Here is a 56,458-nt window from a genome sequence, read left to right as displayed (position 1 = left end):
GTATACAAAATTCCAGAAACATTAAATTGGAATAGGTCTCTTACTAACCTAACCAATTGGAATTGGATGAAATTTCTTCTCATTCATACTAAACGTTGTGTACACTCCAAATTTTTTCTGCATCTCATAATGATATGTTGTTGACAGGTATCATCCAAGTCCAACATGATTGAGAGTTGTAATTGAGACTAAGGCCCAGAAGCTTTACTATTCAATACTTTGCGAGAAAAATTAAACACTCATTTGATGTAACAGGAGACTATGAAATTTGACATTGTATACACTGGGATTTGTTCTCGATGTTGTGAAATTGCTATAGATAATAAAAACTCTAGTTTGATTAGTTGGCAATTCATGTTCTTTAATCGTGAAAAGTCTACAATGGAAAACATTTGTGTTCCTACAACAAATGTTTTGAAGAGAAAATTGTTAGCCCCCTCATCCCATTGGGACCCTTCTATTTATACAAAGGAAAAATGGTCCAATATTCCTAAATGTGACTTAGTTACATGAAATTTTTGTGCAAATGTGCCTAAATTTCTTTTAAAAATTTAGTTATAATTTTAAATTCTAATTTGGTGATTTTTATATGATTTCATGTGTTTTTAAATAATCTAAATGCTATTTCAGTTTGTGCAAATTATAGAACATAGAATCGGTAATTTAGCAACATAGGCATAGGAGAAGGTATGTAGTGGTTTAGGAAGAGTAGGCATTTAGTTATAAGGGAAGAGGAGTAGGCATAAACATAAGAAAACCTTAGGATGGAGGAATAAGGAAAACAAAGAGTTTTTGATGATTAACATCCCTCTATCTTATCCATTAGTCTTGTTTATCACTAATTAAAATTTGTTGAGTTAGTAAATAACTGATGTGGCATCTAATAAGTGTAATAAATTAAAAATGAAGTATTTTATTTCAAAAAAAAATCAATTATCTTTTCAAATAGAGTGCCACTTGACAAAACTTCGTGCTCTTCCACATGAGGTTTCTGTTTATATATATATATATATATATATATATATATATATATATATATATATATATTTACTCATTCCTTGAACTGAATGATTATAATGATTATGTGTGTGCAATTTATAACTGTTGTTTCACTGCATATTTATAGCCTTCTCAAGGTAAGATTAATTTTTCAGCCTAAAAAAAAGGTAAGATTAAGTTTTTTTAAAATCATGAAACAAAAAATAAATGCAAAAGAGTAACAGGACCGTGAAAATCAAATAATTTGTGTTGTGTTCACATATTTAATACTATGAAATAAAAGTATGTCCAACTCTCTCACTGTCTTCCACTCATTGATAGTGAAACATTAAAACATGGTGTGGGCAAGTGTGTATGCACGTGTCTTATAGATAATTTCAAACCATGGTAGAATATGGTTTTACATTGCGTACCAAATATTCTTTCTACTTATATACCCAAAACAAAAACTATCCAACCAAATTACCTAAATCTAAATCATATTTAATCTCCTAATTTAAAAAAAAATAAAAATACCCGTATAGGTTTAAGGTCTTGATGGTGGTGGGGGCCAATATTACGGAGGCAACGTCCCCTCAGATTTTTCTTTCTCTCTCTTTCAAATGTTTTGTCAGTCTCAGGTCTTTTATAGTGAAACAATGTGTTTTGATTTTAAAGTGAAACAATGCGTTTTATTTAACAATCGATAACATTTTTATGTCTCTCTATCTCTCTCCAAGACCTTATCTGGTAAGTTATTACTATTAGTTCTTAACTATTATTTTTTTACTTTTTTTAAAAATATTAAAACGGTGGGGATGCTAAAAGACATGAGAAAGAGAGAAATGCATGATGTAAGTTTAGGCAATTAATGAGGGACTAATGAGATAACAGTAAAATAAGTTAATGTAAACTTTTGGGTAATAGTAAAAAACACTTAATGAAAGAGGTAAAAAAAATGCTAAATGCAAAATTAGAGCGTTACTTGGCAAGATGTCATGCACATTGTTTCTAATCACTAATCAACATGAATCTCAAAAAACTTTGTGATAGGACTTTATCATACGTACAAAATAAGTATAGATTTTTTTTTTATCTTTATTTTTTTAAAAAAAATGGATATTGCTATTGTGTTCATCCTTATAAGAATTTAAGCATAGATTAAATTTTTATTATTTTTGACAATTTTTCTTTGATACCTTTATAATTTATATACTGTGTTAGTTTAAATGAATTTTTTCTCAAGCTTTCAGAGGATGGACTTTAGATAAGATGTTCAACTTTTATATGCTAAGCATTAACTATAAGTCTTGTACATGGAACAAATAGAGATAAGAAATTAAGAATATGGTCCATTTTGGTCGGCCTTAGCTTGATTTGTCTAGACATCAATTTTCTCTCTTGCCAAAAGTCCGACTTATTTTAGGTGGAAGTTTCCTTGATTATTACTTGTATACAAAATTCTAGAAACATTAAATTGGAATAGGTCCTTTACTAACCTAACCAATTGGAATTGTATGAAATTTCTTCCCATTCACACTAAACGTTGTGTACATTCCAAATTTTTTCTGCATCTCATAATGATACGTTGTTGATAGGTATCATCCAAGTCCAATATGATTGAGAGTTGTAATTGAGACTAAGGCTCAGAAGCTTTACTATTCAATACTTTGCGAGAAAAATTAAACACTCATTTGATGTAACAGGAGACTATGAAATTTGACATTGTATACACTGGGATTTGTTCTCGATGTTATGAAATTGCTGTAGGTACTAAAAACTCTAGTTTGATTAGTTGGCAATTCATGTTCTTTAATTGTGAAAAGTCTATAATCGAAAACTTTTGTGTTCCTACAACAAATGTTTTGGAGAGAAAATTGTTAGTCCCCTCATTGGGACCCTTCTATTTATACAAAGGAAAAATGGTCCAATATTCCTAAGTGTGACTTAGTTACATGGAATTTTTGTGCAAATGTGCCTAAATTTCTTTTTAAAATTTAGTTATAATTTTAAACTCTGATTTGGTGATTTTTATATGATTTCATGTGTTTTTAAATAATCTATATGCTATTTTAGTTTGTGCAAATTATAGAACATATAATCGGTAATTTAGCAACATAGGCATAGGAGAAGGCATGTAGTGGTTTAGGAAGAGTAGGCATTTAGTTATAAGGGAAGAGGAGTAGGCATAAACATAAGAAAACCTTAAGATGGAGGAATAAGGAAAATAAAGAGTTTTTGATGATTAACACCCCTCTATCTTATCCATTAGTCTTATTTATTACTAATTAAAATCTGTTGAGTTATTAAATAACTGATGTAGCATCTAATAAGTGTAATAAATTAAAAATGATGTATTTTATTTATAAAAAAAAAATCAATTATCTTTTCAAATAGAGTGCAACTTGGCAAAACTTCGTGCTCTCTTACGTGAGGTTTCTGCTTTTATATATATATATATATATATATATATATATATATATATATATATATATATATTGATTTAGTGGGCAGGGACAAAGGTGGCGTTTGGATCCAACTTATTGTGCGTTTGCGTTTTGCACATCACGTTTCCTTCTTCTTCTTTTTTTTTTTTTCTTTTGCTGCTGCATGCTTCAGGGGGGACAATTTTTATTGTTTATGCTACTGTTCATAAATAGTAGCGGTACATTGTTGACTTTTCAGCCCTTTTCATCACATCAGTGGGTCTCGTGCACTGTTTACGGGACCCACAAACTTCACTTTTCAACAATTTTTTCATTAAAAATGGGTCCCACGATACTATTCACACATTTAAAAATTATTTTGCTATAATGTTTTCAGTTTTCAGCAATAAGTTCTATCCAAACGAATTCTTCTTCTTCGTCTTCTTCTTCAATTTTTAGGGTAAGGTGAACTAGGCAATTAGAAAAATCAGCAGTTGACAAATTTGTCACATGACCCAGTAATAATAGCCAAATCCCCTAACTGCAGCATTGCTGGCCTTAGAACATTTAAGAAATTATCTTGTAACTTGTACATCTGTATTAATTAATCTTAGCACAAAAATTCTTTAATGATCACATTCAAGATAACAGTAAAAAAAAAAAAGTATCTTTATGCCACGCACCTAGGAGTATTTTAACCGTCACTGTGATGAAACCCAAATGGCATATTTGAATGTGTTAACCTTCATTTTTTTGGTCCACTTACTTAGGTATAAAGTTATGATTTGAACAAAATCACATTTATATGAATTCTCATCATGAATACTATTTTTATTATAACTAATCACAATAGGTCATGTCATTATCAATCCATATAAAAAAAGAGTTATGAAAAGTTTTGTATGCTAGACTTATAGTTATGTAGTGTACCATGCAAGATTGAGTCGGTCATTTTTGGCTTTCATAAACAAAAGTTATGTCAATAAACTCTGGTTCAAATGACATTGAATTTTTATAAATCTTTTTTTTTAAATGACACATTTTTGGTTCGTAATAATAATGGAATGGAAGGAGAGAGAATGAATTCAAGACTCACTCAATACTTGTGTTATTATCCATAAAAAAAATGTTTGGAAATTTTAAACTAACTTCTTTTTATGATGTTTTCAACATTCTAAGAGCAGTAAAATATTAGGTGGAGACCGCATTATGAAAATTGTTAGTTTAACTTTTTTATTGGCTAGGACAAAGATCTTTCTAGCAATGCAATCATATCCCCTTTAAGATAAAATATTAGTACATCTTTTTTAAGAGGTCCAACAAAATTAATTGCAAGGATTTAGTAACAAAGTAAAAAGTTGACTAAGTTGAGAGATGTTCAATTCCATTAACCATATATTCAAATCCTAACAGCTTTTGTACGACTGTTACTTCTCAAAAAGTTCATAACATGTGTTAGTTTGATCTATTTTTTGAATTATTTTATTTTATTTTTCATTTTTCTTGGTCCATATCTCCTGTTTTGGGTGTGTGTATTTTTTTTTTCAAAAAAAGAAGCGTTTTTATGTAGTATTTATTTGAGTTTAAGAAACCAAAAACAAAAAAAAAAAAAGATTATCAAAAGATGAAATAACATGGATCAGTAAATAATAAATAAATAAAAAGAAGAAGAAGAAGAAATAACATGATCAATTACGCAACTATTTGAATTAGTTTTTTTTTTTTTCCCATGAACTTATTTGCCTATGTATAGCTCAACAAATTAACCTTTTAAAAAAAGTTAATAAAAATGCACACATAAAGTGTAGCCTTTAGATGAAAAAAATAGTGCAATGTAGTGACATAAATAACCCAATTATTTGAAGGATTTTCGAGACCGGAGAGTTAGCTATGGATTCAAGATCCACCGAATACATGTGTAACTTATAATATGCAAAAAATAAAATAAAATAAAATTTCAAAGCCAAACAATCAGATCAGTTTAATTTAATTGAATTGGATTGAATTACACTTGTTTCGATATATTAGAAAAGAAAGAGCTAAATAATTTATGTCATTGAATAATAAGTGTAGGGACACGATTTTCAGACCAAGCCCAAAATGTATGGGATCTTGACCTAGTGAACCTAGAACAATAAATTTGTAGAGAGTAGGTCAAAGAGCTAGGGTTTAATGCATGGATAACAGTTAATATGGTTGTGGATGATGAGCCAACAAGAATTGAACCCAGTTTGTGCGAGAAAGTTTGTCCTCAGCACAGTCCGAGGAGCTCTGTTCTAGTATATATTGGATGATAATGGTTACAGGAGTTGTTGAGATTGCTATAGTGCTTTCTCTTCTCCCCTTTTCATCCGAGAAAGTTTGTCCTCAGCACAGTCCTTTCATCCAAGAAAGTTTGTCCTCAGCACAGTCCGAGGAGCTCTGTTCTAGTATATATTGGATGATAATGGTTACAGGAGTTGTTGAGATTGCTATAGTGCTTTCTCTTCTCCTTTTTTCATCCCCCTTTCTCTAGAATCTCTGCCCTTATTTTTTTTAGTTTCTGATTGAGATAGTTCCTATGTCATACATTGTGTTTTAACTTTGCTTGCATTTGATTATGGATTAAACTAAAGTTTAGTGACACTTATATTAACATTGACCATTATTCTATTTTTTTATTATTTAAGAAACACACACGCACACACACATATACAAGGGAAGAAGATGAGATAAGGAAATATACTCACACACCAACACCAAATCTGCATGCGGTAATTAGTATCGCGGAACAAGTAATAAACCACTTCTCAATATCAAACCTTACCGATGTGGTACAATTTAACAACACTGAGTATCTTTTTTTTATCATTGTCATGAGCTTACAAGATTTTTAAACCTGGTCTGGCAGAAAGACTAGACACATAAAAATGTATGATGTATGATACCCCTATTATTTAAAAAAAAAAAAAAAAAAAAAAAAAGACAGGATATACTCTTGAGAGTTTTTTTTTTTTTTTTTTAGAGAATAAGTAAACTGTATTAAGGTTAAAGAAAAGAGCAATCACTACAAAAAAAGAGTCTACTAGCGAGGATAAAATGTCCTCGCAAAAATTCAAATATTGTCGCAAAAGGTTATTAGCGAGGGCATATAGCCCTCGAAGGCCGTCGTATTTGCTCTTGTTGCTAAAAGAGATTTTGCGACCATACCTTCGCAAATAGATAATTTACGAGGGCAATCTACTGTCGTTATTAAACAAATTTGCCCTCACAAATATATTACCAAACAATGAAAAAAGTCGACGACTTATTTTTAGCGAAGGGAAGCAGTCGTCATTAACAACTATTTGTGGAGACCTTCATACCCTCGCAATTAATTATTTGCAAATTTTAAATTAATGACATACTTTTTAGAGATAAATATTGTCGTCGTTAAAATTTATTTGTGAAGACTTTTAACCCCTTGCAATTAGTTAGAAATAATTGTAACGACGTTAAACTGTCACTTAAAATGTTTTTGTAAGGAGTTAAGTGGTGTCGTTATTCTATAAACTGCGAGAAACTTTGTCGTCACTATAAAGTTATTTATGACCAAATTTTTATGTCCACTATAACAAAAGTGAGCTATGATGACAAAACTTTTCGTCACAATATGTTCTTATTTCGTCACCGAAGACATATGGTGACAAAACCGATTTTTTTATTTATTTACATTTACTTGCCATTACATTAGCCTATTACATTAACCTGTTCATTTCCAACCACATCCATAAACAAATCATTTATTCAATTCCAACCACACCTATAAAATATTAAAAAAAAAAAAAAGCATCCATACAATTTGAAAAAGGAAATAAAGAACCATTATACTTTTAAACCATTGAACCAAGTTGTTGACAAAGTAATTGCAACCATTTATATATAAATGATATCTTCCATACTTTACAAAAAATTATTTGAGTTCAAGTAGCGCCACAAAAGCTGTCTTTTTGCCACCAATCCTATATCTGCACAAGTATAAAGAAAAATACATCAATACCATATCTACTGGAAGAAACAACTACTTATACAACTAATCACAAGATTGCCCAAAGTTCAACTAAATTTGATACATTGGTATTACTATCATGGATCTAGTTTAAAAATAAAGTTTGATACAAGTAACTGACTTAGTTAATGAAACTTCGCATGAGATAAAATCCTAGAAAATAATAATAAGCTAATAAGCTTATCAAGTCACTTACACAAGTGTCAACGAACTGTGAGAGTATAATTAAGGAAGAGCTACATTATGCATAAAGAACACATGACAAAGATAATAAATTGCATACCACCACAATGCAAGATGTTAGTGAATGTTTTTCCATCTTTTGCACCTACCCAGTGCTGTGTTGGTTTTATTGATATTCTAAAAACACAATGATAGTGTACTACTACCATGGCATAAACCAAAACTAAATCAAGCAGGCCCTCATATACACCTAAATGATCAACTAAACCAGTTTTGTGAGATTACCACAAACTCATCCACGCTATTCAATGTTAGCAGAGATATTTAAGGCCAAATGGCCAAAGAATCCACAAGGTTACCAAGTTTAACATGATATAGAACTTTAAGGAATTACTCCATTTGGTTATTCAACAACTTGACCACTAAACAGAACAAAATATGTTGTAAATCCTCAACAATATATTCAAGTGACAGTTTGCATTAATAAAGAAGGTGGTACCTGACCGAGTCAACAAGTTTTGATCGCGAAATCTTAAATCCTGCACTAGCCAGAGCATCAACCCTTAGTGATGCTTCTACCATTTTAAATGTTTGGCCCTGTCAAGAGAAGAAAACTAAGCTTAATTCTATGCTGGAGGAAAATTATTTGGAAAATGAAAAAAAAAAAAAAAAAAAAAGAGTTATCAAGATAATGACTGGCAACTTAGTGCTTCATTACCAACCTGCAAGAAGAAAAGAAACTACAACCACAAGTAGTATGCAAGCCCAGTGGGTATAGCCCATTCTATATTAAAATCTTTTGAGGAATGTCACAATATAAAGGTAAAACATAACTTCTAATGCTAGAACTTTTTACTACCACAATGAGTAAACTTATGAGATGCACAAATGAACAAGTATCAAAGAAATAAATTGGAGCTGTTTGCAAGGTTGAGACAAATAAGTAAGCTAAATCATAAATTTATTAATGGCAAAGTAGACATATTTAGTATAGGACATGATCCTAGATGCTTTAGACAGTCTCCAACGTGCCACTAACACCTCCTATTGTCCTCATTAGTGCCACATGAGCACTTCCTCTTATGCAAGTTATGGTTTCCCACAAGGAATATAGTTTTTAGTTCGCATCCAATAATAATCAAAACAACACTTTTTTACAACTTCTAGGATCACTGTGACTCTACAATGTTTGTTGCCCCTGAATCATTTCTCACCACCCTTTTTCCTCTGTAAATTTTGTAACAACAAAAAAATGAAGGCCAATTGTCTTTTTTTCTAAATTTGTTCTCTATTTAGAGAGTATAAAATGCTCTAACTAGTAATTAATTGGTAAATTATTAAACTTATGCCTTCTAGCTGTTAGGGAATATGAAACCTAAGCTAGGATCTAAGGAATACGAATTGAAAAATAGTACAAACAAAACACTAGATATATGTGGTTCTCCCAAAAAAAGGACATGCCAACGAAATTTTTGTATTCTATTACTTGGTAGTCTAGAGTCTAGACCTATGTGTAAAATTATGATAATAAGTCTAAAATGTCTTTTGTATTCTTATATATTAGAAATACCCTAATAATTGTACATACCCCACCCTAATCTACATATATGTTATCCTTTAATTTATGATAAAACGGAGAAAGAATGCCTTCATTACACAAGTGGAAAAAACTGCATATGAATTATGCTACTTTGCAAGAAAAACAACATAATAAAGAACAATATTGTTGCTCATGTGAAATTTTTTCAAATGTATCTGGTTACATAAGTTCTCCATTATTTTGATTCCCTACATACATTGGTACCGTTACTACAAAAATAACAGAATCAATATATTTCCAATGTGTTTTATAAATTCCAGAACCAATATATCTAAAGTCAGGTGATAAGCATATCAATTCTCATTAATATGAGTCCTAAAGAGACAAAAATTAAAAAATAATAATAATAATATTCTTTTTCAAATTTCAAAGCACAGCAAACATTTCCATCACGAGTCAATGGACATGTAACCATGGCCATGGCTCCTTTAATGCGTCCAAGCTATTTCACCCTCATAACTTGAGACTGATTATAAAATTAGTTTTTAAAAACCATAAAACCCACTATCACCCTCATCCAAATGAAAAATGATCTCAGCAAGGAATTATAACTAGACTTCTCCATACCCATGAATAAACGCAGCAACAATTATCTTAAAAAAAAAAGATAAAACCCATCATTTTTCTAGGCTCTATAGAAGAAGAATCGTACCTGAGAGAGACGTGACTGAGAGAGAGAGAGAGAGAGAGAGAGAGAGAGGCGTGACTGACAGAGAGAGAGAGGCTTGAGATTGGGGATTTAGGGTTAAAGGGAAAAAAAATTCTAGCGCCCAATTTTTTTTTTTTTTTTGAAAGCTAGCGCCCAAAATATTGAGGGCCCGCCTTTATTTTATTTTTCCCAAATGAAAATTATTCTAATTTATATATATATATATATATATATATATAACCGAAAGCTCTAAAACTCTAACCATTTTTCATGTAAGTATAATATTTAAATAAAATTATCTTTTGATTTAAATAAAATTATTTTTTTTAGTCCAAACTTAAAAATGAGTGAAATTAGATCTCTATAATAAATCCAACTTAAATTCAAACTCATAATTATTATTTTTTTTAAACAAAATTATTTTTGCTTAATCCAAACTTAACTAGGAGTGAAACTCTATTTCTATAACAAGTCCAACTTAAACTCAAACTCAAACATTGATAATTTATCTCAAAATTTGCAAAGTTAATCATGAATACTATAAAAGCAAAGCAAACCCCAATATTTTTTTTTAAAGTTAAGTAGAGGTATGAACTCTTCTTATGTTATTTTCTTCTCCTCTACTTTGTTAGTAAAAAAAAAAAAATATTTTATGGTTTTTTATGTATTTTTTAAAAAGTAGTTTTCATACATGAACCACCAAACTCTCTTTAGCCGTTTTTTACAAGATAAAAAAAACATGCAATAATTGAAATTATTCTTTCAAATGTAACCTATTTTTCTCTTATATTTCTCTATTGTTTAGTCATATATATATATATATATATATATATATTGTTTTGTTTCAATAATTTCTAAGCAGTAAATCATTTGATTCTTTAATATTTTTTGCTCTTTCAGAAGTTTTAATTTTTGAGTTATTTTTCTGCAGTATATGAAACTGTCTGACAAATTTTTTGTAAGCCATTGCACATTCAAGCAATAGCTTTTTCATCAAATTGTAACATAAATTGAAGTCATACAAGAGCAAATCATGCAATGGTATAGTTTTTTAAATTTTTCATAAAATTATTTTAGTCTACCATACAAATAGGTAGGTTCCTATGCATAGCACGGGTTAGCGACTACTGAAATCTAAATCTTATATATTAGGTAGGAGTGACAAAATAAACCCATTTGTCAACTCAAGCCCACCCAATTTTCATGCCAATCGGATGTAATTTACCATTTTATCTTTAAACTCATCTTTTTATGTGTTATTTTAAACTACAAAAACTTGAATTTAAACAATTGATTGATAATATGTCTATTAATCTTTGATCACCTTGCAATTTTGTAAGCATGAATAATATATGAAGATAATATAATCTAAAGGTAGATTTATCAAAATTCGCATCAAATTAATAAATATAAGGTTGAGTTCAAATTACACCTAACTTAACTTTAAAAAATATTACACCACCCAATAACTTATTATTGAATTCATATTTTGAAAATCCAACCGTTGGATTACATGTTCTATATGGTCTTAACATGCATGCCAATTTTCATGCCAATTGGATGTAATTTACCATTTGATTTATGAACTCATCTTTTATGCATTATTTTAAACTACAAAAACTTAAATCTAAACAATTGATTAATGACATAATTATTAATTTTTGATCACCTTGAAATTTTAAAATCATGAAAAATATATGAAAATAATGTAATCTAACGGTAGATTTGTCAAAATTCACATCGAATTAAGAAATATAGGGTTGGGTTTGAGTTAGACTTGATGTAACTCTAAAAAATGTTACACCACTAAGTAACTTATTATTGAATTCATATTTTGGAAATCCAACAGTTGGATTACATGTTCTATATGTTCTTAAAATGCATGCCAATTTTCATGCCAATCGGATGTAATTTACCATTTGATCTTTAAACTCATCTTTTATGCGTTATTTTAAACTACAAAAACTTGAATCTAAACAATTGATTAATGACATAATTATTAATTTTTGATCACCTTGAAATTTTAAAATCATGAAAAATATATGAAAATAATGTAATCTAACGGTAGATTTGTCAAAATTCACATCGAATTAAGAAATATAGGGTTGGGTTTGAGTTAGACTTGATGTAACTCTAAAAAATGTTACACCACTAAGTAACTTATTATTGAATTCATATTTTGGAAATCCAACAGTTGGATTACATGTTCTATATGTTCTTAAAATGCATGCCAATTTTCATGCCAATTGGATGTAATTTACCATTTGATCTTTAAACTCATCTTTTATGCGTTATTTTAAACTACAAAAACTTGAATCTAAACAATTGATTGATGACATAATTATTAATCTTTGATCACCTTGAAATTTAGTAAGCATGAAAATATATGAAGATAATTTAATCTAACAGTAGATTTATCAAAATTCATATTGAATTAAGAAATATAGGGTTGGGTTCAAGTTACACCTGATTTAACTCTAAAAAATATTACACCACCCAGTAACTTATTATTGAACTTATATTTTGAAAATCTAACCATTAGATTACATGTTCTATATGTTCTTAACATGCATGCCAATTTTCATGCCAATCGGATGTAATTTACAATTTAAGCTTTAAACTCATCTTTTATGTGTTATTTTAAACTACAAAAACTTGAATTTAGACAATTAATTGATGACATGCCTATTAATCTTTGATCACCTTGAAATTTTGTAAGCATGAAAAATATATGAAGATAATGTAATCTAACGGTAAATTTTCCAAAATTCACATCGAATTAAGAAATATAGGATTGGGCTTGAGTTACACCTGATGTAACTCTAAAAAATGTTATACCACCCAATAACTTATTATTGAATTCATATTTTGGAAATCCAACCGTTGGATTACATGTTCTATATGTTCTTAAAATGCATGTCAATTTTCATGCCAATTGAATGTAATTTACCATTTGAGCTTTAAACTCATCTTTTATGCGTTATTTTAAACTACAAAAACTTGAATTTAGACAATTAATTGATGACATACCTATTAATCTTTGATCACCTTGAAATTTTGTAAGCATGAAAAACATATGAAGATAATGTAATCTAACGGTAGATTTGTTAAAATTCACATCGAATTAAGAAATATAGGGTTGGGTTCAAGTTACACCTAACATAACTCTAAAAATTGTTACACCACCCAATAACTAATTATTGAATTCATATTTTGAAAATCCAATCATTGGATTACATGTTCTATATGGTCTTAACATTTATGTCAATTTTCATGCCAATCGGATGTAATTTACCATTGATCTATAAACTCATATTTTATGCATTATTTTAAACTACTAAAACTTGAATTTAGACAATTGATTAATAACATGACTATTAATCTTTGATCACCTTGAAATTTTGTAAGCGCGAAAAATATATGAAGATAACGTAATCTAACGGTAGATTTGTCAAAATTCACATCGAATTAAGAAATATTGGGTTGGATTCGAGTTACACCTGACATAACTCTAAAAAATGTTATACCACCCAATAACTTATTATTGAATTCATATTTTGAAAATCCAACCCTTGGATTACATGTTCTATATGTTCTTAACATGCATCCCAATTTTCATGCCAATCGGATGTAATTTACCATTTGATCAATAAACTCATCTTTTATACATTATTTTAAATTACAAAAACTTGAATTTTGATAATTAATTGATGACATAACTATTAATCTTTGATTACCTTGAAAATTTGTATGCATGAAAAATATATGAAGATAGCGTTATCTCATGGAAGATTTGTCAAAATTCACATCAAATTAAGAAATATAGGGTTGGGTTCAAGTTACACCTGACGTAATTCTAAAAAATGTTACACCACCCAATAACTTTTTATTGAATTCATATTTTCAAAATTCAACCGTTTGATTACATTCTCTATATGTTCTTAACTTGCATGCCAATTTTTATGCTAATCGGATGTAATTTACCATTTGATCTATAAACTCATCTTTTGTGCATTATTTTAAACTACAAAAACTTGAATTTAAACAATTGATTGATGACATGGCAATTAATATTTGATCGTCTTGAAATTTTATAAGCATGAAAAATATATGAAGATAATATAATCTAACGGTAGATTTGTCAAATTCACATCGAATTAAGAAATACAGAGTTGGGTTCAAATTACACGTGATGTAACTCTAAAAAATGTTACATCACCTAATAACTTATTATTGAATTCATATTTTGAAAATCCAACTGTTGGATTACATATTCTATATGTTCTTAACATGCATCCCAATCTTCATGCTAATCAGATTGAATTTACCATTTAATTTATAAACTCATCTTTTATGCATTATTTTAATGGGAAGAAATTTTTATTCACTTTTGAGAGAGAGGGAGAGAGAGAGTACAAAAAGCTGAAATTCTTGAATTTTAGGCTACCATTTTGAAGTTGAAAGTACAATAATTTTTTTATGGGTACAATTGTTTAGAAAATAATGATAGACCTTTCTTATATAGGATATATATAAAAGGGTTTTTTTTTTTTTAGACTGTAAACAAAAGGTTCATCTAAAGAATATAAAGTTCTAGATGTTTATATGTTTTTTTTTTCTTTGAATTTTAGAATAACTTTTATCTAAAAAAAAAAAAAAAAATTTTAATGATTTTTTGTGAAGATCAATCGTAGCCCTCGCAAATAATTTACTATTAGTAAGGGCATATTTTTAACCCACACAAAAAATAAACTTTTTGCAAGGGATTTTTATTGTCCCTCGAAAATAATTTAGTGGAAACATTTCCCTCCAAAAATTTTGACATTTTAATGATTATTTGTGAAGGTCAATCCTAGCCCTCATAAATAATTTAGTATTAGTGACGGCTTTTTTTTAACCGTCACAAATAATACACTTTTTGGGAGAGTTTTTTAATTGTCCCTAGCAAATAATATGGAGGGAAAATTTCCCTCCAAAATATTAGTATTTGTGACAGCTATAAGACATAATTGCGACAGCTTTTTTTGTTGGTCACAAATATTTCATATTTTACCAAGTATTTGCGAGGGTTTTATTTTGCCATCACAAATAATATTTCTTGAGAGGGCTTTTTGGGTCCGTCGAAAATTCTTGGTCGCTAATAGACATTTTTTTTGTAGTGAATAGAGAAGATTGTTGGATAGATTAGGCAGAACATGGTTAGACCGTGCGCGCGCGCGCACACACACATAATATATATATATATATATATATATATATATATATATATATATATATATATATTTATTGATAGTTTTTCTTTTTTAAAGGAGAAGGGATAATTTGATAGTTGGGAATACACTCTTGAGAGTTTAGATGGGATTTTCTAAAAAGGAAAAGGAAGAAATGCTAAAATGATGATATACACCAAGGGTTTTGTTATAGTGGTCTCTGATGGATGCTGAGTAATTATTATGCACTCTCATAATAAAGTTGACATAATATCCCACACCAATAAAAATAAACCACCTAATACAAAAATTTGACACAAACTAAAAGAGTCATGTGAAAATGTCAAATTTTATATTAGGTGGCTTGCTTTTATTTGTGCATAGTGCCATATCAACTACACTCTAGGGATATTTTTTTTTTTTTTTTTTGTCTATTGCATATATCAATGGTTCTCGAATGCATAACATAATTAGCAAACAAAACATGATACTCATTAAATTCCTAAAAAGGTAAGAATCTTGTTTAGATTCTTTAAACCAAACACACCCAAGTGATTTTAGTTGAAAGATCATATATTTGAAACTCATCCAACATACAACTTTTGTGGAGTTCAGGTCTTCTATCATTTAACAGCCCATATGTTTATAATTCAAGCAACCAATGCTGAGGAGAACTTATTGCATATATCATATATATGCATCTTTCTTCTCACTGCATGACAATTGTAGAATTCACACACTGTAAGAGGAAGAATGTATATAGCCAATACATGAGATAATTATTGAGTGCTAAACTTTATCTCGTACAAGAGACTATGCTATTCCTTGGTGCCAATTAACTCTAAACCTGATACATCTATAAGGCCCAATTATCATGCAACTTCAATGGATTGGAAAATTGTGCAAGTAGTCCGCTTTTCAGACTTAAAGTACAGAAGGAAGTTTGAGATACCCAACAATGGGTTCATATGAAACATTTGGAAACAACCGGTGGGTTGTTTTGTTGGATCCATGACCCTCCTACTAGGGCCTCCAGGTAGAAACATAAATACAATCTAAAATTTAATAATTAAGATCTATTGGCCAGAACATATATTACTCCTAAGCACAAATAAAAAGAATTGGAACTAAAGCTATATACTGAGCAGGACACTAATTTGTAAAATGTTGAGATCAATTGCAAGTTGTGCTCAAGAACTTCATAAAGGATGAAGCCATGTGAGATGAAATTCTTTTGCACTTAATGAGAGAAAAAAGTGAGAAATCCTCTTTATTAAGTGCCCAGATTAAAATTTAAGCTTTAGATTAGTCTTTCTCAATGAAAAAACAAGTTGCACCAGTAATGTCAAAAAGAAAATTATGCTCTCATCTCTTAGGAATTACACGAAGTTAGCAGCACCATATTAGAGAAAGAAATCCCTGCAACCTAAAACTCTTTGAAACTGCATCCTGAAACTTTCTATCTACAAACAAGTAGCCCTATAAATTAAGATTTATTTTCATATGTATGTATTTTATATGCCTTCATATTCAGAATTTCCATTAGGCTTATTCCAAAATGCCAAAAAAAGATTACTTGTATCGTAATTGAATTCTAAGATTTCACAATTGGACCATTTGATGTAATTTCTAACGCATATTTGCTTGACTTTTTTATGCTACAATAAATACATCTTTCTTCATTCACCTGCAGTACAATAGCCCTTATATGATTAGACATTTCGCTGCTACTGAACTTATCCATTAATTAATCTTACAGGCAGTGGCAAGAGTACTCTCCTAGAAATTCTGGCAGGTAGAGCCAGTGGAAATAAGAACTCAATAGTGGAAGGTGCAGTCATGTACAACAACAAATATGCCTCTGACATTCGTCTCAGTAGACTCATTGCATATATTAGCAACCAGCTTAATATGTAAGCACACAATGACCAAATTTTGGAACATGTATACATTTATCATACCATATGGGCATCCAAACACCAGTATTAATCAAAATTTAATTAGAATTGACAAATTAAATATCTTATTAGAGCAACCATGAATGAACACACAAAGTAGTCATTTGACTTCATAGTTTTCGAATAAGCATCATCCGACATCTAAATGTGTTAACATAGATCCATAATTATGTGCACACAAATTTACTAACTTCACAATAATTAAATTAAAGATTACTAGTTGGCATATTCACTTTCTCTTACTTGTAAAATTGCAGACACGGCCCATTTTTAACAGTTCGAGAGACGCTTGAGTTTGCTAGGGACTGCACTCAAGGGCTTCAGCCAGAGAACTTCACTCCTCAGATGAGAAAGCTCTTTGCACATGCACTAGTAGAGGGACAGGATCCATTTTTGGAATATGTGTTAGAAATCTTAAGTTTGAAACATATAGAAAACAACCTCACTGGAGAGGCAATATCCGATGCTGATCGCCAAAAGCTCACTACGGCTGAGTTAGCACTTGGAACATATTTTGTTATGATTTATGACCAACCATTTTCTGGGTGTGATCTAGCAGCTACGTATGACCTAGTTGACACCATAAGAACTATTAGCAGGATTCAGCAATCTTCAGCAATCATGTCACTGACACAACTCTCTCAGGAAGTGTTCGATCTTTTCGATAGAATTATATTGCTCACTGATGGACACGTTTTGTTCCAGGGCCCCCGTCAAGATACCATTCCTTACTTTGCCAAACTCGGGTTAGTATACAGTAGCATGGAAGTAGTCACAGCCAAGCTAATATGTGCACACACTTCTTTATAAGTAACTGTGTTCAACATAACATTAGAAAGCAGTAACACTTGTTAATTGTTCAGATACATAAAACCATCATATGTGGAGTCCAGTGAGTTTCTTGAAGATATTGCAGCTGGAGACGGTTCTCAATATATTGTACCTGGAGCAACACCCTTAACACTAGAAGAGCTAGTAGAGTGCTACAGAGCATCAGATCACTACAAAGATATAATGAGAATTGTTAATGGAGATGATGCGAAGCACACCTACTGGGTGGAAAGTGAGCCTAGGATTGGGTTGTCCCTTAAAACGCCATCCAAATACCATAGCACAGTCAACGCATAGACAAGAAGAGAGACAGGTAAAGAAATTGTTCCATGAGAATATCAATAACCTGTCAGAGTAAACTCTATATATGCAGCTGGAACTGATTCAAGAATTTAACCGAAGTAGCTTATTCCAACAATTACTGATTGCTAACATGATTTCAGAACTAGTGGTGTCCAAACTCTCTACCAAAGTAGGGCACTCAGGGGGGATTGAAAGCACTGGAAGAGTTCTAGTCGGGGATGTGATCACAGCAATATCTATAAACAATGAAGAAATGCAATACCTATCAGTGGGATCTCAAATACTTAAGCACAATCGTGCCTCACATGCATATGCTATTTTGAAGCAGGCAAGAGGTCACACTTGCCTCCAAGTTGAGCGCTGTAAAGAACAGGTATATAAAAAGCTTTTCCTACCAACAAGAAAGGACTAATGAGATGATCAGCTTATTGGTTTTCAAATGTAATGAAAAATACTGACATTAAAACCAATGGGAGAACCAAAAGATATACTACATGATTTGTACTTACAGAGGTTATCTGTTATTTAGGAGGAGTATCAAGCTCAGTGGAAGCAGTTCCAAAGGCCCTTTGTACAAACATGGTTGCAATCAACCAAGACTTTGACTTACAGGCAAATCAAGATCACCAAAAGGCTTCATGCTATAATCAAATTAAGGCTATTCCAGGTTAATACTACCATATCTTCACAGCTTTCCCCGCTCATGGAGATCACAAAAATCATCTGACATGTCAAAATTTCAAGAATTGAATATCTAGAAAAGCCACGTCTACAGAACCAATGTGGAAGGAAAACCCTGATCTTTATTTCATTAAGTATCTCATACTTAGTTAAAAATATATAAATAAATAAAAAGAATCCCACCAATCTTCCTTGAACCATGGTGTTTGGTGGCATGAGTTGTTGGAATTGCTGCCACCAAGGTCAAATGTTACAAGGTTGGAATTGCTGCCACCAAGGTCAAATGTTACAAGTCTGTTACCCAACTGTTTCCTTTTTTAAAAATTTCCTTCTTTAGCTTTTTGTCATTTTCTAAACTTTTCATTCGATTTGCTTATATATATTGATGATGCAAAAAATCGTCAGTTGAGTTCTCGTCTATGTAGATGGACAAAGTGGACGGATACGTCTAAGGCAAAACCCTCCAACGATGAAGTTAGAATGGAATTTAATTGGAATATCACAATGAAATTCAACTTTGGGAGTATTTTTGGGATTAGAATTGTGTATCTTTTGGTTCTCTTCCCCTTTGGCTTTATAGCCATCTTGTCTTTAATGAGCAACGAATCTCTACATTCATTATTATTTGTAACGGTTAATACATTACAAACTTATGCTTCGATTTGTGTAACATCTTCTTTTCCGTTGCTAGGTTTGTTACTCTTTGGCATAAATGCTCGCCATAGATGCGTAATGTATCTTGGGCTCATCCATTATGACTAACAAAGCCATTAGAGTTTGGAATGGTTACATACATACATGCATATACATATATATATATATATATATATATATATATATATATATATTATTTTTTGGTTGTGTTTCATCTGTTTCATTTTTGTTTTTTTAGTTCATCTAGCTTTTCTTTCCTAATTTGTAACTCTCTTTTTTAGCAGAGGCATGAAAGTAAATTAAAATAAAATTACATTTTTCCCCCCTCAACTTTTCCACTCCTAAACAAAACACCATGAGAGAGCTAAAAACTTTTCTATCATCTCTACATATTCTATTCTCTTACTTTTCCACCCCTCCAAGCAAATGGAACCTTAGTGATGGCCAAATTGGCTTAGCCTAAGACCTGGCCCTATCCAAGCAAACTGCAGATTTAATTTAATAATTGTTTCAATAAAACAAACATTCAAACTAAAATTTGGGGTCTTTCTCTTGTAAGGCACCTCAGGCAATGGCCTAATTGACTAAGCCAAAGCCAAAGGTTGCTTTTTCTTGTGTTTTTGTTTGAATATAGGACAAGAAAAATAAGAAGGCAGAGTACAAGCCTCAAGGTCTGGGACCTTAATCACATAACACTCTACATAACTCCCGTTACCATCCAGCTTGTGTTGTCCAAGCAAGCAGATCTCAGTTTCCCTTAGGTCAGACAAAGCCCTACCATTCTCCTCCTCCTCCATATGAGAGAGCTTTGGAACGAGAGAGTGTGTGAAGGTTTTGGTTGGTTGGTTAGAGAGAGTTTGTGAGAAGAAAGCTAGGTTAGGGGAAGAGAGCTTGTATTGAATGAAGGGGCAGCTACATGTTGGTCATATCATCTACACTAATATATAAAAGTAGCGAAGGGCGGAATAGTATTTTTGGCTATACATACCGTTTAGTATCTACCACATGAAGGCAGTACAAGTCATGATTTTTTTTATTTGCTTTCCATTGTTATCATAACATTAGGTATGTGCATCTATAAAAGAGAAAATTGTTAGGTACACTCGGAGCACAAAGAAATTGTGCTCCCTCCTCTCACAATCATGGTGGATTCCATCATGAATTTAATGAGTAGACCTCACCATGAATGTGAGAGGAGAAAGAACTATTATCCGTGCTTCAAGAGTACCTAAGAATTAAAAAAGTAACAGAATTTAAGAAGTACATATAATAAAGGAATTTGATTGAAAAGAAATTTCTCTAGCGTGGTTTTGGAGTTAAATAAAATCAATATATAATTTTACTAGTAGAGTCTATAGACTATATAATGCTTATGTATGGAAATTAGCCTAGATTGTTATCGGCTAGACTGTTGTTGTTTTATGTAAAAATGTTGTGTGAGTGAGGGGGTGCGGTGAGAGCATTTATTAGGCGGATAAATTGTAATTTACCCTATTTTAAAATTGAATTTATTAAAAAATATATAAATCTCAATCTTGTAACAAATTATATTAAATTTTAGCAATTTAATCTTAAATTTGTTTCACATATATTAATGAATCCAAACTCATTTGAAACTCAACTTTTTATTTATTTTATTTTTCTTAAAAAGAGATCACTTATCGAATGGTTAAGTTCTAAAATACTACTAGTTCACATTCAAATCTTAGAGTGACTATATTTAAGAGTAATATGTATTAATCTATACATATTTGTTGAAGATTCTATAATTATGTAGGCAAAATACTAATTACTAGCTTAAGTATTTATAATCCACTTAATAATACAAAATTTACAAATGAAAAAAAAAAAGTTAAAAAAAATTACCTAGTACTTGATTTCTAGAAAGTAAAGTACCATACAAAAAGAAAAGGAAAAAAAAAAAGGATAAAGATAACCTCAAGTGAGTAAAGTATCAAATTTCAAACCACAGGTAGGCATCTTAAATTTTGACTAAATCACAAGTGGGTAAATTATATTGTAATTTACCCTAATTTAGATTTGAATATATTAAAAAATATATAAATCTCAATCTTGTTCCAAATTATATTAACTAGCATGTAACCCATGCTACCGCACGGGAATGAATATAATTTAATAAAACAATAGAAATAAATATATTGCATTTTATTATCTAAGTGATACTATTGGTTTTATTTTATTTTATTTTATTTATTAATCATGAGTTTAGTCATGTTTAAAAGACTTCGTTTATTCATGTTTAATAAAACTTAGCATTATGTAATTTTTTAACAAATATTTTTATCATACAAAATTCTAATGAAAGAATGCTACATAGACATATATATTCAAGGTTGATTCATACACAGTACATATAGCTATGATTAAGTTGCTTTATCACAAACCATTTTTAGCAAAATATTTTAATCAATTAAATGTGAGCGTGCATCTCATAACAATATATAACAATAGAATAATGTGAATCTCATAAAAAAATTTAATCAATTAAAAATCATTAAAATTATGAGCATAAAACATAAAGAAAAGCAAATAGGATAAGTACTAATTCCTTATAAGAAAACTTATAGTAAGCTGAGAAAACTACACAAATAATCTTTGATATTTGAAGAATAATGAGATTACAACTTCCTTTCAAAATTGGGTAGAGACTCATGCTGATAACATGTTATGAAAAAGAAAAGAAATATGCAACATCAATGATAGGAAAACAAAACAATTTTATAATCAAACAATAAAAATTATTGACAAAAAGGAAAGAAAGTATAGGCAAATGAAAGAAAATAAACATGCAACATCAATCATAGGAAAACCACAAAATTATATAATTAAACAATTAAAAATTTACACAAAAAGGAGCGACAATATAGGTAGATGAAAGAAAGCAGTAATCAAACCTTAGGAATGGTTGGAATTCGTTTTGCAGAGCATAAACCAGGACCATGAAAATTGTAAAGACAAGTACAATCGGAATATCTGGAGAATCTCTTCTTATATAAGATACAAAAATACCCAAATACATGCATTATTGATACCGAGAGATTCTTTTGAAATTCCATAGCATTGATTGAAGAAAAAGAGAGTTGTATATTAAGGAGCTTGAATCGGTGTGGAAAAGGGAGGTAAACCTGAAAATACGTGGGTGTGGAAAAGAAAGGTGAACCTGATATGTGAGTGTGGAAAAGGGAGGTGAACCTGAAAATACACGGGTGAGGAAAAAAAAACACATCGGAATTACAACAGATGAAGGAAAATCAGACTCCAATTTCATATTTACATTGACACGTGGCACATTGTAGATTAGAATTCCAATTTAGAATTGCAATTGTAGTTTATCTTTGCTTCACTTATTATATATATATATATATATATATATATATATATATATATATATATATATATATATGTATGTATGTATGTATAGAATTTAGCAATTTAATCTCAAATTTGTTTCACATATATTTTTATTAATGAATCCAAACTCATTTCAAACTCAACTTTTTTTTTCTTAAAAAGAGATAACTTATCGAACTGTTAAGTTCTAAAATACTACTAGTTCACATTCAAATCTTAGAGTAACTATATTTAAGAGTAATATGTATTAATCTATAAATATTTGTTGAAGATTCTATAATAATGTAGGCAAAACACTAATTATTATCTTAAATATTTGTAATCCACTTAATAATACAAAATTTACAACAAAAATAAAAAACTAAAAAAAAAAAAAATTTACCCTATGCTTGATTACTTGAAAGTAAAGTACCATATAAAAAAAAGATAAGGATAACATCAGGTAGGTAAAGTGTCAAATTTCAAATAACAGATAGATAACTTAAATTTCGATCAAACCACAGGTAGGTAAATTGTAATTTATCTTACTTTCAATTTGAATTTTTTTTTTTAAATTATAAATCTCAATCTCGTTCCAAATTATATTAAATTTTAGAAATTTAATCTCCAATTTGTTTCACATATATTTATTAATGAATCCAAACTCATTTCAAACTCAACTATTTATTTATTTTATTTTTCTAAAAAAGAGATAACGTATTGAATTGTTAAGTTCTAAAATACTATTAGATCACATTTAAATCTTAGAGTGACTATTTTAAGAGTAATATGTATTAATCTATAAATATTTGTCGAAGATTCTATAATTATGTATGCAAAATACTAATTATTATCTTAAATATTTATAATCTACATAATAATACAAAATTTACAAAAGAAAACAAAGTGAAAAAAAAATTTACCTATTACTTAATTTCTTGAAAGTAACGTACCATACAAAAAAAAAAAAAGATAAAGATGACCTTAAGTGAGTAAAGGGTCAAATTTCAAACCACATGTAGGCAACTTAAATTTCAACCAAACAAGTAGGTAAATTGTAATTTACCCTATTTTAAATTTGAATTTATTAAAAAAAGATATAAATCTCAATGTTGTTCCAAATTATATTAAATTTTATCAATTTAATCTCAATTTTGTTTCAGATATATTAGTGAATCCAAATTCATTTCAAACTCAACTTTTTTATTTATTTTATTTTTCTTAAAAGAGAACTTATCAAACTGTTTAGTTCTAAAATACTATTAGATCACATTCAAATCTTAGAATGACTATATTTAAGAGTAATAATTAATCTATATATTTTTCTTCAAGATTCTATAATTATGTAGGCTAAATACTAATTACTATCTTAAATATTTATAATCCACTTAATAATATAAAATTTACAAAAGAAAGAAATTTGAAAAAAAAAAAAAAAATCTACCCTATACTTGATTTCTTGAATATAAAGTGCCATACAAAATGAAAAAAAAAAAAAAAAAAAGATAACGATAACATTAGGTAGGGAAAGTGTCAAATTTCAAACCACAGGTAGACAACTTAAATTTTGACCAAACCACAGGTGGATAAATTGCAATTTACACTATTTTAAATTTGAATTTATTAAAAAATATATAAATCTCAATCTCATTCCAAATTATATTATATTTTAGCAGTTTAATCTCAAATTTGTTTTACATATACTTATTAATGAATCCAAACTCATTTCAAACTCAACTTTTTTTTTTTTCTTAAAAAGAGATAACTTATCGAATTGTTAAGTTCTAAAATACTATTAGATCATATTCAAATCTTAGAGTGACTATATTTAAGAGTAATATGTGTTAATCTATAAATATTTGTTGAAGATTCAATAATTATGTACGCAAAATACAAATTACTATTTTAAATATTTATAATCCACTTAATAATACAAAATTTACAAAAGAAAAAAAAGTGAAAAAAAAAATTATCTAGTACTTGATTTCTTGAAAGTAAAGTACCATACGGAAAGAAAGAAAGAAAAAAAAATAAAGATAACCTCAAGTGAGTAAAGTGTCAAATTTCAAAACCACAGATAGAAAACTTAAATTTCAACCAAACCAGAGGTGGGTAAATTGTAATTTACCCTATTTTAAATTTGAATTTATTAAAAAAAAAATATAAATCTCAATCTCATTCCAAATTATATTAAAAAGAAAATTATATTTTAGATCCTATAATTTAGAAATGTAACAAGTTAAATACTATTGTTTCAAAAATAACAATTTAAACTTTAAGCATTTGAAAAGCTAACAAATTAAACCTTCAATCCATATTAAACTAAAACACAATTTCATTCCACTTAAATGAGTCGAGGTTAATTTGTGGCTTTCTTGAAACTTCAAGATTTAATTTGTTACATTTGAAACTTTCATGTCTAATTTGTTACACCCTTAAATCATACGGTTTCAAATAAAATTTCTCTTACTTTTGGAACCAAAATAAAAGGAATTTTTTCAGTGTCCTAGCTTTCGACTCTTTTTTAACTCAATTGTCTTTGTAATTTTCCTCTTCCTAACTTGCAAAGGTCATTTGTCAACATTTTTGGCCCAATTGCAGGGCCCATTAAGTGCATTGGCTGGACTCAATCATTGAGTTGATTATTTTGTAAAGATGTTGGACTCAATTTCAATTCTTCAACTCCTCAAGAATTGTTGAACCTTACATTTTTTTTTTGGGCCACAATTAGTGGTTTTGTTGTCTATGATGAGAATCACACATGTACCTTGTAGTCAAGTTTCTAAATGGCCCTACTTGAAGGTCCGATATAGATTTCTTATACATTGGTCTCATAGGTGATAATAGGACTCCTTAAAACAACAAGGACTCCACAGTATATTACTAAGGGTCTGTTCGGTTGGAGGGGTGAAAAAGTGGGAAGATAAAAAATATTTAGTTTTCCCTCTTGTGTGTCCGGTTGGAGGAGTGGAAAAGTGGGAGGGTGAAAAATGTAATTTATATAAATTGACTATTATACCCTTGTTACATAATATGTAAGAAATAAATTTATTTGTACTCAGTACATAATATAAAATGTTCAGGTAATGTTAAAAAAAAAATGTTTAGTAACGTTGAAGAAGAAAAAAAAAACGTTCAATAACGTTGAAAAAAAAAAATAAAGAGCAAAAGCATCAGGTGGGATGGGGGCTTTTTAGTAAAAGCCCCCATCCCAAAGGTTTCTCCAACAGTTTTCCTCCCAATTTGGGAGGAAAATATTTGTGGGCCTGGGAGGAAAATTTTTCTCCCGGTTTTCCATCCTTTGTTTTCTCTCCAAACGAACAGTGGAAAATGTCTATTTTCCTCTCTTTGTTTTTCATCCTCTCTATTTTCACTCCAAACGGACGAAGCCTAAGTAATAATTTGTTCTCGATAAACTCGGAGATAAACACTGAAACAATAAACAAAAAATTTCGGCACAACAAATAGAAATTCTAGTCTTTTGTTAAGAATTTGGTTTGCAAGAAGGTTAAAATAGTCTATGGACTGGGTTTGGGGGCAGGTTTCTTATTCCCTTGCCAACACTTAGCAGGCTATCATACATGCTCACTAAAACACTGCAACTTAAATAACAAAAAATGTAAACTTTAGTATGAATGCATAAAATAATACATACAAGTTAGTCTAAAAGAAACACAAAATAAATGAAAGAGATTGTGAATAACTTTTTTGATAAATCAGTAACTTTCATTAAAAAAATCAAGAAGAACACACAAAAAAAAAAAAAAAACAAAAAAAAAAAAAACAAAAACAATGCAAAAACAAGAGCATCCATCCTAAAACAGGTAAAATGCTAAAGTAAAAACAGAGCTATTGGAGCTGCTACTAAAACCAACGAGGACAAATTTTAGATGTGAATTTTGAAAATCTAAGCCTTAATATGTGAATTTTGATTTTTTTTTTTGTTGAGAAATTGAAATTTGAAATTTTAAGAGTTAAATTGTATATTTTTTATGTTTTTAACACGCATATCAAATTTCATACTAATTGAATGTTATTTACTATTCGATCCATAAATTTATTTTTTATGCTTAATTTAGACTACAAAAACTTGAAATTTAAACATTGATTAATAACATAGCTATTAATTTTTTATCTCAAGTGGAATATAATAAGAACATGCAATCCAACGGTTATATTTTCAAAATTCCTATCTATTAAAAAGAAATAAGAGGAGTTTAAAGGTTTATCTCCAAACCTACTCCAACCTCAAATGAAATAAGCTAACAAAAGCCTCAATATGAGGAATTCGGACAAGAATGAAGCAAGGTTCAAATCTCAATACAGCAAAGTTTTAACAGAACTATATATATATATATAGGTGCCGTGAAAGCATTTATCATGTGAGTGACAGATTTCAATTGCAATCAAATCGCCAAATATAAATTTAGGTACATAAAAATATTCACTAACAATGTGGCGAGTAATCGTTTTTATTTTTATTTTTTGATAGATGTCGCGAGTAATTGTTGATAGGTAAAGAAGTGATTTTAATGATAACTTTTTTTTTTTGAGAACCATTTCAATGATAAATTCAATTATAAAAAATGTAAAAAATTACTTTATCTGTAGTTTACCTAATCACTAATGGTTAACCCGTTTTGATTGGATTTGAAGCAAGATAGTCAACACAGTACTAGAAGACGTTTTAATTTGGTAAGGAATACGAAATATTTTGACACCAACTAATTTTGGATGAGTTATTGTGGGATCTAGCTAATAAAAAAATTGTATAAATTGATGGGGGATTAAAAATATTACCGAAATGACAAGTGGAACTCAAAAAGGTAACTTTGTTAGCTCCATACCTTATAAAGCTAGTAAAAATTATGAGATAAATAAATAAAAATGACATGAAACTATTTCTTAACACTACTCTATACATGGTGATTTAGCACACTACCCTATACTAGTAGCAGTACTTAAGCATCATTTCAACTTGATAACTATTGGTACACAAATATTCTCACTGAATGAAGAATATGCCCTGGTCTTTAACAATGAATCCAAAAACATGCCAATGCATAAAATGGGATTATTTTCATGGAAGAAAATATCCCTCCTATGAATATGTTACACAACTACATACTCTCGTAGACAATTCACTTATCAAGTGAAAATATGCCAATTGAAAAGAATTATATACTTAATTCATCAAGAAGTCCAAAAAAGACAAAAACTATGCCAACAAGAAAAGTAATAATTGGATAATCAGTTTGATTTGCTTTTGCAAACAATATTTCAGAAACATCACCAGCTGGTCTTTTTTGGTTCTTAGGTAAATAAACAAATATCATTTCCACAAAAGAAATGCATCAAACAACTCATAAAACCCCTATTGCTCAATGACATGCTCTAAACATTCTGAGTGTCGAGATTTGACCCTTTACCTTAACAAGAAGACTGACCCTGAAGGCCTTTAATCATTCTCAAAATCAACTTGTCACGATTACAGCTTATTATTTAACACCAATCACCATAATCATCATCTACTCATGCTAACTTCTTTGGATGCCAAGTAACTGGTCTAAGAGTACTTGTGTGAATTCTGCCATAAGCTTTCCAGCAAAATGGATTCATATGTTTCTTTCCTTGGGCAGGAAAGCTATGTCACTCTCAAAAGTGTCAACATTTGTGCATGGCTTTGAATCACTGCAAGCAATGTTCATAGGTGGGCTTTTTATGTCAAAAGTACCATATATGTATGAAAGTATGATCGGGGAACTTTTCAGTGAGGCAGTGGTATTGGTTTTTATAATTGGGTTTCGAACCATGTCCAATTGTCCATGTACCAAAAACGCAAAGTACAGAAGTATGATTGGCGAACTTTTTACCGAGGAGGTAGCATTGGTTCAAATAATTGGGTTTTGAACAAGGTCCATGTGAATGTTTTGGAATGGTACTTGGATACAAAACCTGAGCCACCTAGCCATGTTTTGATATGAACAACATTAGTAGAGTGTTTGATGATTGAGTCCCTCACTGTGTGAAGTTCGGAATACAAGCTCGAGATTTATCTACACCAAGACTGCCAATGCTGCACAGGTAGAAGGATCAGTCAGAAAAAGTGACTAGTCGATTTTCCGCCACTTAATTAAGCAAAAGCAGATTAAAATTTGTGCAAATTGAAACCTTTGTCTAGGCTTTTGTAACCTCTGACTTTTACTATGACAAAGAAAGACAAACAATGAAGTTTTCTAATACACTACATTCTATTAGACAACTAGAAGTGAATATAAGCTCAAGTGTGACCCCTGAGTGTTGTATGGCAGTAAGTTTTGTAGGTTGACTTTTTTACAGCTTGTAATTTGGATGCAGACTATATTTTCAACTAGGAAATTTTAGTATCAAGCAGTGAATGTACCACAAATTTGGCTGCATGTAACAGTACTTATGTCCACATTGTGAGAATTGTTTCCAATTGACATACAATCGTCACCTGCATAAAAGGGATATGCCCAAACAATACGAACTTTTATTATAGTAAAAACATAGGGAAGACAAGAACTAGAAATTGAGAGCTTGCGGAATAATATACCAGTGGATATGAATGAATTGTATATTTTCACATTATTTTTCTCCTCCAAGTGAATTCTGCTCGTGTTGGGACTATCATCAGGTCATTATTTGCTATGCCATTCCAAATGGACATTTTGACTGATCAATCCAAAATGAAACCTGGGGCTGTTCATAAAAGTCCACTTAATTTCAAATCGGAACTAGAAGCGAAAATCATGTCCTGCGTTAGTTAAAAACTTCAATGAAAGAATTTCAACAGAGCTTAACATCCAAAAAATAACCTGTAGTTACTTTTGTTTGTCTTAAAAATCCTCTATATTTATACTATTAATATAAGATGTCAACATTGATGAGGTAATATTAGAAATTAAAATGCCTTACTTTATCAGGCCTGCCAAGAAGATTCCACCATTTCTCTCCTCTGCCATATATAAGACCAGCCCCTAGTAATGACATTCCCCTTGATACTTCTGAAGACCAGCCACTCTTGCTTACTAGTTTTTGGTGATGCTGCATCAAGTCCATCTGGTGCCATAAGAGTCACTGCAATCTTCTCATTATTAGGCCCCGAAGCGAGTTTTTCATCATTAAAACAGTCAACAGGCTTAAAGAAAAAAAAAATCTCACCTTATAGCCATACTGATAACACAACCTGAAAGATGAGATGGGATTCAAAAGGCCCTTTGATAATTGTACACTCTACCCCGTAAGAATATTTAGGAGGGACAAGAAGCATTGCAGGCTGTATTCCTGAATGCTTTGGAGTCATCAATAACACCATCCCCAACAGCAGCAATGGAAAGTACATAGAAAACAATATTGGTAATAGTAGAAGTACCTCTATTACTTGAGGTTAAAGCCACATGAGGAAGGGAATATGGTTTTGATTTTCTAAATAATGCATGCAAATGCTTCTGTCATGTGGGCCTAGGAAATTTTCCCTAAATGAAAGGAACTGAGATAGCTAAAATGATAATGAAAAACACAATATTAATTATCCTAGAGGAATTCATGCTTTAGCATGGCCTTAACTGAGTATGCCTTTTCATTATAAGAATATGGATTTGAAGATATTTGGCTACATATATAACAAATTCTCTTTTAACAGAGTGGGGTCTACACACAGTACATTGAAGTACAAGCCAATTACCTTAATTTGACTATACTACAAAGGAAGATGGCATTTTGTTTCAATCTTTTTAAACCAAAACTTGGACTTTTTGATAGCTTTTTGTCTCAAATCTCAATAATTAGTTAAGAGGTATGTATAGATGATGTAGGTGAAGCAGTACCTGTATAGATTCCATGTACTCCTTAAACAATCAGAACTCCATGCAAAAGGGATACCATGTAGTAGCTTAGACCAATAAACCAAAAATCGGTATTACCCTTTGAGAATAGTAAATGCATGTAACATTCCTTATATCCACATTGTATGCCAATAAAATCATCACCTGTATCAAAGGTTTAAACCCAAACAGTAAGACATTTTTAGAATAGGAAATACATAGGGAAGACAAGAACCAGGATTTGAGAGCTTGTGGAATAATATGCTAGTGGATATGAATGAATTGTATATTTTCACATTATTTCTCTCCTCCAAGTGAATTCCATTAGTGTTGTGATATCGCAGAAGCTTGAAGAAAGCACACACGATACTCTCTTGATAGAACAAAAACTAAACTATTAGCTTTTGGTAGTAAACTTAAAATCAACAAGTGGATTCCCTAAATCCACAAGGAGATAAACTAGAATCTACCAGAAAAAGAATTTGACAAAAAGTCTATGTTTATTGATAATAGTCTAAACTGCTTTTGACGGCTACAAAACATATAAATACTAAGAAAAACGTCTAAAACCCTAATTTGCATTAATTATGTGATTAGGTGACAAAATACTAAAACTTACCAAAAATGGAAAAATTGAGTTTAATGCAGAATCAAAAACTACTAACCTTAAGGGTCGTCCCATAACAAGTGGGACCTTATTCTGACTTTTGAGCAAAAAGTTATTAAGGAAACAAAAATTACTATAAACGACAAAATGTAGTTTTTGGAGCCTAGATGAAGGAATTCGCCATTTTCAGGGTTACCTCGTGGCAAAGTAACAAATATTGCTTAAAATGCCGTTTTGCTTCAGCCTGCCAAATTTCATGCTATTCTGATTGCGAGGCCCATGATTTCTACTACTGCCTTTTTGCCATACGTGATGATTTCAGGTGCGCATGAGAGTCTAGAACGACCATAGCAGTCTATTCTACATCATGTTAGGACTATCAACAAGTTCTAAATGGACATTCTAAAAATCACCGAATCCAAAATGAAACCTGGAGCTGATCTTAACCCAACTCCCCTTACTTTCAAACCAGAACTAGAAGCAAAACTTATGGCATAAGTTAAAAACTTCAATGGAAGAACTTCTACAGAGTTTTAACTTCCAAATTAAATTTATAGCTACTTTTGTTTACATCTTAAAGAATCATCAAGATTTATTCCATTAATATAGGATGTCAACATTAATGAGGTATGATTAGAAATAAATATAAAGGCTCACTTTGTCATGCCTGCCATGAATATTCCACCATTTCTCTCATCTGCCATTTATAAGACCAACCCTGTGCAATAACATCCCCTGATACTTATGAAGATCAGACTGTCTTGCATACTAGTTTTTGCCGACCATGCTTCAAATCCATCTGGTGCAACAAGAGTTCCATCAATCTTCTCATTATCAAGCCAAAAAGCGAGTTTTTTTAATCTCAAAATCAACCAATAGGCTTAAAGAAAAAAAATCTCAGCTTAGAGGTATACAAATAACACAACCAGAAGGATTTTCAATAATGCATGGATTCAAGTGCCTTAGCTTAGTACGCCTTTTCATTGATTTAGATCTTGTTCCCCTTTTCACAAGTATGATTTGAAGGCATTTGGCTAAATATGGAACAATGTAAACTTTAGCATGTATGAATAAAATAATACATACAAGTTAGTTTAAAAGAAACACAAAATAAATGAAAGGGATTGTGAATAACTTTTTCGATGAATCAGTAACTTTCATTAAACAAATGAAGAAGAATACAAAAACCCATGCAACAACAAGAGCATCCAGCCTAAAACAAGTGAAATGCTACAGTAAAAACAGAGCAGCTGCTAAAAACACAAATGAAATAAGATAACAGAAGCTTCAATATGCAGATTGCAGAGAAGGAAACAACACCATTTGAGTGACAGTGAGTGAGGCTCAGTGCCTGAATGAAGCAGGGTTCAAATCTCAATACAAAACCTCAATACAAAGTTGGCTTTTAGCGCGCGCGCGCGCACACACATATATATAAACTGAAACTCACCGATTTAGAGAGAAATCAAGAGCAAAATTAGTTTAAGTGTTTGGAGACTGAAGAATGTTTGAGTGGGTAAGAGTATTTATAGATATAGAGACGTATGAGCATGATTGGTGGATTTCAGTTGAGAATCAAATTTGTTCTAACGATCTTTTGCGTTAAGAGCACTCTGTGGTTGAGAGCTTTTGCGTGAAGGAAAACTGAGCAACAGAGGAGCCCATGTGCATGGCAGAGTCATAGTGATTCAGTTGGAGCCCACCGAGTCTGACTGAGGGAGAGCTACTTCATGGATGGAAGGGACGAAGACAGAAATGCATGTGCTTTGAACACCGCTTTACGCATTGGGATGGAGAAAGAGGCCAGTATATATTTTACTGTACACTTTCACTTGTACTTTGAAACAACTGTGTTGTATATTAGGCTCTGAGTTGCAGAGACAAAATGGCAGGTTCATGTGGTGGTGCAATGCTACACAATAAATTTTTTAGCACTCAGCAGGATATAATTGATGGCAACATCATTTTCATCTAGAATCACCATTATCATCAGTTTATGACATTCAAATTACTGACCAAACACCTCAACATGTGTGAAACTTGTTGTCAAATTGTTTGTGTAGTTAGACTTTCTCTTATTTGGTTTGGTCAAAGTTTTCACTTCAATTATGGTTGCATGGATGGAAGGGTTCCCCTCCTTAAGCAAAAACCAGTTGGGATGGACAAAGTAGAGGAAATTGTGACATTGGAAATTAGAATTGGTTTAGTCAAACGGGAAAGTCTTGGTACACTCTCGTTATTTCAAATTCTGCACACATTTTATTTGAAAATTGTGTTTTGAAAACATGATTTTAGTTCAAATTGTGAAATAATGTTTTCATAATCACAATTTTTGTCAAATATTCCTAGGGTATTGTTCCTAGACTGAAGGAGAGCAAGACATTCCTAAGGTATTATTAGGTTGAAAAAAAAATGATTGACCATGGAAAAAAAAACAAATGCAGCAATAAATGAAAAAAGAAAAAGAAATAGAAAGGAGAGAGTTACCTATGCAAGAAGCAACATTTATGCGCCTAGACCAAGACTGGTCCTATCTTCTCCTCTCCACTTCTTATGGTGTCCTTTTCAAAATAGCAAGTATTTATCAAATTGTGCCCTCTACCCTTGGTCGTAACATCTCACTCTTCCTCATCTTCATTGATAAGAAACACATCACTAAGACAAGAAATCTGTGTGCATCCAGAATCAAATTTGAAAGGTGAAACATCAAAGCCTGAAGATTAAGGATAGAATGTTGCATAAGTTGTAGATTGTCAAGTACCTACCTAACCTTTCATGTGTCATACGATATGCAAGCTTTACTGCCAAAATAAAATGAACGCATTTCTTCTGTAGGTCTTTCTCAAAGTGCATCCATGCGTGAAATTTTGCTCAAGCACAAAATATACTTCCCTACATAATAGAATTTGATGTATGGTTTAAATGAGGCCAACAAAATTAAATATCTAGCATGAGGTTATTAGAGATGGAAAAACAGTAAGAAAAATCATCTTGTTACAAAAGATAAAAAAAATAATATTTGGATATACTTTGCAATAAAAGAGAACATAAGAAAAAAAAAAAAAAAAAAAAAAAAAAAAAAAAAGGACGCTTGGCAATTTTTTTTTTTTTTTTTGACAAATTTATAACTATGTTACACTAGTGAAAATTGCACAGTTCTTTAAAAAATGGACAGCACTTTCTGTATCACTTAGAAAAGCAAATTAAAATGAGACGCAAGGATTGTATTAAGTTTAGACACAAGAAAAATCCTACTCAAAATTAAGTAAAATATTAATGTTAAATAACAAGGCCATATGCCAATAATAAAATCCACAAGTAATGTTTCATTACTATTCAGTCTGGATTCTTTAAAATAAATGAAAAATCTTCCATACATTTACTCATTCTGGTAATGTTGCAAATAGTGGGCCTACTAGATTGAACCATTGCTAACAGTCTTGTTGTGAGTTTGGCCAAAATTTGATAAATTTTGAGAGTTAATGAAAATAATTAATTGTATATCAGCCAAATGACAAAAGCAGCAGAAGAGGAAGAAAGAAGTAGGAAGAAATTACCCTTTACTGGTTCAGACTTGCAATGCCGAATCAAGCCGAGGATGAACTTTGCTCACGCGCAGTTTTTATGATTTCATCTAAATCAAGAAAATGAGCAAGACCCATAAAAATATTAAACTACAAATGAAATAGAAAGAGGTAGGCATCTGATTTTGAGTTGTTTACATTTAAATGCAAATGAGTGAAAATCTACGTTCATTTGATTATTCCATCTGAAAGTCCAGCCTTTTATTTTTTAAATCATTTCTGAAAATTTATTGTACCCATCAAGCAATTTTGAATACATCACAAGCTAACTGAATCTAAGCAACAACAATAAACCACGCTAACTCAAATTTATGAGAATATGTTAAATTCATCAATCTAGGTTGTGAGTAATTTATTTTCGTAAAAATGAGAATATTTAATTGATAGTATATATTTGCAAAATAAATGAAGAGTAAGGAGATTAAGAAGCAGAATGAGTTACCCAATTTCCCATGTTCTGGAAGATGGATGTTTGGGATGTGAGAAATGGTGTGCCAGTCCTCTCCTGTCTCTCTTTGGCAACGTTTCTTGATGATTGGACAGCCAGCGATCACCAATTTATTCAATGGAATTGTACGCAGGAAGTCCGACAGCGACTTTAACTTTCTGCAACAATGAATTTCTAACTTTTGAAGACGTGGCATTACAGTAATACAGTTTGCGTCTTCTTTTCCTCCAATCCCAATCCATTCTTCCCACTCCTCCAACCACAGAAACATGAGATGTTTCAAATTTGGGAATATTATGTCTTGTTTCTTGTTTTCAGATTCTATTCCCAAAAATTCAACACCCACTTTTTTCAGACTACACACATTCCATATAGTTAACAATTCAAGGAGCGGAAACTTCCCCAAAGGAGGCAAACTCATTAACTTGGCGACCGAATCGATAGAAACCGTTTTCAATTTGGTCAAGGACATCAACCAATTAGGAGACATTGTGGTGCCCTGGTACCAACGAATGTCTAACAGCTCCAAGTCTTGAGGTGGCTCTAACGCATTTAAAAATAATACATCCCTCTCCATTCTTTTGTCATTGGGGTCGACGGCATTTGGAACCCTATCATCCCACCATCCTCTATCCTTCCCTTTCTTAAAAGATAGCTTCAATTCACGAAGGTGTATCTTCTTTTTAAGTTGTGCATTCTTGGCCTCACTTATATCTACCAGGTTCCCCAACCCACGTATTTCAAAACTCCCTTGCAGGTGGTTCAAATTTTTTAATTCTCTTAGTTTACATCTTTCGCTATCCTCGTCACTTATGCTGAAACATTTTAATGTTCTAAGAGAAATCAATCTTCCAATCCCTCTTGGAATCAGAAAATGTTCTCCAATAAGATGTCTTAAGTTAATTAATTTACCTATCCCTTGAGGTAATTTTGTGAACACAGAACCAGAAGCCTGGGTAATCTCCAAATATTGTAAATTGCATAGATTACAAATGGCTTCAGGCAATACCTCATTGCAGTTAAACAAAATGAGATACCTTAAATGTATTAAATTTTCCACGGTATGCGGAAGTTTCATTCTACACTCCAACGTTAACACTCGTAAAAGTCTAAAATTTTGGAATAAATTGGATATGTTATAACCACCTTGATTAAAAAAGATGAGGGTGCGTAGATTTTTGGCACTATCAATAGACACAGGAAATTGGGTTTCTTTTGGAATTACTAATCTCAAATGGCGAGTATTATTATAATCTGATTCCAATTCTATGTCACTATTGATTATAAAGCATTCATTCTTAGTAATCAACTGTGCAAAGTCATGCACTATATCATGCATTTTGTACCCGTAAATATCTTCTTGAAAGAAAGAGTGAATGACTAAATTATCAAAGTATTCTCTTCCCATGATTTCCACCTCCATATTTCCCTTTGACTCAACAAATCCATGTGCTGTCCACATATGTACCAACTCATTAACATTAAAAGCATGATCTTTCGGAAAGACAGCACAGTATGAGAAACACCGTTTCAGTGGTGAGGGCAAATCAAAATAACTAAGTAACAATGGCACAAAAAGACCTCTTTCCACATCTTCTAATTCCCACAAATTGCTATCCAAAACGTTCTTCCATTCTTCTTTACTTTTCTTGAAATGCATGAGACTCCCTAGAGTTTTTGCAGCAAGGGGCAAGCCTTTACACTTCTTTGATATTTGCTTGCCAAGGACTTCTAGTTGCTCACATTGCTTAGGATCTTTATCAAAAAATGCTATTTTACTAAACACCAACCAACAATCTTCCTCAGACAATTCCTCCAACTTAATCGTATTTGCACTTTCCATCATCTTCGCAACTTTGCCTTTACGTGTAGTGACTAGAATTTTACTACTTTGGGAACCACAACTTTTGAGTGCATCTCTAATTGGCTTCCACATTGCATAGTCTTCAGTCCACACATCATCAAAGACAAGAAAAAACTTCTTTCCCCCGATTAATTCACAAATTTTTTCCAATAGACTCTGCAATTCAGTAGTGTTAAAATCACGAACTCCCAAAGCTTCAACGATAGCTTTTGCAAACCTACATTGATCAAAGGGTTTAGGAACACAAACCCAAATTCTTTCTTCAAAATGATCCATCACCTCATGATGATTAAAGGCTAGCTGGGCAAGTGTTGTTTTTCCCATACCGCCCATGCCCACCAAAGAGATGACATGGGGGAGTTTTTCTTTTTCAGTACCCTTGCCCAATAGAATGCTCACTAAATGATCCTTAACCCTATCACGGCCAAGAATATCAAACACATCAACATAAGAAGTAGTTTTTGGCCTCTCAACTACTTCTTCAATGGCCCTACTCAATTCAAACCCGTACACTTCCCTCTCTTTGTTAATCTCATCTAATTTTTCGTTAAGTTCTTTTATCTTATGAGCAATATCACGATGCTGAAAAAGATTAGGAACTGAGATGAGGGGCCATACCTTCCTCTTCTTAGTGGTGCTAGTTTCAGCTTTTTCTTCGTCTTTTTGTTGTTTCTCAATCTCTTCTTTGATCATGGCAGTGTTCCACTCGTCCAACACGTCGTCCATCTCGTAGGATACGCATTTGAGCTTATCTAACCAAAGCTTCACAGCTTCCTCCTTCAGCTGCCTCTTCTCAGCATCATTGAGCACTGCCTGGATGGTACGGAATTTGGTTTCAAGCTTTTGGACTTCTTGTTTGACAGTTGCAGTCAAGGTGAACTCTGAAGAAATGAAAGAACCAAGCTGCTCCACAATAGCAGAAAGTAAAGCACGAGCCATAGATTGGAAATGGGAAATTTGCTGGATATCACAAGAAGAGAAAGAAGAGTCTGTGAGAAAAAGTAGCTAGATGATAAATGAACCGGTTGATGATATTCAGGAGAAACCAAATCCTGTTATCAATGAAGTCCTGGTTTTACATTATTAGTCCACACTAGTCATCTATTATATCCAGCGCACCGCACAAAGTCTTTAGCTCATTTATTGAGAAATAATGACTTTAATAAGCGTGGCTCACACGCTGAAGTAAAAGAAAAGCTGAAGGAAAACAAAAGAGGCTATTCGGTCTTGGGAGTAGCTGAAGAGAAGTTCCACAGTGTGCAATAGCTCTAATCTCAGCCCTTGATATAATCTAACGGCTACAGTAAATTGACCCATCAGCGATCTTTTTTTTTTTTTTTGAGCGATCCTTGTCACATTCTTTTCTCTCCATTTATATGAGCAGTCAAGGTGAACTCTGAAGAAATGAAAGGACCAAGCTGCTCCACAATAGCAGAAAGTAAAGCCATAGTTTGGAAATGGGAAATTTGCTGTATATCACAAGAGAATAAGAGTCAGTGAAAGAGTAGGTAGATAAATGAACTGATTGATGATATTCAGGAGAAACCATATAGCAAATTCAAAAGCAGGGCCCTACGTTATCTGTTCACACTGATCTATTATGTTCTCTTTGACCTACCCACAAGGCACAAAGCGAAGTGAATTTCCCCGCTTATTTACAAAGTAATCAACTTTTTAAAGTTGTAGTACTATAGTCAGAGTGTCATGTCGACCACGATGAAAGAGTTATAAGAACATTTGAACAAAATATCTTTTTGGTTCTATGTATTTCTGGTCAATTTTTACTATGGCTTTCAATTTTGACTAAAATACTATTTTCGTTCTTACATTTTAGATTTTAGAGCTACTATCAATTAATTTGATTTTTATATTTTCATAGTAGTCAATTTGATCCTTATTATTTTTATCTTACAATCAATTAAGTCCTTATTGTTAACTCTTAACGAAAAATATCTACATGATAAACAGTATGCATAATTGGCAAGCTTACAAAATAATAATAAAATTTTGTAATTAACATAAAAAATTGTTACATCAGCGTAAAAAAAAAAAACAGAAACAGAATTAATTCCACAATATTTTTAATAAAAAGTCTTGAGAGTAAATTTAATTGACTTAATTCTCTTGTGTTCATTATTATTATTTTTTTTTTAAATCACTTTCTTGGCAATCAATCTCTAATTCCTTTTTCTGACGTTTATCCTCAAAAAAAATCTGTAATTCATTTTTTTCCATTTCTTTCTTCCACTCTCTGGGTAACCAAACACAACATACTCCTTGAAAACTCCACAAACAACCCAGAAAATCAAGTCCAGATCTGTGAATTGAAATTCAAAACAAAACCCCTCACTAATAGTAGCCACAACCCATCTCCAACCCAAAATGAAACTCATCACCAGTAGCAGCTACAACTCATCATTCAAAGAAACCCAATCACATCTGCCTTCACCGATCCTAACAGTAGTAGTGGCAATGGACTCCAACCCAATGGTGCGACGACTGATCAGCGTGACGGAGGCTTGGTCCTCGTCGGTGGCAAGGTAGAGAGAGTGGAACAGGTGGTTCAAACTCTCCCCACCGTTTGGTTTCCAAGAAATCGTGAGAAAATGAAAAAAAAAATATATATATATATATATTTTTAAAAAGATTGGTCCCAACTAACCCAAATCGCTGGTAACGATGGGAGTTGCTGTTAAATTTTTTTTTTTGGCCATTTCTAATCTGGATATTTACTTCTTCTTTTTGTTGATAAAATCTGGATATTTACTTGATTTGTGGTCATTATAATTTAGCTTTAGGGAGCTGTTTCTGGGTTTTACTCATTTCAGTTTGACTTTCTGTATTTCCAAGAGAGAGATAGAGGACTTTGGGTTTGAATAAAAATCAAACCCAGCAATTTCAATTGAAAAAAAAAGAACCCACCGTACAATGGTTGTATTGATTTTTTTTTTAATGTTTAGATTGTGTTTGGTTGCCAAGGAAGGAAAAGAAAAGAAAGTATGATTCTTATTATTTTTGCCTTTATAATTTCTTCTTCTTTTTTTTTTTTTCAAAGTGTAGGTATTCAGAGTCCAACTAGGGAGTACACCCTGTCGAACTTGGGACAAGCACTTTGAGATCGAGTGCCTAGCCACTCGGCCAACTCACTTGGGTTTATAATTTCACATAAATGATGATGTAGAAATTTTTTATGTTGATTAAATTTGTTTAATATTATTTTATAAGCCATGTAGGCATGAAGTATGCCAACAATGCTCTCTGTTTGACATGTAAGTATTTTTCGTTAGTAAATTAATGGTGGAGACCAAATTGATTGTAAGTTAAAAATAACAGGAACTAAATTGACTATTATCAAAATATATGGACCAAATTGACCGTGACTCTAAAATGTAAGGACCAAAATGATATTTTCGCCTTCAATTTTTTAGGCTTCCTATTCGACCCCTAATTTTTGAAAATCATTTTTTATGATGCGAAGAAAATCAGTAGGTTGGATGCTTTGGATTAGAAAGAACTACTGGCTGTCTTGATGGCCTGAAAAAGAAAGAAAAACGATCAAAGATGACCGGGGTTGCCGGCCAAGAATCTTCCGATGGCAAAGTTAGTTTTCTCTTAATAATTTTGGAGTTTCAACTTTTCAGGAAATGTAAAAACGTACCTTTGTCTGGTCTGAATGAGTATTTACATAGTTTCCTAGAAACAGTTACTAAACTTGTAACCTCCCCTAGATTTGAGGAGGTGTGAGGGTTCAGGAATAACTTCCACAACTGTTTAAGAGTTACATTTTCCCACATAACGATCACTGGAAGTTATGTGTGTGATAATGAGTTGTTGTGCACACTTAGGAATTTTCCTAAGTGCCAAGACCTCGTCTAGGGGTCCTCCAGTCAAGTGTACCTCGCTTTCAAGGGAGGTCGTTCCTCTATGGACGACCTTCTTACGGACGAGGTTGATGGCTCCCTTGGACGACACGGTGTGGTTTCGTGAAACTTGACCATGTGAAGCTTGTCCAAGCACCTTCCTGCATGGACGAGCTTCTTATGAACGAGGTTCTTACAACCTTTGCATTCCTGGACGACCTTCATGGACGATATTGGAGTTCGTATTTTATCATATCCATCAATTTTTAAAACTGTCATCTTACTAAATAAAAGTGCTTATGTGGCACATAGGATCCATAGTTAGCATGTTAGACACTAACGTGGTCATTAAAAAAAATTATTTGATATTTAAAAAATGCCACTCAACATTCGAATAAATTAAAATTTATTTATTATTTTAGAAAATACTTATAATTTACCTTGGGTAACGTGAGAAGAGTTAGAATCTAATTTCCAATGTTACTTTTTGTGTTAAGAGAGAGATTGTTTAGTTTATGGCTGTATATAATGTGGGAGACTTGTTTCAAAAAATTGAAGTCTTGAATTGTTATGGAAAATTGATCATTCATGGTGATTTAGCAAACTTCAAATAAATTTTTAAAAAACATTTTAGAATTTCAATTAAGTTGAATTTATATTGAGCCGCATCATACGTGGCCTTAGGGTCCGTTTGGCTGGAAGGATTTTAGGGAGAATGGAAAGGAAATGGAGAAATGTGGAGAGAAAATGGATTTTTTGGATGTTTGGTTGGAGAGATTTAAGGTAGGAAAACTAGTGGGACCATACTATTTTCCCCTTGGGCTCATCAAAATGTTTTCTTCCCATATTAGGTAGAAAATCAGAGAAAAATGTTTGAACTAAAGCACCCATGTGCTGCAACATGTTGGGTTTTCTTGGTTTCTTCTTGGCACTTTTTTTTTTCCTCCGATTTTGTCATTTTTTGTTACTCAAATGTTTCCTTTTTTAAAAATTTCCTTCTTTAGCTTTTTTTCATTTTCTAAACTTTTCATTCAATTTGCTTATATATATTGATGATGCAAAAAATCGTCAGTTGAGTTCTCGTCTATGTAGATGGACAAAGTGGATGGATACGTCTAAGGCAAACCTACAATAAGATATGAAATGGAGAAATATGGATTCTATGGTGTGGTGTTTGCCAAAAACCCTCCAACGATGAAGTTAGAATGGAATTTAATTGGAATATCACAATGAAATTCAACTTTGGGAGTATTTTTGGGATTAGAATTGTGTATCTTTTGGTTCTCTTCCCCTTTGGCTTTATAGCCATCTTGTCTTTAATGAGCAACAAATCTCTACATTCATTATTATTTGTAACGGTTAATACATTACAAACTTATGCTTCGATTTGTGTAACATCTTCTTTTCCGTTGCTAGGTTTGTTACTCTTTGGCATAAATGCTTGCCATAGATGTGTAATGTATCTTGGGCTCATCCATTATGACTTACAAAGCCATTAGAGTTTGGAATCGTCACATACATACATACATACATACATACATATATATATATATATTATTTTTTGGTTGTGTTTCATCTGTTTCATTTTTTTTTAGTTCATCTAGCTTTTCTTTCCTAATTTGTAACTCTCTTTTTAGTAGTGGCATGAAAGTAAATTAAAATAAAATTACATTTTTCCCCCCTCAACTTTTCCACTCCTAAACCAAACACCATGATAGAACTAAAAACTTTTATATTATCTCTACATATTCTATTCTTTTACTTTTCCACCCCTCCAAGCAAATGGAACCTTAGTGATGGCCAAATTGGCTTAGCCTAAGACCTGGCCCTATCCAAGCAAACCGCAGATTTAATTTAATAATTGTTTCAATAAAACAAACATTCAAACTAAAATTTGGGGTCTTTCTCTTGTAAGGCACCTCAGGCAATGGCCTAATTGACTAAGCCAAAGCCAAAGGTTGCTTTTTCTTGTGTTTTTGTTTGAATATAGGACAAGAAAAATAAGAAGGCAGAGTACAAGCCTCAAGGTCTGGGACCTTAATCACATAACACTCTACATAACTCCGGTTACCATCCAGCTTGTGTTGTCCAAGCAAGCAGATCTCAGTTTCCCTTAGGTCAGACAAAGTCCTACCATTCTCCTCCACCTCCATATGAGAGAGCTTTGGAACGAGAGAGTGTGTGAAGGTTTTGGTTGGTTAATTAGAGAGAGTTTGTGAGAAGAAAGCTAGGTTAGGGAAAGAGAGCTTGTATTGAATGAAGGGGCAGCTACATGTTGGTCATATCATCTACACTAATATATAAAAGTAGCGAAGGGCGGAACAGTATTTTTGGCAATACATACCGTTTGGTATCTACCACACGAAGGCAATACAAGTCATGATTTTTTTTATTTGCTTTCCATTGTTATCATAACATTAGGTATGTGCATCTATAAAAGAGAAAATCCTTAGGTACACTCGGAGCACAGAGAAATTGTGCTCCCTCCTTTCACAATCATGGTGGATTCTATTATGAATTTAATGAGTAGACATTACCATGAATGTGAGAGGAGGAAGAATTATTATCCATGCTTCAAGAGTATCTAAGAATTAAAAAAGTAACAGAATTTAAGTACATATAATAAAGGACTTTGATTGAAAAGAAATTTCTTTAGTGTGGTTTTGGAGTTAAATAAAATCAATATAAGTCTATAGACAGTATAATGCTTATGTATGGAAATTAGCCTAAATTGTTATCGGCTAGACTGTTGTTGTTTTATGTAAAAATGTTGTGTGAGTGAGGGGGTGCGGTGAGAGCATTTATTAGGTGGATAAATTGTAATTTACCCTATTTTAAATTTGAATTTATTAAAAAATATATAAATCTCAATCTTGTAACAAAGTATAATAAATTTTAGCAATTTAATCTTAAATTTGTTTCACATATATTAATGAATCCAAACTCATTTCAAACTCAACTTTTTATTTATTTTATTTTTCTTAAAAAGAGATAACTTATCGAATTGTTAAGTTCTAAAATACTACTAGTTCACATTCAAATCTTAGAGTGACTATATTTAAGAGTAATATGTATTAATCTATAAATATTTGTTGAAGATTCTATAATTATGTAAGCAAAATACTAATTACTATCTTAAATATTTATAATCCACTTAATAATACAAAATTTACAAAAGAAAAAAAAAGTTTTAAAAAAATTACCTAGTACTTGATTTCTAGAAAGTAAAGTACTATACAAAAAGAAAAAAAAAAAGGATAAAGATAACCTCAAGTGAGTAAAGTATCAAATTTCAAACCACAGGTAAGCATCTTAAATTTTGACTAAATCATAGGTGGGTAAATTATATTGTAATTTACCCTAATTTAAATTTGAATATATTAAAAAATATATAAATCTCAATCTCGTTCCAAATTATATTAACTAGCATGAAACCCATGCTACTGCACAGGAATGGATATAATTTAATAAAATAATATAAATAAATATATTGCATTTTATTATCTAAGTGATACTATTGGTTTTATTTTATTTTATTTACTAATCATGAGTTTAGTCATGTTTAAAAGACTTCCTTTATTCATGTTTAATAAAACTTAGCATTATGTAATTTTTTAACAAATATTTTTATCATACAAAATTCTAATGAAAGAATGCTACATAGACATATATATTCAAGGTTGATTCATACATGGTACATATAGCTATGATTAAGTTGCTTTATCACAAACCATTTTTAGCAAAATATTTTAATCAATTAAATGTGAGCGTACATCTCATAACAATATATAACAATAGAATAACGTGAATCTCATAAAAAAAAATTTTAATCAATTAAAAATCATTAAAATTATGAGTATAAAACGTAAAAAGAAACAAATAGGATAAGTACTAATTCCTTATAAGAAAACTTATAGTGAGCTGAGAAAACTACACAAATAATCTTTGATATTTGAAGAATAATGAAATTACAACTTCCTTTCGAAATTGGGTAGAGACTCGTGCTGATAATATGTTATGAAAAATAAAAAAAATATGCAACATCAATGATAGGAAAATAAAACAATTTTATAATCAAATGAAAGAAAATAAACATGCAACATCAATCATAGGAAAACCACAAAATTATATAATTAAACAATAAAAAATTTACACAAAAAGGAACAACAATATAGGCAGATAAAAGAAAGCAGTAATCAAACCTTAGGAATTGTTGGAATTCGTTTTGCAGAGCACAAACCAGGACCATGAAAATTGTAAAGACAAGTACAATTGGAATATTTGGAGAACCTCTTCTTATATAAGATACAAAAATACCCAAATACATGTATCATTGATACCGAGAGATTCTTTTGAAATTCCATAGCATTGATTGAAGAAAAAGGGAGCTGTATATTAAGGAGCCTGAATCGGTATGGAAAAGGGAGGTAATCCTAAAATACGTGGATGTGGAAAAGAAAGGTGAACCTGATACATGGGTATGGAAAAGGGAGGTGAACCTGAAAATACACAGGTGTGGAAAAAAAAAACACGTCGGAATTACAACAGATGGAGGAAAATCAGACTCCAATTTCATATTTACATTGACACGTGACACAATATAGATTAAAATTCTAATTTAGAATTGCAATTGTAGTTTCTCTCTGCATCACTTATTTTATATATATATATATATATATATATATATATATATATATATATATATATATATATAGAATTTAGCAATTTAATCTCAAATTTGTTTCACATATATTTATTAATGAATCCAAACTCATTTCAAACTCAACTTTTTTTTTTCCTTAAAAAGAGATAACTTATCAAACTGTTAAGTTCTAAAATACTACTCGTTCACATTCGTATCTTAGAGTGACTATATTTAAGAGTAATATGTATTAATCTATAAATATTTGTTGAAAATTCTATAATAATGTAGGCAAAAAACTAATTACTATCTTAAATTGTGAGGACACTTCCCCAATTAATCGGACTTATCCGCTTTGGGGAGCCAGTCCCGCACGGTTTAATCTCAAGCGACATGGGAGCGTACGGATTTTCACCCTCTGGGGGCTTTACACCGCAGTCCCACATCGGCAAGAAATCCCTCCCACTCATGGTTTATAAGCTTCTGGAGCGACCATGTGTTGTAGTGGTACGATGAGAACCACACATGTACCTTGTAGTCAAGTTTCTAAATGGCCCTACTTGAAGGTCCGATATAGATTTCTTGTACATTGGTCTCATAGGTGATAATAGGACCCCTTAAAACAACCAGGACTCCACAGTATATTACTAAGAGTCTATTTGGTTGGAGGGGTGGAAAAGTAGGAGGATGAAAAATATTTAGTTTTTCCTCTTGTGTGTCCGATTGGAGGGGTGGAAAAGTGGGAGGGTGGAAAATGTAATTTATATAAATTGACTATTATACCCTTGTTACATAATATGTAAGAAATAGATTTATTTGTACTCAGTACATGATATAAAATGTTCAGGTAATGTTAAAAAAAAAAAAAAACGTTCAGTAAAGTTGAAGAAAAAAAAAACGTTCAGCAATGTTGAAAAAAAAAAAAAAAGAGTAGAAGCATCAGGTGGGATGGGGGCTTTTTAGTAAAAGCCCCCATCCCAAAGTTTTCTCCCACAGTTTTCCTCCCAATTTGAGAGGAAAATATTTGTGGGCTCGGGAGGAAAATTTTCCTCCCGGTTTTCCATTCTTCCTTTGTTTTCTCTCCAAACGAACAGTAAAAAATGTCTATTTTCCTCTCTTTGTTTTCCATCCTCTCTATTTTCACTCCAAACGGACGGAGCCTAAGTAATAATTTGTTCCCGATAAACTCAGAGATAAACACTAAAACAGTAAACAAAAAATTTAGGCACAGCAAATAGAAATTCTAGTCTTTTGTTAAGAATTTGGTTTGCAAGAAGGAAGGTTAAAATAGTCTATGGACTGGGTTTGGGGGTAGGTTTCTTATTCCCTTGCCAACACTTAGCAGGCTATCATACATGCTCACTAAAACACTGCAACTTAAATAACAAAAAATGTATACTTTAGTATGAATGCATAAAATAATACATACAAGTTAGTCTAAAGAAACACAAAATAAATGAAAGAGATTGTGAATAACTTTTTTGATAAATCAGTAACTTTCATTAAACAAATCAAGAAGAACACACACACACACACACACACACAAAAAAAAAAACAATGCAAAAACAAGAGCATCCATCCTAAAACAAGTAAAATGCTAGAGTAAAAACAGAGCTACTGAAGCTGCTACTACAACCAACGAGGACAAATTTTAGATGTGAATTTTGAAAATCTAAGCCTTAAATTGTGAATTTTGATTTTTTTTTTTTTTTGTTGAGAAAGTGAAATTTGAAATTTTAAGAGTTAAATTGTAAATTTTTTATGTTTTTAACACATATGTCAAATTTCATACTAATTGAATGTTATTTACTATTCGATCCATAAATTTATTTTTTATGTTTAATTTAGACTACAAAAACTTGAAATTTAAATATTGATTAATAATATAGCTATTAATTTTTGATCTCAAGTGGAATATAATAAGAACATGCAATCCAACAGTTATATTTTCAAAATTCCTATCTATTAAAAAGAAATAAGAGGAGTTTAAAGGTTTATCTCCAAACCTACTCCAACCTCAAATGAAATAAGCTAACAGAAGCCTCAATATGAGGAATTTAGACAAGAATGAAGCAGGGTTCAAATCTCAATATAGCAAAGTTTTAACAGAACTATATATATATATATATATATATATATATATATATATATATATATAGGTGCCGTGAAAGCATTAATCATGTGAGTGACAGATTTCAATTGCAATCAAATCGCCAAATATAAGTTTAGGTAAGTAAAAATATTCACTAACAATGTTGTGAGTAATTGTAATATAAGTTTAGGTACATAAAAATATTCACTAACAATGTGGCGAGTAATTGTTTTTATTTATTTTTTTGATAGGTGTGGCGAGTAATTGTTGATAGGTAAAGAAGTGATTTGTTTCCAAAAAAAAAAAAAAAAAGGTAAAGAAGTGATTTTAATGAAAACTTTTTTTTTTAATTGAATCTTGTCTTAAGATCCCTGCACAGTAGCCCACGTCCTTCACCTTCAGTACTTCTCCAGTTCTACCTCACAAATCTGCTTCTCTCATTCTCTCTCTAATCTCTCACGCATACTTTTCTCATCAAAAGACTTAAAACTAACCCATAAGGCCATAATCCCACTAAGATCTATTTCTCTCTTTCCCTCACAGATCAGTTTCTCTCCTTCTCCCCCACTCAAATGTTGCATCGGCTGGTTTGAGCTACACTGCGCTTGAGCTTACTGCCACTACCGTGCCTCCTTCTCTTTTTCTTTCTTTCTCTTTCTCTCTCTCTCTCTCTCTCTCTCTTTTTTTTTTTTCAAGTTGCAGAGGAATTACATTCCGGGCCGAAACGCATTTTTCGGCCGGAATGACCGAAATTCGCCGGAAAGGCCGGTACAAACCGGAATAGTCCGGTATTTAAAACGAAACGAAATGAAGGTCTACCGGTACCGGATTGTTCACCGGTACGAAAAATTCCGGCTATCTCGGCCGGTACGAAACGGTATTTACTTCCTTGTCTGGCATATACTTCCCGCACACTTTCACTTGCATTTTGCCACAACTATGTTATGTATTAGACTCTGAATTGCAGAGAAAAAATGGCAGGTTCATGTGATGGTGATAAAATAAATTTTACAATTTTTTAGCACTCAGTAGGATATAAATGGTAGCAACATCAATTTCCTCTAGAATCACCGTTATAATCACTTTATGACATTCAAATTACAAACTAAACACCTCAACATGTGTGAAACTTGTTGTCAAATTGTTTGTGTGCTTAGAGTTTCTCTTATTTTGGTTTAGTCAAAGTTTTCACTTCAATTATGATTGCATGGATGGAAAGGGTCCCCTCCTTCATTCAAAACCAGTTGGGATGGACAAAGCAAAGGAAATTGTGACCTAGAAATTAGAATTAGTTTATTAAAAAGGGAAAGTCTTGGTACACGCTCGTTATTTCACATTCCCTACACATGTTATTTGAAATCGTGTTTTGAAAACAAGATTTTAGTTCAAATTGTGAAATAGTGTTTTAAAAATCACAATTTTTGTTAAATATTCCTAGGGTATTGTTCCTAAACTGATGGAGAGCAAAATATTCCTAGGGTATTATTAGGTTGGAAAAAAAAATGATTGACCATGGAATAAAAAACAAATGCAACAATAAATTAAAAAAGAAAAAGAATAGAAAAGAGAGAGTTACCAATACAAGAAGCAACATTTATGTGCCAAGATCAAGGAAGTTTGGACTGGACCTATCTTCTCCTCTCCACTACTTATGGTGTCCTTTTCAAAATAGGCAACTATGGATTGCAGTAGATAGCAAGTATTTATCAAATTGTGCCCTCTATCCTTGGTGTTAACATCTCACTCTTCCTCATCTTCATTGACAAGAAACACATCACTAAGACAAGAAATCTATGTGCATCCAAAATCAAACTTTAAAGTTGAAACATAAAAGCCTGAAAATTAGCAACTATACATTCAAACTCTCAAAATTAGGGATAGAAGGTTGCATAAGTTGTAGATTGTCAAGTACCTACCCAACCTTTCATGTGTCATACGATATGCAAGCTTTACTGCCACAATTAAATGAACAAGTTTCTTCTATAGGTCTTTCTCAAAAGTGCATTCATGTGTGAAATTTTACTCAAGCACAAAATATACTTCCCTACATAATAGAATTTGATGTATGGTTTAAACAAGGACAAGACAAGGTCAACAAAATTAAACACCTAGCATGAGGTTATTATAGATGGAAAAAAACAGTAAGAAAAATCATCTCATTACAAAAGATAAAAAATGATATTTGGATATACCTTGCAATAAAAGAGAACATAAGAAAAAAAAAAAAGAAACAGGAAGCTAGGCATTGTTTTTTTTTTTTTTTTGACAAATTTATAATTATGTTATATTGGTGAAAATTGCACAGTTCTTAAAAAAATGTACAGCATTTTCTTTATCACTTAGAAAAGCAAATTTAAATGAGATGCAAGGATTGTATTAAGTTTAGACACGAGAAAAATCCTACTCAAAATTAAGTAAAATATTAATGTTAAATAACAAGACCATTTGCCAATAATAAAAATCCACTAATAAAGTTTCAGTACCATTCAGTTTGGGTTCTTTAAAATAAAGAAAAAATCTTTCATACATTTACAAATTCTGGTAATGTTGCAAATATTGGGCCTACTAGATTAAACCAATGGTGACAGTCCTATTATGAGTTTGGCCAAAATTTGATAAATTACTCTAATGAAAGTTGCTAGTAATTTCTTTGGTGTGATTTTTTTGAGAGATAATTAATTGATATTTCAGCCCAATGACAAAAGCAGCAGAAGAGGAAGAAAGAAGTACGAAGAAGTTACCCTTTACTAGTTCAAACTTGCAATGCCGAATCAAGCCGAGGATGAACTTTACTCATGCCCTTAAGAAAACCATTGCTGACAGTGTCTTTGTGAGTTTGGCCAAAATTTGATAAATTACTTTGTGAAAGGTGCTGGTGATCTGAGACGACAATAATCCTCTGAAATCAAGAAAATGAGCAAGACCCATAAAAAAAATTAAACCGCAAATGAAATAGAAAGAGGTAGGCATTTGATTTTGAGTTGTTTACATTTAAATGCAAATGAGTGAAAATCTAGAGATACGTTCAGTTGATTATTCCATCTAAAAGTCCAGCCTTTTATTTTTTAAATCATTTCTGAAAATTTATTGTACCCATCAAGCAATTTTGAATACATCACAAGCTAACTGAATCTAAGCAACAACAATAAACTACGCTAACTCAAATTTATGAGAATATGTTAAATTCATCAATCTACATTGTTAGCAATTTATTTTCAACGGGAATTTTAACCGGAAAATGAGATTATTTAATTGATAGTATTTGTTTGCAAAATAATTGAAGCGTAAGGAGATTAAGAAGCAGAATGAGTTACCCCAAATATCATGTTCTTTAAGATCGATGATTGGGATGTGAGAAATGGTGTGCCAGTCCTCTCCTGTCTCTCTTTGGCAACGCTCCTTGATAATTGGACAGCCAGCGACCTCCAATTTATTCAATGGAATTGTACGTAGGAAGTCCGGCAGCGACTTTAACTTTCTGCAGCCACGAATTTCCAAGCATTGAAGATGAGGCATTACTGTAATACAGTCTGCGTCTTCTTTTCCTCCAATCCCAATCCATTCTTCCCACTCTTCTAACGACACAAAACTGAGATATTTCAAATTTGGGAATATTATGTCTTCTTTCTTGTTTTTAGATTCTATTCCGAAATATTCAACACCCACTTTTTTCAAACTACACACATGCCATATATTTAATGATTCGAGGAACGGAAACTTCCCCAAAGGAGGCAAACTCATTAACTTTGTGGCCCAACAAATAGAAACCGTTTTCAATTTGATTAAGAACATCAACCAATTAGGAGACATTGTGATGCCCTGGTAGCAATTAACGTCTAACTGCTCCAACTCTTGAGGTGGCTCTAAGGCATTTAAAACTAAGACATCCCTCTCCATTCTTCTATCATTGGGGTCGACGGCATTCGGAACCCAATAGTCCTGCCATCCTCTATCCTTCCCTTTCTTAAAAGATAGTAGCATTTCACGAAGGTGTATCTTCTTCTTAAGTTGTGCATTCTCGACCTCACTTACATCTACCATGTTCCCCAACCCACGTATTTCAATATTCCCTTGCAGGTGGTTCAAATTTTTTAATTCTCCAAGTTTACATCCTTCGCTATCCTCCTCACTTATGCTGAAACATCTTAATGCTCTAAGAGAAATCAATCTTCCAATCCCTCTTGGAATCAGAAAATTTTTTCCAACAAGATGTCTTAAGTTAATTAATTTACCTATCCCCTAAGGTAATTTTGTGAACATAGAATCGGAAGCTTGGGTAATCTTCAAATATTGTAAATTGCATAGATTACAGATGGTTTCAGACAATACCTCATTGCACTCAAACAAATTGAGATACCTTAAATGTACTAAATTTTCCACGATATGCGGAAGTTCCATTCTACACTCCAAAGTTAATACCCGTAAAAGTCTAAAATTCTGGAATAAATTGGATATGTTATAACCACCTTGATTAAAAAAGATAAGGGTGTGTAGATTTTTGGCATTATCAATGGACACAGGAAATTGCGTTTTTTCTGGAATTACTAATCTCAAATGGCGAGCATTATTATAATTTGATTTCGACTCTATATCACTACTGATTATAAAGCATTCATTCTTAGTAATTGATTGTGCAAAGTCATGCACTATATCATGCATTCTGTACCTGTAAATATATTTTTGGAAGAAAGAGCGAATGACTAAATTATCAAAGTATTCTCTTGCCATGATTTCTACCTCCATATTTCCCATTGACTCAACAAATCCATGTGCTGTCCACATATGTACCAACTCATTAACATTAAAGTCATGATCTTTCGGAAAGATAGCACAATATGAGAAACACCGTTTCAGTGGTGAGGGCAAATCAAAATAACTAAGTAACAATGGCGCAAAAAGACCTCTTTCAACATCTTCTAATTCCCACAAATTGCTATCCAAAACGTTCTTCCATTCTTCTATACTTTTCTTGAAATGCATGAGACTCCCTAAAGTTTTTGCAGCAAGGGGCAAGCCTTTACACTTCTTTGATATTTGCCTGCCAAAGACTTCTAATTGCTCACATTGCTTAGGATCCTTGTCAGAAAATGCTATTTTTCTAAACACCAACCAACAATCTTCCTCAGACAATTCCTCCAACTTGATCGTATTTGCACTTTCCATCATCTTCGCAACTTTGTCTTTACGTGTGGTGACTAGAATTCTACTACTTTGTGAACCACAATTTTTCAGTGCATCTCTGAATGGCTTTAACAGTGCTTGGTCTTCAGTCCACACATCATCAAAGACAAGAAAAAACTTCTTTTCCCTAATTAATTCACAAATTTTTTCCAATAGACTTTGCAATTCAGTAGTGTTAAAATCACGAACTCCCAAAGCTTCAACGATAGCTTTGGCAACCCTACATTGATCAAAGGGTTCGGAAACACAAACCCAAATTCTATCTTCAAAATGATCCTTCACCTCATGATGATTAAAGGCTAGCTGGGCAAGAGTCGTTTTTCCCATACTGCCCATGCCCACCAAAGAGATGACATGGGGGCATTTTTCTTTTTCAGTACCCTTGCCCAATATGATGCTCACTAGCTCATCCTTAACCTTATCACGTCCAAGAATATCAGACATATCAACATAAGAAGTAGTTTTTGGTCTCTCAACTACTTCAATGGCCCTACTCAATTAAAACCCATACATATCCCTCTCTTTGTTAATCTCATCTAATTTTTCATTAAGTTCTTTTATCTTATGAGCAATATCACGATGCTAAAAAAGATTAGGAACTGAGATGAGGGACCATACCTTCCTCTTCTTAGTAGTGCTAGTTTCAGCATTTTCATCTTCTTTTTGTTGTTTCTCAATCTCTTCTTTGATCATGGCAGTGTTCCACTCATCCAACACGTCGTCCATCTCGTAGGATATGCCTTTGAGCTTATCTAACCAAAGCTTCACAGCTTCCTCCTTCAGCTGCCTCTTCTCCGCATCATTGAGCACTGCCTGGATGGTACGGAATTTGGTTTCAAGCTTTTGGACTTCTTGTTTAACAGTTGCAGTCAAGATGAACTCTGAAGAAATGAAAGGACCAAACTGCTCCACAATAGCAGAAAGTAGAGCACGAGCCATAGAATGGAAATGGGAAATTTGCTGGATATCACAAGAAGAGAGAGAAGAGTCTGTGAAAGAGTAGCTAGATGATAAATGAGCCGGTTGATAATATTCAGGAGAAACCAAATCCTGTTATCAATGAAGTCCTGGTTTTACATTATTAGTCCACACTAGTCATCTATTATATCCAGCGCACCGCACAAAGTCTTTAGCTCATTTATTGAGAAATAATGACTTTAATAAGCGTGGCTCACGCGCTGAAGTAAAAGAAAAGCTGAAGGAAAACAAATGAGGCTATTCGGTCCTGGGAGTAGCTGAAGAGAAGTTCCACAGCGTGCAATAGCTTTAATCTCAGCCCTTGATATAATCTAACGGCTACAGTAAATTTGATCTTTATATTTTCATAGTAGTCAATTTGATGTTGCTATTTTTAACAATCAATTAAGCCTTACTGTTAACCTTTATGTGGCGTTTGGTATGGAGGAATGTTTTAGGATTCTCAGGAATGTTTAAAGATTCTTATGTTTGGTTGCAAATTACGCTTGGGAATCAGATGCTAGGGGAATCTGAATTCCCCTCTTAAACCCCTCTCAGTGGGAATGTGGATTCCCTTTCAAACAGACAGGAATCCAGATTCTCAAGCTTAAAAGAAATTATATTTTTTATAAATTGATAATTTTAACCCTTTTTTCTTATCATTTAAGCAATTAAGATAAACTATAAACAAATTATCAATATCTTCTCTTTTGTCTTTATCTTTTCCCGCCAAAACAATATAAGGATAAACAACCCTGTTAATATATTTTTTAACAAGGTTCTATTTAGATTTTACGTGTGAAAAAAAAAGTTTGAAGGAGACTCTATTATTGCCAGGTATTCAGTTTTACTTTTTTTTTTTTTTTTGAGAAATCACATTTACTGTTGTGTGTATTGTTCAACAAAACTTTAATGAATTTATTTTCATGAGAATTTGTTAATGTTTCTATCCGTATCTTAGATCTTAGTTTTGTTTAGTTTCTAGAAATATAGATCTAATTAGTAGCTTCATGTAGTCTTTTTTTTTTTTTTTGGATTTATAGCTTTGTTTCTAGATTCATATGTTACAGTACATGTCAATAATTTATATCTACGTAATAAACGGTATGCACAATTAGCAAACTTACAAAATAATAATAAAATATTGTAATTAACCTAAAAAATTGTTACATCAGCATAAAAAAAAAATAAACAGAATTAATTCCTCAATATTTTTAATAAAAAGTCTTGAGAGTAAATTTAATTGACTTAATTCTCTCGTGTTCATTATTTATTTATTTTATTTTAAATCACTTTCTTGGCAATCAATCTTTAATTCCTTTTTCTGACGTTTATCCCCAAAAAAAATCTGTAATTCATTTTTTTCCATTTCTTTCTTCCACTTTTGGGGTAACCAAACACAACATACTCCTTGAAAACTCCACAAACAACACAGAAAATCAAGTCCAGATCTGTGAATTGAAATTCAAAACAAAACCCCTCACTAATAGTAGCCACAACCCATCTCCAACCCAAAATGAAACTCATCACCAGTAGCAGCTACAACTCATCATTCAAAGAAACCCAATGGTGCGACGACCGATCGGCGTGACGGAGGCTTGGTCCTCGTCGGTGGCAAGGTAGAGAGAGTGGAACAGGTGGTTCAAACTCTCCCCACCGTTTGGTTTCCGAGAAATCGTGAGAAAATGAAATATATATATATATATATATATATATATATATATTTTTAAAAAGATTGGTCCCAACTAACCCAAATCACTGGTAACGATGGGAATTGCTGTTTTTTTTTTTTTTTTGGCCATTTCTAATCTGGATATTTACTTTTTTTTTTTTTGGGATAAAATCTGGATATTTACTTGATTTGTGGTCATTATAATTTAGCTTTAGGGAGCTGTTTCTGGGTTTTACTCCTTTCAGTTTGACTTTCTGTATTTCCAAGAGAGAGAGAGAGGACTTTGGGTTTGAATAAAAATCAAACCCAGCAATTTCAATTGAAAAAAAAAAGAACCCAAACAATGGTTGTATTGATTTTTTTTTTTTTTTTAATGTTTAGATTGTGTTTGGTTGCCAAGGAAGGAAAAGAAAAGAAAGTATGATTCTTATTATTTTTGCCTTTATAATTTCTTCTTCTTCTTTTTTTTTGGCGAGTGGGCCTTAGTAGGGTAAATCGTTGGCTTAGGGGTTTTTTTTTTTTTTTTCAAAGTGTAGGTATTCAAACTCCAACTGGGGAGCACACCTAGTCGAACCTGGGACAAACACTTTGAGATCGAGTGTCCAACCACTCGGCCAACTCACTTGGGTTTATGATTTCACATAAATGCTGATGTAGAAATTTTTTACGTTGATTAAATTTGTTTAATATTATTTTATAAGCCATGTAAGCATGAAGTATGTCAACAATGCTCTCTGTTTGACATGTAAGTATTTTTCGTTAGTGAATTAATGGCAGAGACCAAATTGATTGTAAGTTAAAAATAACAGGAATCAAATTGACTATTATCAAAATATATGGACCAAATTGACCG

The 56,458-nt window shown here is 31.8% G+C and overlaps 2 protein-coding genes and 3 long non-coding RNA genes across 5 annotated transcripts; all 5 read right to left on the bottom strand.

Moving 5' to 3' along the window:
- Positions 1 to 7,218: 7,218 nt before the first annotated feature.
- On the bottom strand, positions 7,219 to 9,935 carry LOC142626743 (uncharacterized). Its single transcript, XR_012842631.1, has 3 exons — positions 9,867 to 9,935; positions 8,114 to 8,211; positions 7,219 to 7,390 (listed from the first exon to the last, which is right to left on the bottom strand). It is a non-coding gene; the product is annotated as an uncharacterized LOC142626743 (long non-coding RNA).
- A 7,232-nt stretch (positions 9,936 to 17,167) lies between these two features.
- Positions 17,168 to 18,883, bottom strand: LOC142629985 (uncharacterized). The gene is made up of 3 exons (XR_012843181.1): positions 18,675 to 18,883; positions 18,512 to 18,556; positions 17,168 to 18,401 (listed from the first exon to the last, which is right to left on the bottom strand). It is a non-coding gene; the product is annotated as an uncharacterized LOC142629985 (long non-coding RNA).
- A 9,325-nt stretch (positions 18,884 to 28,208) lies between these two features.
- Positions 28,209 to 30,155, bottom strand: LOC142629830 (uncharacterized). Its single transcript, XR_012843132.1, has 5 exons — positions 30,037 to 30,155; positions 29,791 to 29,952; positions 29,429 to 29,629; positions 29,255 to 29,329; positions 28,209 to 28,927 (listed from the first exon to the last, which is right to left on the bottom strand). It is a non-coding gene; the product is annotated as an uncharacterized LOC142629830 (long non-coding RNA).
- A 1,647-nt stretch (positions 30,156 to 31,802) lies between these two features.
- LOC142627921 (putative disease resistance protein RGA1) lies at positions 31,803 to 53,771 on the bottom strand. The gene is made up of 6 exons (XM_075801821.1): positions 53,595 to 53,771; positions 35,332 to 38,161; positions 34,863 to 34,939; positions 34,071 to 34,197; positions 33,793 to 33,974; positions 31,803 to 32,104 (listed from the first exon to the last, which is right to left on the bottom strand). The coding sequence occupies exons 1-3, from the start codon at positions 53,700 to 53,702 to the stop codon at positions 34,893 to 34,895; spliced, it is 2,985 nt and encodes a 994-aa protein (XP_075657936.1). The 5' UTR covers positions 53,703 to 53,771; the 3' UTR covers positions 31,803 to 32,104; positions 33,793 to 33,974; positions 34,071 to 34,197; positions 34,863 to 34,892.
- On the bottom strand, positions 50,651 to 53,420 carry LOC142627794 (putative disease resistance protein RGA3). The gene is made up of 4 exons (XM_075801698.1): positions 53,162 to 53,420; positions 52,125 to 53,059; positions 51,110 to 52,034; positions 50,651 to 50,694 (listed from the first exon to the last, which is right to left on the bottom strand). Exons 1-4 carry the CDS (start codon positions 53,418 to 53,420, stop codon positions 50,651 to 50,653), a joined length of 2,163 nt encoding a protein of 720 aa, XP_075657813.1.
- Positions 53,772 to 56,458: the final 2,687 nt, after the last annotated feature.

The sequence above is a fragment of the Castanea sativa genome, chromosome 3 (genome assembly GCF_040712315.1).
Source record: "Castanea sativa cultivar Marrone di Chiusa Pesio chromosome 3, ASM4071231v1".
NCBI classification, from domain to species: Eukaryota; Viridiplantae; Streptophyta; class Magnoliopsida; order Fagales; family Fagaceae; genus Castanea; species Castanea sativa.
Note: the sequence above shows the minus strand (reverse complement) of the source record. Positions and strands in the feature narration are given on the sequence as shown.

Coding starts and splice junctions, on each gene's coding strand:
- LOC142627794 (XM_075801698.1), bottom strand. CDS start 53,420: ATGTCTGATATTCTTGGACGTGATAAGGTTAAGGATGAGCTAGTGAGC. Junction 52,035..52,124: donor ATTTGTTTGAGTGCAATGAG/GTATTGTCTGAA, acceptor AAATTACCTTAG/GGGATAGGTAAATTAATTAA. Junction 50,695..51,109: donor TAAAGAACATGATATTTGGG/GTAACTCATTCT, acceptor TCTTGATTTCAG/AGGATTATTGTCGTCTCAGA.
- LOC142627921 (XM_075801821.1), bottom strand. CDS start 53,702: ATGGACGACGTGTTGGATGAGTGGAACACTGCCATGATCAAAGAAGAG. Junction 38,162..53,594: donor GCACTACTAAGAAGAGGAAG/GTATGGTCCCTC, acceptor TGTGATATCCAG/CAAATTTCCCATTTCCAATC. Junction 34,940..35,331: donor TCCAGAACATGGGAAATTGG/GTAACTCATTCT, acceptor TTCTTGATTTAG/ATGAAATCATAAAAACTGCG.